Here is a 58,776-nt window from a genome sequence, read left to right as displayed (position 1 = left end):
ACCTGAAATAGAACTAATGCAGATCCAGAAGAGTAGTCTGGGCTTCCGAAAAGATGAAGATGCAAGTAAAGAGAGAGTCTTTTGAACAACCAAGCCGACATAAAAATTCTAGCTCGTCCCACTCAGAGGAGATAGAGAAAAACAGCACTCGACCTCTATTATAAGCAACCATGCTTTGTTCTTCTAATCATCTTAACTTTATGTTACTTGATTCAACTAACATTTACACATCATTATTAATCTTTAACATATAAAATTTGATCAAAACATTCTTCGATTTGTTAATACTGCACTAATCTTTAATATATATATTTACAAAGAACATTCCACTTACTGGAAAGCATTTCTCAGAAAAATCTTCTTTAATGAAAGATATTTTCTATAAAAAAAATGTGACATTTACCGTCATACATAACACGCTTGTCCACTTTATGACGCACACGACAGTAATTGGTAGAAAATTTGAGCTTATCCACGTCGTGCAAATAAACCACAAAAAAGCAAAGTTGTTTCCAGTGGTGATGTTGATGGTGATGGAGTAATTGACTAATGGTAATGGTGATAATAATTGCGTAACTCATATGGAATTCAAGGCCTCTTGTATCTGTTGATCATTTCTTGTACGCAAATGAAATATTTCAACTTCAATAAATATAGAATAGCGACGTTTACCCAACCTTCGTAATTGCAGCTTATACTTTCCTTCCTAAACATGAATTTAAGTTATATACATAATGAATGCAATTTTTATATCATCAGTATTATTTAGCTTGTTATAACATTTTACTTATCATTTAATTTAAAATATTGGCGCTTCTCATTAAATGGAATTATTTGTCATTACATACCTTTTAATAGAGACCTAATTGTATACACCTCTTTTACTCTCTCAATGCAAATATTTTTCTTCTCATGTGTATTTGGTTGTGACATAAAAGTAAAACCAAATTTAAGGAATATATTGTTAAAAACGGATAGATTTTACACATAATAAAAGGAGGAGCCGGCTTGTATTTCATAATGATAAAGTTTTAGTGCTACAGCCCAAATCAACTTCCTTCATACAAACATAATAGTCAGATTAGAAACCCAAGCAGAAAAACCATGAAACAAACATCAAACAAACCTTTGTCAAAAAGATTTGCAGATGGTCAGTTCAATGGCTTTTGTAGTCTTATTAATAACACAAAGCTCTTAAAACACATAGTAATACAACAAGAAACATTTTGGTCTGTCTTGTTCATCAACAGTTGCAAGGGTCACATTGGCAGTTTGCTCCACACTTGCAGGCATTTCCTCCTTCTGTTGCTTTCTCAGCAGATCCCTCTCCATAGCTGCAATTCATGTAGCAATATTTACTCAGTTTCTTGCTATACTATAATTGTTTCTTCTTTTTCGAATTTAATTCATTGTGAGATTCCTCAAGTCATTTAACCATTTAAATTATATACTCTAACAAGGTACATAATTTTAGGTGCATCAAGTATATGATAAGCATCAAGTGCTAAAAACACTTTTAGTTGCTGAAGCTGTTTTAATAACAATTCCATCACTCGTTTGAATAGAAGTGTTGAAACTGATAATAAATGATTAGTGTTTTTGGTAAAAGAGAGATTAAACACTTTTTCAATTAAAATGACAGAAATATTCTTAAAAGCTATTTAAAAAAAATATAAATTCAAAAGTATTTTTACATAAAAAAGGAAGGATGATGAAATTAGAATAGAGAGATCATAAATTTTTTACCTTTTGAGAATAGTATTCTGTAGATTACAAAAATATAAAAGTAAAATCGTTAAAAGGTTTAATCAAATCAAAAGTAAAATCGTTAAAAGGTTTAATCAAGTCAAAAGTACTTATAAGTTGTAAAGTAAGTTAGGAGGAACCAATTTATGGCTTTTGATTGATTTTGACTTATGATTACTTTCTAAGAACTACTTATAAACTAGTTAGATCAGCTTATAAATTTAGTCAAACAATTTCTAAAAGGTCTTTTATATATATGGTTAGTATATAAAAGTTAATTAAATCATCATAACAAAATTTAGAGAATTCTAAGTTTAAAAATTAGACTAACTTCTTCACTGGTGCAACTCCCTCAATGATGGTAAAGGTGGTGGTGCTCTCCATGTCGGGGTACATCCCACATCTGCAATTAATTCATCAAAATCAAGAAACAATTTAATGGAGTGAAAGGAAAATGAAATTTTCAACTGGATCAGTTATACTAGTACTAAATATTTACAGTACTTATTAAGAACTTACCCTCCACAGCCACTGCCGCACTTGCAGCCAGATCCACAGCCACAGCTTCCTCCACAGCAAGACATTTTTTTTTTCTTGGAAAAAGATGAAGAATGGAGTGACAACTAAAGCAAGTTAAATTTCTTGAGTAGTTGTGGAATTGTGATGAATGGTGAAGCTGAGACTAGTAGGATTTTATAGCACAAGGGAGGAGACTTATTGGTGATTGTGTGATCGTATACTTGACACGTGGACAAATAATGGGGCTGTTTGAATTTTATTTGCGAATAGAATTTATATGATTTTATCCATGATAAATTATTTACTCAATCAACCTTTATTTGTTTAATCAATCGGTATCCAGAACCTATTCGTTATATTAAGGCACAACTACGCATATATACATCTTAAGGAAAAATATTTACGAAACGTGACGATAATTTTATATTTACAAAACATAAAATTATAAAACCTATACAAAACATGCTTTAAAAAAAAATTTTAAATATTTTTTTAATATATTTTTTTCGCTCAAAATTTAATATATGAAATGTGTATATCTCGCTCAAGGCTTAAAAAGTTCGCTCAAAATTTAGTGTATGAAAATGGTATGAAAAATGTACGAACTGTATATATCTCATTCAAGGCTTTAAAAATCAGCTCAAAATTGTGTGTATGAAAATAGTATGAAATTTGTATCTCGCTCAAGTCTTAAAATTTCGCTCACATTTTTGTGTATAAAGTTCATGTTAGATTTCTGTAAAATTAATACAACAACAACAACATTGTATACAACTTTATACAACATTCAAGACCTAAAATAATCGCTCTAATTTTTGTATATGAAATGTGTATATTTTACTCAAGGCTTAAAAAGTTCACTCAAATTTTATGTATGAAGAATGTATGAAGTGTGTATATCTCGATCAAGGCTTAAACATTACACTCAAAATTTTATGCATGAGAATGGTATGAAATGTGTATATCTCATCAAGACTTAAATTTCATTCACATTTTTCGTATATAATGTTCACATTAGGTTTACGGAAAATTAATACAACTACAACAACATCAGAACAACTTTCATACAATATTCAAGGCTTAAAGTTTTCGCTCACAATTTTGTGTATTAAAATTATATTAAAATTTTCGCTCATACATACACATTTCATACAGCTTTTATACACAAAAATTTGAGGTAATTTTTTAAGCCGTTGAACAAAAAAATAAAAAATAAAAAAATTTAAAAAAATATAAAAATTATTTTTTTATATTTTCTGGAAAAAAAATAAAAAAATGAAAAGCATATGAAAATCCGTCATGTTTCATAATATATCGTTATGTTTTGTAAATAAGGAAAACTATCATCACGTTTCGTAAATATTTTTCCTTAACATATATATATATATATATAGTTTTCCCTTAATGAATTTGGATTCGCTCGATAGAAAGCCCAATAACGATGGTGCTTTTAGGGGTAGACTAACTCGAATTGGAGATCCCTGATAAAAAATGTAGAAAATTTTACCATTTCACTACACCTTTTGATGATTTTTATTCAGTGACTTACTAAAAAATAAGTTAAAAGAGGATGATCGATATAGACGTAAAATGGAATGATAGAAATTTGTTTTAAAAGACCTATATAGTTTATTGAAATTTATGCAAATTTAGCGGAAGATATGATACAATGATTTTTTTTTTAATTTTTTTTTTTATATTCAATACCAATTATTTTGGATTAAATTTTGGTCATGTTAGTATGTTTTAGATCCATATTTTGCTAGAAGTCCAATAGTTTTGTTAAAGATTTACGTAATCATTAAAGATATAAAGAACTTAGATTTCGTTTAAGAATACCCCTGGAAAAGAGAATAAGCCATGAAGCTTGCTTGAGTGCAATGAAAATTTGAATTTCTTTTCTTAAAGTCCAAGGATAATGAGAATTGATCAGACAAAAAAATATCTTTAACGTGGGGTCCTTGAGATTCTATTAGTGCACAAATTTAGGTGAATTTTTCTTTGTACATTGATATCCGTTGAATTTTTCTTTGTACATTGGTCTCCATTTTGGGTTTCGCCGTCAATCTCAAGATTCGTAGACTTTGCTCTCCTAAAAATTGTACGTATTTAACTTAGATTGGTTATATATTTTAGATATATCCAGCTGGAGGCATGTTGTTGGGATATTGTCAAGAGAGAATTTCTTTTTTGACGCAACTTGCATTTGCTTATAAACAGATACTGCTAAAGCATTGACTAGAACATATCCGTATGCTGTCTCCATCAGTGTTTTCTTAATAACGTCATGTCCCGATCATCTTGCTAATCTTTATTAATTTATTAAGTATTCTATTTCTCTAATGTAAGCACAAAATAATATTGTCACTAAAACTTAGATAACTAGAAAAATTCACTTAGTATTGCCTGTTTTGTCTAAGTAGAAACACATATTATCTTAGTTTTCACACTTGTCACTCCAACCTTTTGATCACTAAGTAACCAGGCCCGTTCTTAACCGAGACTCAAGTTAAGCTTCGTCTAATCCGGATCATGTGGGGATAGGAGTAAATCATCTCGACTCTGGCGCATCTCGTCGAACATGGAGCACCATTGAGAACCCCAATTTTTTCTTCGGAGCCGTTTCTTTTTTCGCCCCCTACCTCGACATAGCTTTGCTTCTGGGTGTTCGGAAGAATCAATTTATTAAGTCTCCCTTCTTCATTGATTTGGGGGAAGGGCACCTTCTGCCAATTAAGAAACTAAACATCAACTAAGTGGTTGATGAAGATAATTAAGTTGACGTGCTGGAGTTGACTGCATGGACAACATAGTGGTGGTTGTTGGCACTTTGGATGATCCTAAAAATTTAAATGTCACAAAAAACATGGAAAAAAGAAGCACTAATCATTTTATTATACATATTTTAGGCGTTAACAACCAGTTGAAATTACATTATGAGTTTGGATATAGTATATTCCTAATCATTGTTAAACATTGTTTTCTCTTCCTACTGTTCTGTATAATGAAAAATAGAAAGTGCCTTTTTGGTACTTTTATTTCCAACCGTCCAATATAGTAGTCATGGATTATCAATTTACTTCTGCTTTATAAAGCAGAGGCTCCATTCTAGGCTACGTACGGCCCCCATTCATTTTAGGGTATTTAAAATTCTGAGGGTGGAGAGAACAAGATGCTTCACATATCTTTTACGAAAAAGAAAAGCATATCACTATTTTCAAACACTACCAGCAGCGCAAGGATTATTCCGTTTAGTTTCATAATTTATTTCCTCTTAGCACAAGTGGAGTTATGATTTGAAGTTTGAACTATATGCGGGTTTAAATTTTAAGATAGTAACATAAGATGTTAGTATGCGATTTTGAATTTAATTTATACTATACATTTAGTGAATTTCTTGATACACATATAAGGTTTGAATTATAATATCAGCCAATTTGAGTTAATCCGTAAGTAAGTAACTTAATTTCTAGCTCTGTCACAAAATAGAAAATGAATTAGGAAATTTCTGTTGTATTGATGTAAAAACTGATCAATAGTGCTGTACATTCTACCTCATTATATACAAGCAAAATGGAATCAAATGTAACAAAATATGCCATATTGCCATGAGGCTATTTTCTATTTGCTAAACTATCACTATCTCAATTTACAATTATTGCCTATACACAACTGATTTTGTCACTTATCATAATGGGCCAATTATCATTCTGGGCCTTTCATTTGACACAATCAGCTGAAGCCCAAATGTAATTTTCAGCCCATGTGTTCTATCTTAGCCCAATGCTAATAGGAGCTTCTAGAATGCCAACACTTCCAAAGCTTTGAGTCAAACACTTCCATTTCAAACTCTCTTGTGTTCTTGACCGGATAAAATGGTGGAAACTTCTCCAACACTCTGCTCCTACTGATTTGCTCCTTGACATAGGTAATCGCAACAATGAAGCCTATCGACTGAAATTAGCTTTGAGTTAGAGGAATGGCTTGCAATTCAGAACATATACAATATAATTTGCATATACTATATAATTTGCAAATAAAATATGCTTATTTCATGCGTATTATCGATCTGTCTTTCGGTATTATTAAATCTTTTTTGAGCACTGAAAATGAAACAAACATTTTTTTTTTTCCTCGTGAATTGCTTGACGTGTTAACCAAAAAGCTTTGCAACTTATACCAAAGTCAAAATTATACAAACTGATAATATCTTTTCTGTAAAGCTTTGTTTTGGTAAAAGGGTATCACGTATTTTCAGGGGAAAAGAAAGTGCATACAGCATATTATATATTAAAGTTATAATCTAGTGGTAGGACTAGATGCCACAGAAAAACCATCATGATCGCTAAGAACTATTCCTTCTATTTAATTTGGCCTGTATGATTGTTCAGCACTGATGAACTTCATGTTTTAGACCTTCTTTCTAGCTCTAGTACATAGTGATTTAATTAGATTTAGCGAATACATAAACATGAACGACACACAGATATTGTGTCCACATATAACACATGAGCCCAACACAATGAGTATGACTGCAAGCCTTGGACCTAAATTAAGTTTTAAAGCTTAGCTTACGAGGTGAAAATTACCCAAACCTACATGTAGAGACTAGTAGCTTGTTTGGCCAGACTTCTAAAATGAGCTTATTTTAACAAGTACTTTTCAAAAAAGCACTTTTGGCGAAAAATAGTTTGCATTTGGCCAATTAATTAAAAAAGCACTTTTGAGCGATATTATTGTTTAATGTGTTTTAAAAAGTGTTTCTATTTGTATTTTTCTCAAAAGTACTTTTCAAAAAAAAAGTTTTTGAAAAGCTATTTTTTTTTTTAAAAAAATGCTTCTACTTCCTAAATAATTATTTTCTCCCAAAATCTTGCCAAACACCTCACTTTTTTTTCAAATAAAGACTTATTGAAAAAAATAAGTCTTTTAAAAAAATAAGTTTTACCAAATACATGTTTATAGAACTAGTTCAATCTTTCAATTAACGTGGAACAACAATCTATATGTCATGTTTAGAAATTGGTCTTAAGCCAAACTCGCAAGAATAACTCCGAGAGTTAGTATTGCCCAAGATTATATATGAGACAACCATTCCCTCAGCACTCAAACTCTCGCGACAATATTCGAGTTCTAATATCAACTTATTTAGCTGGTGCCATAATTCCTTTAAGATAACCCAATGCTGCCCCAAGTCTACCGTATATGTGTGTACTATACTGGAAAGTAAGCTAAGCCCATAATTTTCATGGGCTCTACTAATAGGTCCTGTAATTTTAGCCCTATCTCGAGAAAATTGCTATAACTAAGTTACATTTTTTTGCGCGGATTGTCCTTCTTTTGGAGTGGTCTTTAATTTTTATCCTCCGTTTAAAAAAATGGCCGAAAATACCCAGAGGTTTGAGGTTCTAACCACAACTTAGTAAAAAAAAAAAAAAATTCGTAAGGCAAGACTTTGCAAAAGGTCTAGCTTACGGCAGACTTTACCTGAAGGATAACTTCTCCGGCAGACTTTGCCTTAAACATAACTAAAAGTTTATCATACAAAGCAAAGTCTGCCTTTTCAGGTAGACTTTTACTTTTGCCTTAACGAAAAGTCTACCGCGTAAGGCAAACTTTTTACAAAGCCCTGCCTTGGAATTTTTTTTATAATTTTTATGACTAAATCGAGTTCGAACTCAGAACCTTGAAGATTTTAGGTAAAGGATAAAAATTAAAGACCAGCAATTTGAGGGCTAAAAATTAAAGACCACACCCAACGAAGGGCAATCGTGCAAATTGCCCACTGAGTTATCCATATTAGGCCTCAGGGCTGTGAAGGAATATCTATGACAGGTTTAGCCTTTGATAAAGCCCAATGAATCTTTATGAATGCCAAAAAGGGATTTGCAGAATGAGGGGAACTGTCTCAAGAGAGAGCACTGACCTTAGTTTTGACACAATCCTTCTCACTGCGTTACCCGTAAAGTATTTGCTGGAAACAACGAAGCTATTATTGTACATATTTGGAAGGAGGCGAACAATTTTGCTGACTGTTCGGCATATGAGCGTCACAAACATGTAAAAGATTTGATAATCTTGAAAGCTGCGTTCAAGGAAATATGAAGTTTTATCTACTGGCGGATTCAAGCCATCTAGCTTATGAAAGATATTAAGTAACTTATTGCTTTCCCAATGTACCCAAAAAAAAAAAAATTAAGATATGCCATTTTTGCTCGTATGAAACTTGAAGAATCTAACAACAGATTGGCCAAGACCGCTTAGAATATATAGCTAGTTCTTGTTAGGATTTTGTCCTATTTTCTTATCATATTTAGATTTTACCTTTTTTTGAGCAAAGTACAAAGAGTTTACCATATCTGGTTTTATTTTTTCCAAAAGGAAAATTTTAATATTTCAAATTTAGATAACATCTTTCTTGGAGGAAAATATTTTAGACCTCTATAAATTAAAGAATTCCTCTCATATAATAAAATACAATATCATTCGCCATGTAGTCATTTAAAGAGTCTTGTTCAGGGAGAGTTTTTCTCTCAATAGTTTTTATGTTTTTTAATAGTTTTCTCATATGTAGGCCAATTGGCCAAACCAAATTAAAATTATTATGCATATTTTAGTATAATCTCTTTTGTATCTGATTTATCATCGATTAAGATTTGTAATTATTAGCTTCCGCATGACGCCCTGTTATTTCGAACCCATCAAGTATTCGAGCCAATGATTTAACGAGGTTGAAGACAGGTTCAAGGTGAGTTCAAATCGACAGCAAGCAATTTGGCGATAATGAAGAGTTGTCAAAAAAAAAAAAAAAAATGAAGTGCTAAACGTGGAGACGAAGTTTCGATCATGTTTTCAACATTCCTGCTACTGCATCTTTAAAAATAAAAACAAAATATTTTTTAAACCATTCTTAACCCATAATATTTTTAATATATTTTTATATAACCGTAGCAAGTAACAGGGATGAAGATTATGTGAAGAAGAGGGATCAAATTTTGTCAAGAGAATTCAGGCTAAAAGGGGAGATTTGTGTGGGTATTATCCTGATTTTCTTACCATATATGGATTTTACCTTTTCTTAAAGTAAGGACAATTTTTTTTACCATATTTGGTTTTATTTTTTCCAAAAGAAAAATTTTAATATTCCATATTTAGATAACCTCTTTATTGGAGAAAAATGTTTTAGACCTCTATAAATTGAAGAATCTCTCTCATACAACAAAATACAATAGGATCCATAATGTAATCGTTTAAAGAGTCTTGTTTAGGGGGAAATTCTCTCTTAATAGTTTTTATATTTTTTAATAGTTTTCTCATATGTAGGCCAATTGGTCTAACCACACTAAAATTATTATGCATATTTTAGTATAGTCTTTTTTGTATCTGATTTATCATTGATCAAAGTTTACAATTATTAGATTCCGCATGATATCCTCTTATTTCGAACCCAACACGCATTAGGTGAAACACTTTATACTACTCAACCGAACATGTGTGTAAATATATACATTGAGCAAACCAAAATTCATGTACATAAATTTATCCAAAGAAAGAACAAACCAAAATCAAGCAACTCTGCAGAGTCAAAAACCTCTTAGTTCTTCCAAAAGATCATTAAAAATCATGTCCTCTAATTCAAGTGCCAAACATTCACTTTCTAACTGAAGATTCATCCAACCATCATCCCTTTTCAAATCTTGATCCACAATGGCATCGATCGATTCTTGCTCGGGTTTCAACCTCAACAAGGCACCTACATTATTGCATACCTCTTCAATCAGTCGATTTTCCAGCATTGAACGAACGCGACAACAATAGGATAAGGCCTTAGGGTAGTATGTGAATGATCTGTCATACATTTGGACTAAAACCTCATTGACCAAATCAAATAGTAGCTGATGATGACAGCAGAAATCGAAGCCTTCGAGACAACATTCTTGTTCTTGATGCGGATGCCACAAGGACTCAAGTTCTTGAACTACTGAAGGGTTTAACACTTGGGCTTGTGAGTACCATGTTGTCTTGAAGTAATTGCTTGAGAAACCGGAATGGTTAAGAATATCCCTCACGTAAAACAAGTCCGCGTTTTCCTTTCTGTAAGATTTGCTATGTTGATCTGGTTTTGCAAGATTAGCGACATCAACATTCTGTTTAACAGCAAAACCTGAGCCAAAAGAAACAAATTAACTACTACAACTTACCTAGAATACCTAATGAATTAAGGATGTCATTAAAGAGAATGCCTTTGTATATATAAGAACTAGAAATATTCAAAAAATTTGAAAGAATTAACCCAAATAGCCACCCACCTAACCGCTTCAACGAAATATAGCCGACAGATGTATAATATATGTATAAGCCACGTATAACATATGTACAACCGTGTATAATCGGTGTATAATTTATTATACTGGCTAGGAAAAGTAAATAGTAAATCCAACCAACTATTTTTGTAAAGCCAGGATTAGTGAGAAAAACAAACATACCTTTTGAAATTTGGAACTCTGCACAGTTGGAAATGTCCTCTTCAAAACATATTTCAGAACTTTGAACCACATCACTTGGGATTGATTCATTGCATTTTATCTCTTGTTCTTCATAAGAGTTTCCTTTGAACACTATTGCCTCGTCGATGGTCTCTGAACGGTCTTTGACCTCTGCATTGTCTTCCTTTTCTGTCTTTGGTATTAAGCTTGTTACAGTTTCTACTGTCTTAACAACCTCACTTTTGTCTACTTTTTCATTTTTGCATCCGGTCTCTTTAGGGGCGCATATCGACTTCTCTTCTCTCTCAACTTCAGCTCTCATGTGTGAGTTTCTCTCCTCTATGGTCTTAATTAGCCATTCTGAAAAATGGGCGTCACCAGCCACCCCGTTTGGTAGAAATGAACAAGCCTCGGAGTAAGATAGAGAACGGATCTTTCTGAATGGCACCGATGGTGGTACCTCGTATTCGCTAGTCAATTTCAAACTCTTGGAGGGATTCAAGTTCACTTCCTTTCTAAAACTATATTCAAATAATTTAGTATATCTATCCATGGACTCATTCAGAGAGGAACTCCTCCTATGCATCATTGTATTTTTGCTAATGTCACAGCCATCAATTTCACAATTGCCATTGGACTTACTTTCATATTCTCCATTCAGATTTTCAAACAATTCACAAGTAGAGTCCTGCTTAATTCCTTCTTCTGCATCGACGAGCTCTTCATTATTTCCTTTATTATCATCCAGGAAGCCTAAACTTGTGAAGATAGTCTTTGCATAATTGGACAAAGATCTCGTTCGAGTAACACCCGCCAGTCTTTCTCCTTTTGCGGAAGACCAAACTTCATTCTTCTTGTCCTCAAGCTTACTTGGTTTGAAGTTTGTTCTTCGAGACAAATGAGACACGGGGTATGATCCTGACTTAGTTAGTCTTGCTTTCTTGTTTGAAGCCAGCTGACCGCGGGAAAAATTCTGATACCCTGCTTCTGATTCCCTCAAAATTTCTAGTAGTAACTCTGCATGATCTTTAAGTTGAGATTTTAAAGCATTCTTATCAGTGGAAGTATCATATGCGTTGATGGCATTCATCCGTTCCTTATCTGGAGATCCAGTGCCTCCATTCTCCACATTCACGGGAACCAAAATAATAGGATGTTTTTTGTTACTGCGTTTTTCATTTAGATCGTGTTCTGTAGGTTGGTTAGTAGAGCCTGATTTCTTCTGCTTAGGCCTCTTCTTTTCCTTATGCACTTCCTCAGCAATTAAAGCTTTTATTTTAGCTTTTAGAGACCTTCTGTTGGACCCTTTTGATTTTCTGGTGCCCTTGTCAGCCTATTGATATGATAACATTAGTCTTCATCAAAATTGAAACATTTGGACACTGATAAATCTACAAAAGATTGATCATAAAGCGCTCAATAATACTTACCAAGAACTCATGACTTTCGTTATCATCCAGAAGCGTTTCTAGTTCACTAGTATCTTGTCCAACCAAATGTTCTTTGAAAGTATTATTGCCTATTGAAGGTGAATACAAGAATTTGTTAACACTGAATTTAACAAAACCACATATTCCAGATAGTGAGTTCAGTGTTTTTACACCTTCGAGTCACGTTAGCAGCAATAACATGAATACCAGCTTTTCATAACATACATGATCTAATAACGGAAAATAAAGTAGGTAATCTGTCATAACAAGTTAATTACACTGATAGCGTAAAAATTCTTCATATTGTCGCTGTAGATAACTAAAATGCGGAGGTAACTTACTTCTGATATGTCTGCTTCCATCACTTATACTGGAGAGAGATTTCTTCTTTACACGAGAGTGCCAACTATGGTAGCCAAGTGCATGTACTAACCCCCACATACAACCTGGATGTATATTCATATCCTCATCTTCATGATTGACGTGCCTACTCCACTTGCTCTTTCCCATAGTATAAATTTTGTGAATCTTGTTCTCTAGCCTGATAAGAATAGACCATCCAATAATCAAAAACCCCATATAAAATCTCTTGACTATAACATAACTGAACTCAGGACTCAGAAAATTAACAGGTTGAAATTCTATAAATCCAATGAACTATTTCAACATATTTAGCAGCTATGTACAGTAAGTTCTGGGAACTGCGTATAAAATTCATGGAGCTACACTGTTCTTGTAAAAGTTTCTTATTTCCTTTACAATATCAAACAGGGGCAGAGCTAGTGGGGCTGAAGGATTCATTCGAATCAATTGTATATATAAGGTTATTTTTTTTAATCATATATGTACAGTAGATGTTGAAACATCTTGGTGAAAATCATGTCTCCGCTGCTGATGTCAAACAAGGCTCGGATAGATAAAAACATAAAAAGGAATCAAGAAATAAATATCATCGAATCAAAAATGTTTTTTCTTGCAATAAATATTCATTAAGTACAGAAACAAATGTTTGCCAATACCAATTCAAATGTTAAAAACAGAGATCAAACTGAAAATCTGTCACTAATAATAGAAGGGCAGAAGGGAAACTCATCTTTTCTATTATACATAAATACTAATAATACCAAATTTCCATACTGACTAATTAAACAAACCCCATGATCTTGAATGAAAAGAAGAACTAAGAAGACAAGTAAACTGACAATTAATTGATGGAACTACCAAAGAAGTCTAACAAAGACAACCACCAACAAAAAATAAAACGGAAGTAAACACCAGAAAGCGAGAAATTTCGTCACCTTTGAGCTGAGAAGCAGAGGTTGAAAGCTAACTAAGTCCCCAAAAGCTGCTGATATTTGGAGGCTTTTGGGATTAAAGTTAAGTAGGAGAGATAAATTAAGAGAAATTTATTGTGTTTGGCATAAAAGTAAGTAACAGAAATCACTACTATTATGAAACTGCCTTAGGCTATAACGTAAAAGGAGATACAAGGAAAAAGCAAGAGGAGAACAGGGGAAAAGGTCTAAGTTTTATCAACCACTTTCAACATAGGACCAAATGAAAGCAGACTCCAAAGTAGCCTCCAATTTAGGCGCCTTTTTTACCCGTCAAACTACTAGTATTTCTTTTATTTCTGTACCCTGATAGCGATTAGCGTATAGTATGAATTTTTATATTGCAGTTCACCTAAAAAAATTAACTATAGCTAACTATAGTATAATAATGGACTACTTTTTATGTCTTAATTTATATATGATGCTTTTCGTTTATCAAAGATTGAAACCATATAAACTTTGATTGAAGAATTGTAGTAACTTATAGTAGTAATACTTTTTTTATAATTTTAAATATTTAAATTTTCACATTAAATTTTTTTATTTAGTCCCAATTTTGCTTCAAAATTGAGTCAAATTGACTCTCTAAAAGCAAAAAGTACCACATAAATAGGGATAGAGAGAGTATGAAATTAGCAATTTGAAAAACAAGACATGCAACATGTTATAACAGGTTAAATTATAACTAGAGGGTATAAAATTTACACATTAGAGTATACAAGTTAAATCTTAATTATTACTACTAATAAGTATTCCATAATCTCATTTTATGTGAAGATATTTGATTGAACTCGGAGTTTTTTTTTTTTAAAAAAGACTTTTAAAAACCTGTGATCTTCCAACATGCCATGGGATTTCTACAACTCTGAAATAATGCCATTAAGAAAAAAAAAGTTTAGAGTTAAATTATCTTCAATTATATAAATGTTTTTTTCAGAATAAACTTAATGCATCACATGAAACAGGACAAACGAATTTATTAAGTATTGTTTGCATATATTTAATAGTCAAAGTGTGGACAATGCGATAGTAAATTAGAAGCCAAGACTCCAAAGAATAGGTCAAAGGGGTGAGTGAAAGAGATAGAGTCTTTAATTAGATAACCAACCGCGTAATTAAAATAACAACTCAGAAAAAAGAAGTCACGAAGATGGGGGTCAGACCAACAACAAGTTTTGTTGGTTTTTCAAGTGTGCGCTTAGCTCTGATTTAGTGCTGAGCTGCTCAATTGCAAGGGGACATTATTTAGTTGGTTAGTTGTTGGATGTTCCTTGTCTAAAAACTACTCTCTCCATTATCCAAAAACTATAAGTTTTATAGTTAAAAGTTATAATAAATTGATTTTTCAAATAGAATTAGTGTCATTTTTCCGGACGCAATTCGAAGAGTATTATATAACCATAAAAATTTTATTCCGTGCATTTGAAAAGTTTGTACGTATTTTATGTAAGGTTGTGGTGCTTAGGTGATATCTAAACAAGAGAGCCGCATCGTAATTAGCTTCCTAGCTTTGTGATGTCACTTAACTTTCATTTTATAGCACTAAAATCACTAACTTGCTATTATAATGAAAAGAATCTCAACTTTACTTAAGTAGAAAATTCAAATAAACTATTTTTTGTAATTGTAAAATCAGCCTAAGTATCACAATAAGCGTTAAGAAAAAAATAAAATAGACATTTTATATGATACTTAGATAAAATTGAATGACTTTTTAGTTACAAAAAAAATATTTTGTGTCTTGTTATGATTCTTAAGCAAAACTTAAATGATTTTTTTGTTATAAAAAGTACTAGTCTAATGACTTTTTGTGATAATTGAGCAAAGTCGATTGAATATATTATAAAAATTAATTTAGCGTCTTTGATGCATAAAATAAAAGCTGAATCAGAGTGACCATCAACAAAATCAACATGTGATATTTTAACGCATTTTGCCGCTCAGCCAAAATTAATTCAGCCCCAAGTTTAGTGGGTAATTACTTTACTGTATAAAAATTCCAAACAAAAAAACTAATCTTTTAGAAGTTCGAAGGCAAAATCACGAGAAGTACAGTTGTCAAAATCAACTTATTATATGAGGTCTTTATATTTGGCTAGCTTAACAAGCCAGCATATTGGCAACTTACACCAAATCTCATTTCAAATGACACAATCTTCGGTTTGAGGCAGAATTTCACTAGGTGACATACCTTTTACGTATTGCTCGGGCTATCAGTCACACCATATATTGTGTATTACATATTCGCAGCAATTTTTCGCGGCAATTAGCATACACCTTCTTGGTAAAAGAAAAAGATGGAGATAATTATTTTTGCATGTAGGCTCGCTTGTCGTTTATTTGGACATTTGTAAGAGAAAAGTCAATCTGATTTATGGAAAATCAACAGTTAAACGAATCTTTATAAGGACCACACGTCCTTATAATAGTTCTTACACCTATTTGTACCTTCCCTTACGTTTCTTTTTCTTGTTTGTTTTTTGCTTCCTCTTTTTTCACAAACGGGACCGTGTAAATTAATACTCCTACGACACAAAAACTAGTACTATTATTTGATTATTATGATTAAAAAAGAACAGCTCAACTCATTACATTAAACTTTCGCGAGTCTGCGAAAGTGTCGGACCATATTGAGTCTTTACAAGCAGTATTACTTTTGTATTTATCAAGAGAATGTTTTCATCCAGGTGCCATGAATTTTGATGAAGAGGTTAAAAAAATGTGACGTCTGAAATTAAAAAACATGTATTTTCTTATTAAAGAAATTCAAAATATTTCATATATATATATATATATATATGAAATGTTATGCTTTTACCCTATTTACACTGATATAAATTCTCTTTCTTGCATGTAGCTCCAAAGACTAGTTTTGAACTCTTGACCTTCTGATCACATAATGATAATTATTATATATCGTACTCAAAGATTTTCCGTCGAAACATAGTTCTAATTGATTAGGTTTCTACTTAAGTTTGGTAAAACCAAGGCTTCGCCATTTCATAGTAACAAAGGGATTGTAAATCTCTTATTTCGAAGGTGTTGAAAAAGCATCCAAATTAGACTGATGAGACCTACTTCCGAGTCCTAAAAGTGGGCGGTGTGGACAGTGGACTTTTGACTAGTGCGATTATCTTTAATCCCAATTTGCATTTAAAATAATCCATGATGCTAAACATCCCTTGCTTTTACGTCTTTATTGAGTATGACATCTAATATTATCAGCTTATAGCTTTAGGCTACACATTGGACTAAATCAAAGCTTCATATATCTGGGCATAATGTTCGTTAAAGACTAGTAGTTATTCTTTGAAATCTTTCATCTAGAATCAATGCGGAATGCTTTGGAATGAAAATAGCCACAAGTTGGTGACAACAGAAAAAGTAAGCTGCCGAATAAATTAATGATTTGGATTTTCGTGTACAAATCCTGACTATAGAGTTGGAAAATAGTACTATATGAACACTTGACTTGTACTAAATGAAACGTAAAACTGGTCGAAGTTTTTAGTCTTTGAGATGCCGTGTTGAAGTCCATCTTTGGGTATTTCTAAAAATCATAAACAACCCCCCACCAAACTTCCTTCATACGAAAATAAAGAAAATAATAGTCGTTGACATATTTTATAGAGTTTAACTAGTATTTATACGAATTTATATAAGGGAGTTCAAAAATATAAAAATGTCATACTTGGAGATTTGAATTTATGACCTAAAGAATTTTGAACCCTTTACACTTCTACACTAGAATCTTCTCTTATATTGTATTAAGGAAATTTACATTTATATATAACTACAAAAATTGTTTTCCCCTATTTACACCATATAATTTTCGATGGCCGGAGTTCAATTGAACACCCTTGACTCTATATAGTTCTGCCTCTGCTTAAAATCAATTACGCACATATAATGTTTTATAGCAACTATAAAAACAATAGCTTGCAGCCCATGGTAAGTGACCTGAGGCTGTCACCATAAATAAACTATGCCTATAATGTAAATTTCTTTTATATCATCCAATATATAATATAATCTAATTTTTATATACGTGAGGAAGAAAATGAAATAGAAAGTGACTGGTGCTGGTCCTCGTGTTGTCCAGTACTCCAGTTGACCAGTTCTATCAAAACCTATAAGGTTAAATACATAAAAAAATTGTAACGTATTACTTTCTTATTAATTATGACGCATATATTTTTCTTATTTTTTCACGGAAAAAAAACCTATTACCCCCTGAAAACTTGATTATTTTTTCTATATTTTTGTATTTTTTGTATTTTTCAAAGTTTTTTGATGAACTAGTTTTTTTGAACTTTTTTTTTTGGTTAAAAATATGAATGTACTTTTTGAATATTTTTTCGAATATATTTTTCATATATTTTTCAATATTTAAAAAAAAAAAAAAAAAAAAGTGATGCTCAGTTTGCGAAATATAGGTCAGTGGAGAGTGTTGCACACTCTCCGCCACATTGGTATATATTCACGTCACTGACACATCACATGCCACTTTTCCTTTCTTTTTTTTTTTGGTCATTTGATTTTTCTTTTATTAATTATATTTACACTAATTAACCTCTAATTAACCATTAAACCATTAATTTTGTCTTCTTCATCACTAAACCCTTCTTCTTCTTCTTCTTCATTTCAAGAAATCCATCAACCCATTTTCTTCCTCCATTAACACACACACATTCAACCCATTTTCTTCAAAATTAACAACACACATTCAACCCATTTTCTTCCTCCATTAACACACACACATTCAACTTATTTTCTTCCTCCATTAACACACACACACATTCAACCCATTTTCTTCCTCCATTAACACACACACACATTCAACCCATTTTCTTCCTCCATTAACAACACACATTCAACCCATTTTCTTCCTCCATTAACACACACACACATTCAACCCATTTTCTTCCTCCATCAACACACACATTCAATTTCTTTCATCAATCATAAATATTTTTTCAAGAAATTAACCAACCAATTTTCTTCCTCCATTAACACACACACATTCAACTCATTTTCTTCCTCCATTACATGCACACATTCCTCAACCCATTTTCTTCCTCCATTAACACACACACATTCAACCCATTTTCTTCCTCCATTAACACACACATTTAATTTCATCATAAACCCCCTTCTTCTCTCTTCTTCTTCTTCATTTCAGGCCCCCCCCCCCCCCCCCCCAAAAAAAGAAACCACACCCGAAAAAAAAATAATTCGAGATTGTACGGATATAGCAAAGAAACAAAACCAAATACTCAAATTTAATTGTCTTCTCTTGATTAACAAGAATCCCAACACACACACCTGCAAGACCCAACAACACCAACAAACATAAATCCTAGTTTCTTCCCCCAATTTGCCTTCTTTTTCGATTTCCCATGAGATTTATCTTGCTTTTTATCGTTATTTTTATCGTTGTTAGAGTGTTTACTCTCCACGGTTGTCGTTTTCGGAGCAAAATGCATAGATTTTGGAGGTGGTGGTGGATGGCGGTGGTGATGACGTGGCAGTAGTTGAGGTGGTGATAATGGTGGTGATAAAGGACTCACATTTTGCTGAGATAAAGGACTCACATTTAGCATTTGGGTTGGTCTCCAACCAAGCTAAATCTTCTCCAAAATCAATAAAGATTGAAGCTTTAACAATTGGGCATATGAATGTGGAAGAAAGGGAGGGTGGGGGTGGGTGAGTGGATATAAATAAATTTTTAAAAACTAATTTTTATTAAAATATAAAAACTATTTTTACTGCCCTCACTCGCCATTTTTAAATTATAATTTTTTTTTGGTGCCATGTCAGCCTAAAAGGCCACAAAAATACTGAAAAAATAAGGCCAGGGGGGTAATAGGTTGCCCGCAAAAGTTGGGTGTGTCATAATTAATCCGAGTATACGTTGAGGGGGTATTTATGTATTTTCCCAAAACCTTATCATATTTCCATTTCATATGGTTGTTTTCTCTCCATTTCTTTCTCATGGAATTTTAAAATGTTCGTCGGGTTATTATTGTTAATTACCAACCCATAATATTCGAAGTGTTTATTAAGCTTTCATACCTTTCCCATGCAACTTTAGTATTTTACTTGATGTTAAGACTACCAAATATTGACATTTAAAACGAATTAAAAAACATGTTTCACCAAAACAGTGATTAAAAACTACCACTAGTTATAAAGTACACTGATGGATAGATAAAAGAATAGAATAGAACATATATAAAGAAACTAAGTTGAAGAAGTGAGACATGTAAGATGTGATGAGAAAGAACCTTTTATTTGTCCTCTTTGTTTTTGCTTTCTTGAGGTATAAAAACGGAAATGGACAAACGTTTTTGACATGGGTGGAATGAGAAGCTTGCGATGTTGGGCTTCAGTAGTTTGAAACAATGTTTTAATTGGCGGGGGCGCAAGGCGAGGTGTTTTACACAGAGAGGCGTAAGCCCCGAGACACGGGGCATAAGTCCCATGAATCTACGGGGCGTATGGCTCATGTTTCTTTAATTTTATAATTTTATTACTAAAAATAAGTAAAAGTAAAGTTTTCATTAAAATTCTGCAAATAAATTCAATTAAACCACTAATAAGTTAAAAATAATTATTATACATATGATTTGAGAAAAGTAAAAACACAAAAAATGGTAATAGCCCAGATAATCTTTAAAATGAAATCTTCATTCACTTCATCATCAATTTCTAGATCTATTAGTCCTTCCCGGCCTCAACTAATATTTGCACTGACTTTTATTTATATATCCAAAGATGGAGAATGGCAATAATTGTAAGAGCAATGACAATAAATGGATAAAGTTGCTTCACGAACATAGTCCTATGAAATATCTATCATATCAATTTCAGGCATAATCATCTAAAAAAAACTATTTATGACAGTTTTATTTGCTATGCGAGTTGCTTTTTTTTTATTTACGTATTTTAGAAAAAATCAGTACAACATGATAACATAAAGTATAAATATCATTATACCAATAATAAAAATCATAATTTATAGTAAAAATACTTTTAAAATAATAAAAATCAAATTTAACGGTCGGGGCGTACGCCTTTACGCCCGGGGCTTACGCTTTTGCGCCCGGGACTTACGCCCCAAATTCTAGGGCGTACGCCCTATGGATCTACGCCTTTCATTTACGCCCCGGAGCGTTTTTGGTACGCCCCGCCCCAAAAATGCCTATGAAAACACTAGTTTGAAACAAGAGCAAAAAATATATATGTACATAGTAAAACTATATATTTACATAACATGACGATACTTTTGAGTTTACAAAATATATCAATGATTTCTTATAAAATCTATACGAATTAGGTAAATTAAAAAGAAGCAAATAAAACACAGTAAATAACTTAAAGACACTATTCCCTTATTTTATCCACTTTTCTCTCCCCATTCAAAATTAACAGATTTTATTCCCTGATTTTCTCCAACTTTTGATCCCTTATTTCATCCACTTTTCTCACTCAATTTAAAATTAAGAGATATTGTTCCCTAATTTTCTCCAACTTTTGCTCAAAAAGTCCATCCTAATCGGTAATTCTCTCATTCAAAATCCATACATAGTCAATTTATGAAAACCTATTGATGTTCTATTGATGCTGCTTCTCCGCCTCTGTGCTTATAGAAAAAACAATTTTTCGGATCGGCGGTGATGGAGTTTTGGATCTAGGGACGGTTCTAAAGGTGAGAAGAGGACGAAACAGAGGTGTTGTTATAGTTGTGGTGTTTCAGCCCTATTTTTTTTGGTGTTTTAGGTGGCTCCCCATTAATGCTTCTCTGTCACCTGAATATACCAAAGGAAGTGAATTCCCAAAATCCCTCAAGAAAACTCAATGAAGATGCACTCCCTAATGTCAGATCCCTTGAAGTTTCGGGAGGGGGAAAGGGGGGTTGGGGATGTACAATGTTCATACACAAGAAAACATATATGTATAATTTTTGTATGCAAGATGCATACCCATTTGAAAACCAATTTCTCTTCCTAAAAATAAGACCAAAATTGTGGGTATCCCATTAAGCCCAAATCTAGCATACTTTGTAATTTTATTGATATGTTTTGTAAATAAGAAAAAGTATCCTTATGTTTTGTAATATGGAGTTTTAAGTAGTATTATTAAGTCATTTTTCATTGAAACAATCTTACGTAACGTCTGGACTCTAGAGCCCAAAAACAAAGGGGAACTTTCAAGTACATTTTTGTGTGTGGATTGTCCATCAAAAGCACTGGTCTTTAATTTTTGTCCCTCAAATTGGTGGTCTTTAATTTTTTCCCTTCGCCTAATACCTCAAGGTTCTGAATACGAACCCTAGCTCAGTAAAAAAAAAAAAAAAAAAAAAAGGAATTTCGCAAGCAGAGTTCAAAACTCTGCCTGCAGGTATAGTTTCGCATTCAAAACTCTGCCTTGCGTTTTTTTTTTTTTTTACTGAGCCGGGGTTCGAACCCTAAACCTCATGGTATTAGATGAATGGCAAAAATTAAAGACCACTAATTTGAGGGGCAAAAATTAAAGACCACTCTAAAATAAGGGCATTCCTGCGAATTGCCGCTTCAAATATGTACCATCCAACTAAACAGTTTGCACTTCCTGTAGCTTCATTTTAATTTGCACTTCACTTAGCCATAAATGTCCAAACGTCTGTCCTCTTCTTAATTCTTTACTGTTTCTTCTTTCCATCCACCAGGTCACCCCTTTCTGGCCTTATCTCAAATCCTAATCTTTATTCTTTTCATTTTGGACAACAATTTTATTTTAATAAATTGTTAATAAACACACAAACACAATAATGTTAATGCAATGCATTTCCCAAGCATTTTTCCATGGATTGTATAACTGTATCCTTCTCGAAGTATTACTAGCCTTTTATTTCATTAAGGAAAAAAGATACAGGGAGAAAAGTAGAGATGTCCATCACCATTATAACCTCATAGCAATCTCCATTTCCACCACCACGTAATAAAACCATCACCTCCACAAAACTTCATAAACCCATTTATGCACCACTACACCAACACTACAACTTCATCCCCACCTCCACACTTGCTCTCTGCATCAAGAAAATAGCCGCAAATTCGCAACAAAAATGAAAAGAAATGTAAAGGTCTACCAATAATCCAGCAGAAAATACCAAACTTTCACCTCAACTAATCTTGCAAGAATCACATTGAGGAATCTATAACAATCCGAAAAGAAGGAGAAGTGAAACTCAGATCTAAAGAAAAAGTGTTAAGAAGGAGAAATAAAACTCAAATCCAAAGAAAATGAGATAAAGAACCAAATATCAATTTCTCATAAATCCAAGTCCATGAATAAGATATAAATATCGTATACTTAATGTATAATAGTTTATAAATTTGTATATACACCTCTTATACACTGTTATATAGTATATTTATGTTACCTTATATGTTTGTACAATGTATAAGTAGTGTATAAAGATGTATAAATGTGTAAATATATTGTATAACAATGTATAAAGGTGTATATATACCTCTGATACATTTTTATATAATGTATATACACTCCTGAGAGGACTTATAACTCAAATCAACTTCATTTTCTCTCAATATTCAACCTATAAATGAAAAAAAAAAAATATTAAAACTCCACTAAAACCCTCCATTGGATTAACAAAATAGCTTTCCTCATTGTAAAATGTTTGAAGCTCATAGGGAGGAGATTCCACCAGTTAAAAGAATTTTACCATTGTAATCACCGATAGCGGTGAACAAAATAATGCTGCCATGGGTCAGTTAAATTGATTTGATGTTGAAGGGAATACATAGAGAAACAAATAGAATAAGAAAGGAGAGAATATAAAATAGAGCATTACCAGAGATTTTTTCTCTTGTTATTGTATTTGAAGTTGTTGGGGGTGAGGATAGGAATGGGGGTGGGGGAACAGAAGAAAAAGAAATATGTTGTTTTCTCTGTAGCACAAGAATAGAAGAAGACTTACGAAGAAAGAAAACTAATGTCGTTAAAATATAAGACTAGGGCTAAACTGGGTAACACTTTTTCTTCTTCTCCACTTTTTCTTCTTCTCCATCCACTTCTTCTCCTTTCTCGTCTTCTCCTTCCTCTTCTTCTGCTTCCTCCTCTTCTTCTCCTTCCTCTTCCTCTTCTTCTTCTCCTCTTATTCCTCCTCCTCCTCCTCCTCCTCCTCCTCCTCCTCCTCCTTCTTCCTCCTCCTTCTTCGCTTCTTCTTCTTCTTCTTCTTCTTCTCCTTCTCCTCCTTCTTCTTCTTCTTCTTCTTCTTCTTCTTCTTCTTCTTCTTCTTCTTCTTCTTCTCCTCTCCTCCTTCTCCTTCTCCTGCTTCTTCTCCTCCTCCTCCTCCTTCTCCTTCTCCTCCTCATTCTTCTCCTTCTTCTCCTCCTTCTTTTCCTTCTCCTTCTCCTCCTCCTTTTTCTCCTTCTTCCTCTCCTTCTTTTTCTTCTTCATCCGATAGATTATGAGTAAACACAACTAATCTTTTGAACTTGAAAATAACTTGTTAAGAAACCTAAGTGAATTAAGATAGTTCTCCTTCTCCTTCTTCTCCTTTTTCTCCTCCTCCTTCTTCTTCTGCTCCTTCTGCTTCTTCTTCTCCTTCTTCTCCTTCTTCTGCTTCTGCTTCTCCTTCTCCTTCTTCTTCTTCTTCTGCTTCTCCTTCTCCTTCTTCTTCTTCTTCTGCTTCTCCTTCTCCTTCTTCTTCTTCTTCTTCTTCTTCTGCTCCTCCTTCTCCTTCTCCTCCTCTTCTTCTCCTTCTCCTCTCCTCTTCTTCTCCTCCTCCTCCCTTCTCCTTCTCCTCCTCCTCCTTCCTCCTTCTCCTCCTTCCTCCTCCTCCTCCTTCCTCCTCCTCCTCCTCCTCCTCCTCCTCCTCCTCCTCCTCCTCCTCCTCCTCCTCCTCCTTCTTCCTCTTCTTCCTCTTCTTCTTCCTCTTCTTCTCTTCCTCCTCCTCCTCCTCCTCCTCCTCCTCCTTCTTCTTCTTCCGATAAATTATGAGTAGACACAACTAATCTTTTGAACTTGAAAATAACTTGTTAAGAAACCTAAGTGAATTAAGATAGTATTGATTTTTGAAGGGTTGCCTCGAATTCAATTAGTGGAATTGGTTATAGCCTGTCAGATATTAAACTTGGAGTCATTTGAAGTTGATTTGGACATAATTGAATCAATTTTGAAGCACAAAAACATATGTCGATGAAATTTCTCAGAAACTTCTGATGACCCTAGGAATTTTGAACAACTTGTTCCGATGTTACAATTTAATAGGTACTAAACTCCTTGTGATGCGCTAGAACTCATGGCAAACTCGTCCATCAGTAGCTCCTACTAATCCACCATGAGTTCTGACAAGCTCATCCATCAAAAACTCTAGGTGATCTACTATGACATTTTTGTAAACTCGTGGTGATCCGCCATGAGTTATGGTAAACCCTTCCATTAGAAACTCTTGGTGATCCGCTAAAATATTTTGTACTAATTCCTGGCAATCCTTCATGAGTTGTGGTAAGACAAGTCTTCTAGCAATTCACATAGAATTGACTTCAACTTCTTGCCGAAAATTATTTTCGCACAACTTATATAAATAGGATCAAACATTAAATAAACAACATCGAAATAACTTGTTTGCATAAACCTCCCAAAACAATCTCTCTCATCCCAATCCAATGTGGTATGTATGAGAGTAGAGACGGAGAAACCGTAATAAGTTACTTACATCTATTGTTAGTATCACCAGTAAATTTTTGGTGTATATATATATATATATATATATATATATACTATATTATATAAGAGCATGTATATATATTTTTAAAAACTTTTTAATTAATTACTTTTATGTCCTAATCTTATTTATTAAAGTCAATTTTTTTGTTTTTGTTTTTAAAGTCTACTTTTCACATCGAACCTCCTAACTCATTTTTCACGTTCTTTGATTTTCTGATATATCCGCATTTTGAAATCCAGATATTCGGGAGCGCTTCCTCTCCAAAATTTTTTTTTCATATCCATGTTCGAACCCCTAATCCCTAATTAAGAGAGAAGCCTTCCCAATCCGCAATGTGGTAATTATGTATTTGAAAAGTTCATTAACTATGTATAGATTATTTATTTAGAACTAAATAACATTAGGATACATAATTTATAATGTCAAATAAATTTGATTTGAATTAAATAATTTCATCAAAATGGAGTTAAAATATTAAAGGAGTGGAATGAAAATTTTGCTTTCATATAAACTACCCACTGGGGCTACTGATGTATATATATATATTCATTATATTCTTTAGTTAAAATATCTACTTTTATATTTGTAGATTTTGTGAAACACAGTCATTTGTAGAATATTGCATGAAGAAAATTTAGTCTATTCAAATTTATTTCAACGTAGCTTTTCTCTCCAAGAATTAGAAAGTTGTACAAGATGTTAAATAGAGCAGCAATGATTCTACTCATGTTTTACTTATTTCCGTGAATAGACACCACTAGTTTCTCCTCTTGATACCTTTAACCATTTCCAAACTTATGACATACAAATCTGTGAATATTATTACTCATATATTGTACTCCTCTTTAATTCAATCTGGATCTTAGAGCTCCATTTAATTGCAAAAGTACAAGGAAAAAAAGGAACAAATAAAGTTTTTGCTTCATGAAAATCCAGCTTGTGTAATGGGGTCCCAGCATAGGGGTATTTTGTCCTGGCCACCAACTCCGACCCTCTTAACCTATAAATGCAACCTTTCATTACAGCATTAGAAAACAACCAAAAAACAAAAAGGAACTATTTTTTTCACAAGGATTAATGCATCTTAGAGATGTCCAATTTTATTTATTATCAAGTATAGATAAGAAAGAGGCTCTTTTTGTAAACAAACAAATGAACAATAATTGATTTTTAACTCTTGTACCTTCTTTAAGAAACACACACATAAAGTTGGTCACTTTTGCATCTTTTCTTTCGTATTCCTTCTTGTTTGTTTGGTAATTATTGATATTTCATTTGTAGCTGCATCTGCCCTTTTTTTATAGAGAGCTTCCTCTCCAAGCCTCATTATCTAGTGTATGAATAAATTTCTAGAACATTGGTGAGTTTAGTACGGGAGCTAGAAATTTATATAGAAGATTTAAAAATAATAAAATTACTAAAACGTCATACCTGCAATTTGAATTTATGACCTCAATAAATTTTTGGACCCCTTAACCACTTTACTAAATCCTTTTATTATGTCAAGAAAATTCAACAACTTTTATATAACTAAAAATCTATTTTTACCTTATTTGCATAATACGATTTTTCAAGCGGGAGAATTCGATTGAACCTCATCCCCAACCTGGCTGCACCACTGGACGAGTCATGTGCCACTCTCCTCACAAACTGAGGCTCAAGATAATTTAATTAAGGTCAAACCCATCGATAGACATCTGTGGTCGTCCAGTTCTTTCACTTGAACACCTCAACATAACCTTGTTTCATTTAGACACCTGAGGTAGGATCCGATTGTGCCATATAGACATATTTCGCTGAATCCGCCAAATTTATAAAGTGTGTGCAATACACCCCCAGCTGACGTGGCAAGTTACGAATAAAATGAGAACATGTGTCTTTTTTAATTAAAAAACACTATTTTAAAATATTTAATAACAAATTAAAAGTAATAATCTAAAAAGGAACAAAAATTTGATTTACACCCAATCAGAAAAGGACACATTATTAACAAAAAGAAACAGAAAAAAAGGACACATTGAAAATTCTGAAATGAATAGGTGTTCTTCACCATCTTCATGCTGTTCTTGTTACAATCATGATTTAAATCCAAATTTTTAAGAGAAACTCCTCCAAATTTATTATAATTTCAGGTAAAGATTCCCCACGAAGACCCAAAGACAATCCAACATTAATTTCTCAAATTTTTTATCAAACCAATTAACTCATTTTAAACCTTCAAGCGTTTTAAAGACTCCATTAATGGCAAAAAAATTTAAAAAATCTTAAAATCTTTTATGCCTATAAGTCGTTTGCGAACTTATAAGGGAATTTTATTTTTCTTTTGTTTATTAAATAGATTTTTTTTTTGAGCAAAGAAAAATCATCTTTCTTGTCCCATAAATGCAAAGAAAAATCATCTTTCTTGTCCCATAAACGCTTAGGGAGACAGAGGGTGGTGGCGGTCTTGATTTTTCCTGTGAACAAGATAGCAATGGTGGAAGGTTTGTTAATGATGGAAGGTTTGTTAAATGGAGAAGAAAAAGAAAAAGAATAAAGAAGAAGAAGGAAATAAAAAGAATTAAAAAAAAACTATTTTTTGGGCTATTCACTTGCCAGTTTGGTGTGGAAATCACGCAAGTTGCCAAGTTAGCGAAAAGTGTCTAAATGGCATAGCCGGGCCCTACCTCAAGTGCCTAAATGAAACAAGGTTTAGTTGAGGTGTTCAAGTTAAAGAACCGGACGACCACAAGTGTCTATCGATGGGTTTGGCCTTTAATTAATAGGCGTTGGACATGCTAATTCAAACCATGGTTTTATGTCATGAGATGAAATCAGCGCTTGGACATGCGATTTCATCTCATGATTTCATATCATGAGATGAAATCCCAAATCATCTAAAAGGCATGATTTGAGATTTCAAACCATAGTTTCAAAAATTTTAAATTTAAAACTTGACCCACAAGTTTATATTTTATAAACAAACACCCATAAGTAGATATTTTTAACAATTACTCCCACCAATCATTTATCAACCTCTAACAACCTTTATTTATGTTCTAACTTCTACCAAGTCATAGCTACATTACTATTCATGTTAAATTTTCTTTTTTATTGAACTAAAGTTTGATCAATTGACGTTATACTTTTTAGAAAGGTCTTCTAGTAGCGTATTAATTTTGTTATCAACTATGACTTGCTCATCTGGTAAGATTGTATAAGAATTGAGAATGTTTTGATAGTTTTCACAACTTGTGGGGTTTTTATGTTTATAAGAAAAAATACAACTTAAGAAATCCAACTTAGGTATAATTATATAAAAAATATATGAAATCTGGGTGTAAATATTAAAAAGCACCCGGGAAACCAATAACATAGTTGGGTGTTTTAGTTTCCAGGCCGGAACCATAAAGGTTTGTGCGGCTGGGAATTGTGTTCGAACCCTTCCTCAACATTTTACCATTTTGGTTAATGATAACATTAAAATGAGGCACCCACGACCCTTAAATCCTGGGTCCGCCACTAGTCCAAACGGTACCTTTGATTTAGCAGCTTTTTGTATCCTTACAAAATTAAAAAAAAAAAAAAACTGTTGCAGTGGCAGAGCCACTCATGGCCAATGGTACTAGTATATGGATTAGATATTATAGTTAACTGGATATAAATTAAATTTTGAACACCCTTAAAATAATTGAGATAGATAGCTTAAAAGTAAAGGTATTCAATTTTACCTAAAAGTCACGGTTTAAAGCTTGCATCAAACACTGGTCATTTTATTTCTTTAAAAGAAAACATACAAACAATGTCTGAAGCTACTTGGTTGATTTATATTTACACTTATTTTCTTCCATATTTCGACTAAACTTATTTGTATTTAAGTTATGATGCATTTGGTTTATTCCTATGTGGAGTTACGTTAGACTCATTTGTTGAAGCTTCTTTAGTCTTACTTCTCTCCTCCCTATTTCCTAGAAAAGAAGAAGGCGTATTGTTAAAATGAAGACAAAGAAAAGAAGAAGGCGTATTGTTAAAAAGAAGAAGACGTATTGTTAAAAAGAAGACAACGAGATCTAATAGCAAGTTAGCTACCACTTATTGTGTTCTCTTTTCTTTTTTAATTGCTTTTGTGAACATTTTAATTATCCAACTTTGTTCTCTTTCTTTTTTCTTTTTTTTTTAAAGAAAATTAATTAGTCGTTATCTCTCGCTTTGTAACATTCTCAGAATGCCCCTTGTTGTTCTCCACTTGTGGGACTATGTACACTGAGTATGTTGGTGTTTGTTGTTGTTGTCATTTGATATTGTAATCACCGTAAGAGTTTTCTAGTAATGAAATTTATCAAGAATAACTTGCGAAATCAAATGGACCATAAATTTTTAGGCGGGTGTGCAGTGATGATGTTAAAAAAAATTTGTTACGCTCATTCATCGGAAAAAAAAATTATATACTTGTCATCATTTGAACAACCTTATCAAAATTTCTGGCTCCGCCACTGATCTGTTGTCACCAAATATAAAAGCACCTATTTTAACCTTAAAAAAACAGTTCAAAGATAATATAGAAAAAACATGATTACAGTAATAATGGATTTTAGAATTTTCTGCTTTAATTTCACAAACTATATCAATACTGGACAACAAAAACTAGTTACCCCCGCCGTTAGGTGACATTCTTTTCTATTTAGTTAGTTTAAAAAAGAATGATATTATTCTTTATTTAGTAATTTAGTTTTCATTTTATCTTAATGAAATAATTTATAACCAGAAAAATTTCTATGGCTTATTTCATATCATAAATTTCAAAAATCTTTCTTCTTTTTCTTAAACTTCGTGTCCAGTCAACCACCGTTGGGACTTAGGGAATATATAATTTCGTTTTGCACACTTAATACACCTGTCACAATTTACTCTCTCTATATATTATTATCCTTGTCAAAGGAATAGTATAATACTCCTGGCATGAAAGAATATGAATGCAATAATTCATATCAATATCATGGACCATGATACACCATATTCATCACACATCAACCCCTAGAGGGGGCCACCAAAGGCCAAAGGAAACTGTTTGTGGAAGCCAAGATCCAAAGAGGCATCACTCTCTGTTACCACTTAGAGAGAGAGATAGACTCCTCCACTGTCTTCTTCAATCTTCACAAAAATGGCTATCACAATTCCCATTTCCCATTTTACCCCTACAACATTCCTCTATTTCCTTCTCTTATCCACTTCCCATCCCATTTTCGCCATTAACATCACTAATCTCTTATCATCTTACCCTAATCTCTCCGACTTCACTAATATCCTTTCCAACACCTCCGTTACAACCGATCTAGCCCAACGCTCTTCCTTAACCATCCTCGCCGTCCCTAACAACTTCCTCCGCCGTCAACCACCGTCAAACGCCGTTAACCTCGCCGACATCCTCCGTTACCATGTCCTTCTTGAATACCTTTCTTGGCCTGACCTTAAAACCATACCACCCAAAGGAAAAGTCGTCACAACTCTGTTACAAACCACTGGTCGTGCCCCGAATAACTTCGGGTCGGTTAACATAACCCGAAATAGCAATACCAATACAATCACGGTTCATTCACCAACTTCAAACGCTACAATTCTTGAACTTTTAAAGACACTACCTTATAATATTTCTGTTTTTACGGTTGATTCACTGTTGGTGCCTAATGGGTTTGATCTTATGGCTTCTGAGACTAGACCTCCTTTAGGTCTTAATATTACGAAGACACTTATTGATGGTCATAATTTTAATGTTGCAGCTTCAATGTTAATTGCTTCAGGGGTAGAAGAGGAATTTGAAAGAGATGAAGGTGGGGCAGGATTAACGTTGTTTGTTCCAACTGATGATGCATTTTCAGAAATGTCATCTTCGAGGGATTTCCAATCTTTACCAGCTGAGAAAAAAGCTGTTGTTTTAAGGTTCCATGTTTTGCACTCTTATTATCCGTTAGGTTCGTTAGAAAGTATAGTTAATCCAGTTCAACCAACATTAGCTACAGAACAAAATGGTGCTGGGAGTTTTACCCTAAACATTTCAAGATTCAATGGTTCTGTTGGGATTAATACAGGAATTGTTACAGCGTTTGTGACACAAACATTGTTTGATCAGAACCCTGTGGCAATATTTGGTGTATCAAAAGTGTTGTTACCTAAAGAGTTCTTTTCAATTGATGTGAATAATAAGACTATAGAATCTGGGGTAGCTTCACCACCGGAGATTCCTTTATCACCGGAATATTCGCCGGGAATCTACGGTGGCCACTTGTCATCACCACCAGTGTTAGGGAATGTGACGTCATCGACGACGAATGTTGGGAAAAAAGGAATCTTTTTATGGTGCATTGGGTTCTTCTACCTACTACTACTGGTCATTAATTAATTGTTGAAATTATAATTTATTTTTTTTGGTCTTGCCATTATTATTTTACCCTTTATTACACGGCATATTGAAAATTGGAGGCTACTACCAGAAAGCAGCCATTTTTCAATTGGGATTCTTGGGAGTATGTTAAATTCTGTGTCTCTCTCTGGAAGTGATTTTTAGATTAGGGAATTTTTTGCATTTTTAATATCCATTTCTTGTAATCTTGTAAAGCTTCAATTTTTTTTCACTACGATGAGTCGTTGAGTATATTTATAATTTATGTAAAGATAAGGTTTTTCGAATATCTATGATTAAATTTTATTCATATTTGATAGTGCCACTGATTACAGAAAAAAGTGGACATCTTTGCACTTTTGCAGATACGTGTAAATGTGTCATCAAGCACACAGTTCTTCCATTGTGATGTAATGGTTCAAAATCTCTTCACAGGTCTCTTTTCAGAAATTCAGCTGATTTTCAGGTAAATATATTAGTATTCCATTTTCATACTACTAATTTATATGAAAAGCTGAATGTTACAGTGGATAAAAGATTTCTAGTTTGCTGAAATATTGGATCTCTAACAGAAAGTACTAGATTTTCCATTATAAAATATAGTAAACCAGAAAGGGAAAGAGAAAATCTCTTTGAAGTGTTGGGATGTACTTAGATTCTGTAAGGAGCTTTTTGTAGAAATATACTTAGCTGCTATTACCCAATTATTCTGTAATTTGAACTCAGCCAATGCAAGTGCCCAACCAGACCCACTTTACACTCTACCCTCCCAAAACCTCACTTTGTGGGATTTCACTAGATATCTTGTAGTTGTTGTTTTGAGCACTTCGACTAATTCAATGGGCACCTGCGAACCAAGATCTTATTTTAGGTATTCTTGGTTGGTAAGAGGATGCAAGAAGGGGACATATAGGTCATATAATAGTATAGAAGAAAAACAATAAGGGGACATAGAATTTTGCTATGGAATACGTGTCTACATGGCTTTGGTTCGATGTAGTGACACCTAATGTGTGGATTAGGTGCACATCGCAAGCTAGGAAACGGATAAAAGACTGATATTTAAATGAAGAAAGGATGAGCCTTTGCCAAAAGAAATTGGTGTAGTACAGTAGAAAAATAGTAGCATAGTTGTCTTTAGAGGTGAAAGTTGAAGAAAAAAGGGTCTTTGGTCCTTTTGAATCTATGGCAATAATACATTGGTTAAATCCAAACGTTTATATGTCCTTGTAGATTCTTGTCCTTAGATATTTTTAAGGGTCAATATTAGCTTTGATCAGGACATTGGCATCTTTGTGTGCTGGCTCTTTCATCTTCTACCAGTGGCTGGATATGGTTTTCTCATTCCGTAGTATATGGACCATTGGACAACTTCGTAACTTCTTTATATGGCATGGAATTGTTTTTAATATAAATCACCATTGTGGAATTTTATTAACTTTGAAAAGAACTACAAATAAGGACGGCCAAACTTTACCCTACTTATGTAAGTGATGGGGACTGACAATTATGCAAAAAGAAAAAAGAGCTTGCAAGAATGAAAAGTTTAAATATTACCTCAAGAGTTAATTGCGTACTCTTGGACAATATTATAAATGAAATGCTAACGTAATGAAGCTTGAGTTTTTTTTTTTTTTTTTTTTTTTTATTGGGGCGTTGGGGGTAAGTAAAAGGATTTTATTTACCAATGGATGTATTTACTTTTTTTTCGCGGATTGCCGTTCATTTGGGGTGGTCTTTAATTTTTGTCCGTTGCCTAATACCTCGAGGTTCTGGGTTCTAACCCCAGTTCAGTAAAAAAGGACGAAATTTTTGCAAGGCAGATGTTTGGATTCGCAGAGTTTTGCCTTCAAAACTCTGCCTTAAGGTAAATTCTGCTCATGCAAAATTTCAGCCTTACGAATCCAAACTCTACCTTGTAAATTTTTTTTAACTTTTGGCTAAGCGGGGGTTCGAACCCGAAATTAAGGGATTTTTAGCGAAGGAAAAATTAAAGACCACCAATTTGAGAGGCAAAAATTAAAGACCACCCCCAGCGAAGGACAATCCTGCAAATTGCCCATGCATTTACAACTCAAAAGAAAGCAAAATTGTTGCACTTAGATTGGACGTAGTCTCAAACTCATGTGCTGAAACAACTTCCTAAAATCCTAATCGCCAGAAACTGGGCTACCATAAGTAAACTATTAAGTTTTAAGCCCTCAAGGATAATAGTTCAATCTCTGAATGTACCTAGCTAATGTAGGAAATTGACTAGCTATGAAGAAAGCTTCCTGCGTTGAAAAAAAAAAAACTATTATTGATTTCATGAACAAATGGACAAACTGATTTTTCAGCTTTCGATCATTTTGAGTTCTTGAATTCACTGTCTGGGCCGTGTTTTACTAAATCCGATTTGGGCTTCTGTTGATTTCATTCTTGGGCTCATCACTGTCGGGCTCTCTTCCAGGAAATTACACCTAATGACCTTGGAAATTGGTGGTCCTGAATTTTTGCCTTCAAGGTCAAAAGTTAAAACTTGAAGTTTTGACTATGAGGTAAGCGAGGTCAAAAGTTCAAGACCGCTCACCTCCAAGGCCGTTTTTGTAGATCACCCGTCGGGCTTTTGAAGTTGAGTCAGAGTGAAAACTTAGATGAAATAGCATTCACTAGCTACTTTTCGGTCATATCTTTAAAAAATTATCACGTGTTTTAAATTTTATAAATGCAACTTCAGGACTTAAAACTCCATGACTGTGGTTATTTTTTTAATTACATGGGCTTAAAAGTGGTTATTTTTAAGCGGATAACATGTTTTTTTGTTTGTGGCTTGGCGTTCATATTAGTTTGCGTGTGTGTTTGACAATTTCAAGAGTACCTCCAACCAATCAATAGGTAAGACTTAGGCAGATACAAAAAAATTAGGAATAACTACATGATATAACAAACAATAGTGGGTATTGACATTTAGTAGCTATAGTTTAATTTAATTACTTCTCATAGCAAATATTTATGTGTTAATACCATTTAGTAACTATATATATATATATATATACACACACAAAAAATAGAATACTCATCCCACTATTAACTTCCAACCCATCTCTCCTATCTCTTTCCCCCTTTCTCCCCACTACCCCCGCCGCCGGCCACCACAAACACCGAGCTCCGGCGAAATGCCGTGACCTTTTCACCACCGTCACCGCCACCCCTTCCCTTTTCCCGTTCTTTTCCGGCCATATCCTTTTTTCCTTTCTTCTCCGCGCCAACAAGGGAAAAAAAACTCGATCTACACCGAAAAGCACCAAATAGCGATGGATCTAAGCATTGTTAGAAGCAAAAATGAAAAAAAGCTCGCATCTATAACGGATCTATAACGATAAAAAATGTTGTTGTTGTATTACCGGAATTTTTCCGGTCACCAAAAATTTTTCCGGTCGATCTAGAAAAAATGTAGATTTTCACCGTTTTTGTTGTATATTTACCGTGTATATAATATTTTTCGCTTGTATTTGTTGTATACATACCGAAAAAATATGGCGTACTTGTTAATTTTTTGGTGTATCTATGTTGTATACGCTTTTTTTCGCTTGTATTTGTTATATACATACGTAAAAATATGGCATATTTGTTAATTTTTTGGTGTATTTTATATTATTGGTGTATATGTATTCGCTTTTTTTTTTTAATAGTTGTATTCATGAATACAACAAGCCAATTTATGAATACGTATAGTTATATTTACGAATACAATTGAAAAAAATTGTTGTATTCCCTAATACAACCTAAAATAAAAAAATTGAATACACATGTGGGAGCTGGACTGATTTGCTACAGAACGTAAATATTGAAACATTAGCTCTGCAGCTTGATTAAACCCTAAATGTTTGCCATTTATGTAAAATGCCCAAAAAATTACTACCTACTATTTTTCATTCAAGTTATATGTAGGGAAATAAAATTAAATATATAGTGCATCATCATGTTTAATTATGTAGTCCATAGTGATATGTCTTCAAACTTCAGCAGGACTAATTTTAATTTTTATCCCCTTTACCTGAAACTAATAATTGGGACTTGACGAACGAATCTAGTCACATTAGTTTGGATATTTTCGGATTTTGTCCTTAATTCCAATTAGGTTTTATTCTCACTTAATCAAAAGTTGAAGCCTAGTGCGTTTCTCTAACCAAAAACTAATTCTCCCAACAAGTGGATGATCTTAAAACTTAGCCATCAATGTTTTGTTAATGTGAGTTGCGTAATTTATTAGTACTAAAATTATTTTCCCACACAACTTATTACAAACTTGACCCAAAAGTTTTACGTTTTTAGTAATAAAAGAAATTCAAAATCTTATACAACATTGAAAGTGTATAGGATTCAAAATCTCATAACTCTCCCATTACCAGAGAAGGTAATCTTTCAACCTCGTATTCTTTTGTAGTTTTGTTTAAACCCGTCAACCGGTCCGGTTTTACCAGTTCAAACCGGTAACCGGACCGGTAAAATCGGAACCGGAACCGGAACCGGTTGAACCGGTTAACCGTTTATTACATACCGGTCCGGTTTCGATTTTTTTGGAACCGGAACCGGACCGGTTAAACCGGTGGAATTAAAAAAAAAAAAAATTAAATAGAGCCGTTGGGCTGCTCTGTTGGACCGTTGGGCAACGGCCCATTTGCAAAAATGGCCATTGCCAAACGGTCCCAAACCCATTTCCCCCCCCCCCCCCCCCCCCCCCCCCCCCAAAACCCCCAAACTTTTTTTTTAACACTTTAACCCATCTCCCACCCCTATATAAACCCCTCTCCATTTCCATTTTAATCCACACCAATTCACTCTTCTCTTTCACTCAAATCTCAATCTCTCAATTATAGTTACTTTGTAACAATTAGCCACTTTAAATTTCTCTCAAATAAATATTATAAAGTCTTATTATAGTTTCAATTATTAATTTTGCAATTATAATATTGTTGGTGGAGTTAGTGATTTTGCAACAATCCGAAGTAGCTTTGGTGGATTTGCAATTCTAGCCGCCTTCACTTTGTTGGAAATTAGTCCGGCAATTTGGTACCTTCGTTCCAACTCTATCTTTATTTTTCGCAATTTAATTTACGCAATTTAATTTGTTTCAATTTATTTGAGTGTGATTTAAATTAATTCTATTTAATAATGGCGAAGAGATTTAGACGCGGTGCCGGTAGTAGTGGTATTGTTAGGGGTGGGCTTAATGAGGAAACATTTGTGGAAGAAACACCTAATTTAGGTATTGATGTTGGTGGAAATAATTCACTTTTAGGTCATGAGGCAATGCAACAACATTATACCGACACTTTTAATGAAATTGATGATGATGATGATGATGAAATACAAGCCCCCGAAAATCTCATAGGAGATACATTTCTTGCACAATCACATACACAAGATAAACCGCCTAGGACTCGTAAGCCAACCGCTAAAATTTGGAAATTTATGACTAAGGATAGGGAAAGTCAAACAGCTAAATGTACCCTATGTGGACAAGTATTTGCTTTTAGGCAAGAAACTAGTAAGGATGGTGAAACGAGTACACTAAATGGTCATATGAGAAAGAAACATATGGAAGTTTGGGGAGAGCAAACGGGTTCAAATGTGGGGGGTATTCAAATGACGATAGACCCACAAACCAAGAAAATTTTAAATATGACAAGAAAAAAGAGCGTATAGAAATAGCTAAAATGGTAGCTTATGATTGTTTACCATTTTCCTTTCCTTCGGGTTTGGGGTTTGTTACTTACATTCAACGTTGTTATAATCCGTTATTTGAGGATATTCCTAGAAGTACTTGTAGAGCGGATGTTATAGATTTATATAAAAAATATAGATTTTATTTGCGCCATGTATTTAATTCTTTAAATTGTAATGTTTCTCTTACCGCTGATTTGGGTCTTAGTCTTAACAAGTTAGATTTTTTTGCTATTACATGTCATTGGGTTGATGACAATTGGGTTATGCAAAAAAGAATTATAGCTTTTTTATATGATGAAGGAAAAGGTCGTCACGATGGAAAAATTTTAGCGGATTCAATGTCTACTATTATGAGATTTTTTAACATTTATAGAAAAACACTTTGTATTGCTTTAGATAATGCTTCTAATAATACAAAGGCAATTGGTCTTTTAAAAAGAGAATTAAACCCTCCGCTAAAAAATATTTTTCATGTGAGATGTAGTTGTCACATTTTAAACTTAATTGTTAAAAATAACCTTGTTTGTTTTGACGATTCTATTCAAAAAGTTAGAGATGCGGTTGCGTTTCTTTTTTGTAATGCTAATAGGGGAAGACTTAGAGATTTTAAGAATGCTTGTGTGGAAAATAACCTTAGACCTAGAAAAATTCAAGTAGAAATTGAGACGAGGTGGAACTACACTTACATTATGCTACAACAAGCATATGAGTATAGGATTCCATAATACAACAAGTTCACAACAAATATAATATTAATAGTGATGATTGGTTAAATTTTACGCATTGAGAAGATGTTAAGGAATGTGTTAAACTCTTAGAAATTTTTTATAATGCAACTCTTGCTTTTTCTAAACAATTCTATCTCACGGTAACCGAAATTTTAGCCTATAAAGATAGAGTTTTACAAGAGTATAAAGATAAATCCGGTCATCAAGCGGCTATTTTTGATATGATAATTAAATTTAAGAAGTATTTTTTTCCTACCCCAACTTTATTTATATTGGGTTCTCTTTTAAATCCTTGTTTAAAAGTGTCTTATACTAAAGCATTGGTTGGTCAAATTTATACATTTTTAGAAATTGAAGAAGGAGTTCAACCATCTTTAGCTGAAGCCGAACTCGCTATTGATGACGAGTTTAGAATTTTTTTTACTCATTATTCTAATTTGGAAGAACATGCTACATTTGTTACTCCACGCCCTACTACTTCTCAAAGTAGCAAAAAGGGCTTGTCGGGTTTGTCGCATTTAAAAGTTTTACATTCACAGCCAACTCCTTCTTGTAGTGCAAACTTTGATGAATATAACTTTTATTTGATGCAGCCAAATGTGGATATCAAGGAACTAGATGAGTTGGACGTCTTAGCATGGTGGAAGAAATACAAGGCAAGTCATCCGATACTCTCAAGAATGGCTCGAGATATCCTTACGGTTCAAGTATCAACCGTGGCTTCGGAGAGTGCATTTAGCCAAGAAAGACAATAAATTGAGACCATAGACACTCATTATCCGGCTTTAGCTTGCAAGTACTAGTGTGCATTCGCGATTGGATTAGATCGGAGCATCGCAACCAAAACTTAGAAGCGGAGGAAGACGAAGAGGAAGAGATTGAAGATTTGATAGTAAGTGGACCGGAAACCAAATGAAAGACTTTGAAGATATCTCCTTGGCCTAATATGATATGGGGGAAATTAACCAAATGATTGAGAATTAGTGATTTTATTATTCTACTATTTCTTTGCAACTCATGTATTATTTGCAAGTTAAAAAAAACTACAACTTGCAAATAAATGTTATCCAAGAATGAATAAAATATATGGCTCATTGAGCTTTCTTCTATTTACTTGTGTTCATATTTTCACTTATATTAAGTTAGGAATATACCTAAAATATACTAAGAATATACTTATAAAGTTATAATAAATAGTATACATATAACTTAAACATATATATATATATAATAACTTAAGTTATTTATAACTTAATTTTTTTCTAAGTTTATAAATTCGTATATACGTGTATATATATATTAAGTTATATGCTTAAGTTATACTACATATACCTAAAATATAGTAAGAATATACTTATATATATCAATATACTTAGGTTATATAACTTAAACATATATATATATTTTAGGTATATGTAGATATATATAAGTTATATAACCTAAGTATATTCTTACTATATTTTAGGTATATGTAGTATAACTTAAGCATATAACTTAATATATATATATATATATATATATATATATATATATATATATATGTATATGTGTATTGCGACTTGTATTAGCATTAATGTCAAAAATATATAAACTTTACTTATAAACTTATATAACATATGTAAATATACCTACAATATACTAATAAATATTATAATATATATATATACTATACAAAAAACAAAAAAAAGGGGTTTTGGACGTGTTTGAATCGGACCGGTTCCGGTTTCGGGTTTTTAACCGGTAAACCGGAACCGGTGGCCGGTTTCGATTTTTTAACCGGAAACCGGCCTGTTTGTTAACCGGTTACCGGTCCGGTCCGGTTCAAACCGGTTGACGGGTTTAGTTTTGTTAGCACCAAATGCATCCACACAAATCTTCGACTACAACGTAGGCTGTAGCTTTCAGGTCCAATCTATATAACCTACACATGTTTTGCCTTAACAAGTCCTTTCTGTACGTGCTTTCTGTTTGGCCCAGATATAGTTCGTCCTAGACCTAACCCATTACGCTTAACTTAGCAAATGCAACATGTTTTGCTTCATTTGTTTTGTTCCTCTATTTTTTGAAGTTTGCCATGTGTTTCAATAGTTTCGCATACGATTATCCAACTCTCAGTTTATTGCACTAAGTTGATAAAACTATTTTAGCAACGGTAAAGTAACTCTAAAGTGTGTATATATAGTATATCACAAAAAATTTAAAGAAAAAAAGCGTGAAATGCTAAATTTAGTACCGGTCCAAAAACACAAGTGAGTTGTTACTTCAGGCTAGGGCTGGGCGTAAATACCGAAAATCGAAAAACCGAATCGAACCGAAACTTCAACAAACCGAACCGAACCGAACTAGTTTGGTTCGGTGTTTGGTGTCCATCGTCAAAAAACCGAAACCGAAATAGCCGAACCGAAGTTTGATAAAACCGAACCGAAAAACCGAACGCGGACCGAAATTTAATACATTACTCAAAAAAATTAAAATAATCCAGGTCCATTAAGTTTAAAGTAAAAAAAACCCAATTGTAATAAGTCCTCTTTTGCATTTGTATCCCTAATTTTTCACTTCAATTGAAAAAATCAAATATCCTTAACAAAGAAAGGTAACTAGGATGTCTCTTTAGGATTAATGTATGTCATTTATGTGTTTTCTTAATTATTCTTACGGTATGTATATAACACCTCATAATCCTATGTCATGATTATAGTTTTCTGTTCTTGTGTATCTTGTTTATTTGATTTTGATTTCAATTTATCAGTTTTATATTTTATTGCTTTTTAAAATATGAATTAGTGTCAATGGAATCGCTTCTAATATTATATTAAAAAAACCGAATTGAAAAAATTGAAATCGAACCGAACCGAACCGAACTTTAAAAAACCGAAACCGAAAGAACCGAACCGAACTAGTTGGGTTCGGTGTTTGGTGTCCACCTTCAAAAAACTGAACCCAAAATAGCCAAATCGAAGTTTGATAAAATCGAACCGAAAAACCGAATGCCCGCCCCTACTTCAGGCCAAGTCATGCCTCATTACATTGCTAAGTAAATAGGCGTTTGAGTATGCGATTTGGAATCATGATTTGAAATCACGAGATAAAGAATTTATCCTTTTCCTAAGTACATTTGACATTAATATTAATGGTAAATAAAGTTGGACATAAAGTTGGACATACCAAACCTATTACTTCTTGGAATGGCAACATTTTAGCTTTGACAAATGACTTTCGACAAGATGGTCTAGCATATGTACAGTATTAGCTAGGACTAGCTTTATGACTTTCGCCGATTGCTTTTGCCGAACGTGAGAGTAGAATTAAGTAAAGGTTTAACAACTTGAAAATTGGGAATATTCTTCACAAATACACAAAAACTAGAGAAAGTTTAGGGAACAGAAAAGGATAAATTAAAAAACGAAAGGATCAGAAAGAAGAACGTTACTAAGAGTGTATTTGGTACGAAGGAGAACATTTTTCCGAAAATAAATCATGGCAAATTGGCAATCAAACATCAAATATATTCTTTTTATGAAAAATATACTCATTAAAAGAGGAAAAACGGCTTTCGTACCTTATATTTTTCTCGAATAATCCATTTGGAATAGCTTCTAACACAGCCAAAAAAAACTGTGTTAATTGGGTTATAGTATTTGTCATGGTTACGTTTGTCAATGTGCTACTGATTTGTTACACTTTGTGGCTGTTTTATTTCACGTCAGATTACTTACAAATCTTGTCCGATTTGAGTTTTCTAGATTCATGTTGGCGGTACAGGTACTAATTAATTCATGCTACACCTAGCGTCTACTTGATAATTCATCTTAGTTGTCATCGTATATAATATTAAAGTAATATGCTTGGTATTCAAGTTCAACGCATATTAATTTCTTATCAACAGGTATAATTCTTGTATATATTTTATTAAGAAGAAGGAAAAGAAAACAAAGATTGTCACATTCTCATCTAGAAGATATGACGAATGTGACCGACGTTTTTAAATTCTTTTTGTCATTGATTTTTTTCCTGTTCTTTTTCAATCTAATAATTCCGTTTGGGAGAATAAAAAAGAAATAATAGTAAGAGAGTTCAATTCAATGTTAATTGTCAATTTCTTCAACGTTGAATCTTACAACTACTATATATATAAATAATAAATCTTCAGAAAAAGCAACATGATATATAGTCAAGGGAGAAACTTAGATTATTGGTTTATCTAAAGACAAAAAGACTTTCGTCGAAGACGTGCAGTTTTTAATCTCTTGGTTCCTATCAGAGTATATAGAAAGAAATCTAGTGTTTGAGTTCTAAATTGCAGCCATATATAATTTTTATAATAAAGGTTTGGTAAGTTCTTGAATCCACCTAACATCGAATCTTTGTATTTAATTAATCAAAAATCACTGTTAGTGATGTGTTAATCACACCATTTATGGTTCATTTACTTGTCCTTCTTAATTAGGCCCATTTCATGTGTTTTAGTAACACCTGCCAAAATTGTAGTTTTAGGAATTGCGTGAAATGAGCTTCTCCTACTCTTTTTTATTTCCCTCTTTCTTAAATTCTTTAGCCGTCTTATTCAGTGTCAAAATCAGAAATTTAAGTTAAGGAAATTTAAAAAATATAAAAGTATCACCTAAATATAAACCTTTCTAAAGGAGATTCAACAGTTAACATATGTTAAAAGGTTATGTTTTTATACATTTTGCAAAATGTAACTCTTTGGCGATGGAGATTCAATTGAACCCCTCCACCTAAGGTCGTGACTACGTCCATGGTTCTAATGATAGATTGGGCAATACCACGTGTTTGGTAGACGGATGGCAATCCACCTATTAATGTGTTGCTATTCTCAACTGATCTGATCGTCCTAATTTTATTAACAAAATCAAAATTTCTTATTTAATTAAACTATTCCAACTTCCTCACTAAAATCCGATCTTGCTGCAGATTTTTATTTTAAATGTCAGAGCAGGTACCTTTCTGATCCTACGTCTGCAACTTCTCATCTTCGAATTAACTTAATTTGGCTAAATGGAAAAAAGTCTTAACTCCTTTTGTTTTAAATCTAAATTCAACGAGATATACACCTTCTTGTTTCTGTTTATTTAAGGGAAATTAGCAGAACATGTCTTTTTCAACTTATTCACCATGTGCATAGTGAATCCAAGAACATAAAGAAGGAGAAGTAGATCAACTAATGCATTGTTTTTAGTGAAGGTTAAGATGAATATAATTTCTTTTTTAAAAATGAAGATTCGACTTGAGATGAGAGTAGAGCTTGGCAAATAGAGGTTAAAGAGAGGCCACAACACGTTATGTGGGCGGTAAGTACCCGCCATTTTTAATCAAAAGTTAAATGTTCGAGCAAAGACAAAGTCAAAAAGTGTATAAATTTGAAATTTTAGTCCTTTTGAGTTACTAAATTCTAAATTAATAATTCGTACATGTTAAGTGAATTTCTTAAGATAAATACAAAACTATAAATCAAAATTATGTATTCTGCCGAACCCGCTTCTTATATTCTATCTTCGCTCTTGGGTTTTAATTTTGAAAATGAATTCATCTTTGATAAGAAATATTTAATTTTATAGTGGAATTTCTCTATGCTCTCAATTAATTGAGTTTCAAAACGAATACCGGAAACCAAATAAAAAATGAGAGGGTGAGGGGAGATAAAACAAAATTAGTGTAGTTGGCAAAATGGAGAATGGGAGTGAAGACAAAGGCAGGCAAGTAGTAGTGGTTGAGGTGGATTTGGTGCTGCTGACGGCTATCAATACACCGACTTTTTCTGACCATTATTCCTCTTCCCATCTTGTTATCAGTCAAATAAATACTTCATATTTTGTTTGCTCACTTGATGTCATTTACTATGCTTCTCATAAAATAATTAGGAGTATCTCTTAAATCTCCTTTTATTAGTTACCCTTTGAATAAAAGAAGATGAATTCTTTTTGTATTGTATATTATCAATTTCTTACGTCGTAACATAAAAAGCTTCCGTAAAATGAATCATATAACTAAAAGAATATTTATGATGAATTAATTCTTGTTAAGTTAATAGACTTCACATCTAAGTCAACTTTAAAAATTAGTTCATCAAGGGATTGTTCAAGATCTCATTCCCACAACCATTACGGGACATTCTAACACTCAGTATCTAAGACCGGACCTTTAGAGCGTAGATAATATGATACGGGAATTAGACCTAACCTGATTTAAAAAATAGCGGACGATGTAAGGATTATTTCCTGAATTAAATTATTTAAGGAGACAACAACTCATTCACTCAACAAACTTGAGATACCATTCATCCGTCAAATAGTTTTTTTACATTTTTTTTGTTTTATTTAGTGAAATTCTCTGAGTTGTTAAACAAGTTTTTGTTAAATCTGTAATAGTAGTTCAACTTCAGCAAGGTATATAGATAGATAGGTTGAGCAGCCTTCGACCTCAGCACCAATGTTAAGTTTCATAAATGGTCTTGGTATTAATTATTCCCCTTATTGAATAATATAGTGCCTTGTTTATTTTGAGGGAGGGGGTTCGTCCAGATCGTGTAAGAACAGAACTTGGTCTGGGACAAAACGTGAAATAGAGATTTGACAAATCTTTATTGTTTGTTTGAGGGTCAATTCGACCAAATGTTCTTGAAATTGAACAATAAGTCACTTGCTTTAAACCAAAAAAAAAAAAAAAGGGGTATACGAAAAGTAGTATTTAGTGAAGACTTAAAATTTCGAAACTATGATAAATCGTAAGAAAACATTGGGACAAATCTTCACTGTTTGACTCTCAACCAGCACCGAATCCATGAATTTCGCTAAGAGCATTCAAGATTTAATATATATATTTAGAAAAAGTATATTTTAATTTACATACGCAGTATTAATATTTTCTATATGCATAAAATAATTTTCAGATGAAGGGTTTCAGCTAACCATTCTCCGTCTATGTAGCTACGGCGCCGCTGGTCTCAGTGACATTTTGAAACATAATTTAGTCAAAATATTTAAGAGTATAGTTTTTTTTTTTCATCAGAAAAGAATAGTTCGATAGAATATATATTTGTTCGACTATAGGTGTACTTGTACGCGTGCTTTGCGTGTGTGTGTTTGTGTGATGAAGACTCAACATATAAGTGGAGGAAATTGAGGGTATGATCATTCAAGTGGTGCTTGATTATATTATAGAATAATACTAATTAATCAAATGAAGTCAAGGCTGCTGATCCCAAACATTAATATTTAAGTATATAATTTGTTTATAAGCATCAAGGCTATGGAACTATATACTAGTACTTATTAATTTTCTTCTAGAAATTTTAGAAGATCTTTGACAACGGTATTGCTGGATATTATGTTATTCCTAAATCCATTTCCTTGAGTTTCTTATTTCTCGCCACTTCCTTCTCTTTTCGTTCTAATAATTCAGATCAGCAATTTCCATAAAAAAAAATTGGAATATTCTTAACTTTTCATGTAGGGAAAAAATCAAAATTTATTCCAGTACTATATAAAATTGTTTCATTTTGCTCTTTATTAGATTTTGATTTATTTATATCCTTGTAAGTAGTAAATTGTCTCGTATTTTCTTATCGTAAATGGAACTTTAGTGTGAATGAATGAACTTCACGTATCCTAATTCTTTAAGAAAAATGTTCAAATTTAGCCCTCTCAATTTTCGGCTGAGTTATGGAATTACCTTTTTATTAGAGCTCCATTAAAAGGTCAAGTGCAAAAAAAAGAACTTTTTCCTAACGATAGGATAAGTTCGGACAAAAAATTTAACTAATAGTAAAGTCCACTCAATTTCAAATAATATATAGACAAATTTAATTAGTTTCCTTTCTTTTTATACACCCCTTGCTTCACTCCCAAGTGATTAACAGTATCTTCACCTACTTTTCACACGACTTAAACCTCTTACGAGTAGCTAGATTAGATCTAGTGACATTTCTTTCATAGAGTAAATTTTAAAGATTGTTGAACAAATTAAGTCTCTTATGAAATACTAAGGAAATGATATGAGCAAATAAATAATTCTAAAAGATAAAGTCAATAAAGCACTATTAGAAAATCATTAATTTTTAACGGATGTTCCATAAAAAATTAGCTCGCCGGTCAGGAATTTTTTGACAAAAAATCCGTATGAAAATTACCAACAAGCCAAAATTCAACAGACATTTCTATCGTAAATTAGAAATTTTGTAATAGTAAGAAAAAATAAGGAGAGGTGAAGCTATAGATGATGTTTGAGACAATTAGAAGGAGCATCCATTAATGAAAGAAAGGAAACAAAGGGGTGATGAGTGGGTCATCATCAAAGAGATTGTGGAGAAGGTGCGTTAGGAGGGGGTTCTCCACTTGCAATGTTGAATCATTATATCTTTGAACTCTTATTATTATAATAATGCGAGTGGAAACTTAATTAGCTTTGCTATTGTTTAATTCGTTAATTAACCTAGGTTCTTGTTCATTATATCATCTTTTTAAATTACTTTCAATTTATGTCATCAGCTCACCTTATAATATTATTATACCTTGTCAACATCCATCTTTTTGCTTCACCCTTTACCGGTCCTAGTTTTTTATGGGAAGTGTTTTGGTTAACAATTAATTAATGTGTATTGGCAGTAGTTGTATAAATTTCTTTGCAGTTAAAAAGTTTATTTATCAATCAGCACTAGTTGACTAGTTGACTTGCAATGTGTAAGATTTTATTATAAATTATTAACATTAGAAAAATCACATACAGAATAATCAATTGTGCTTTTTTATTTTTTTATTTTTACGTTAACTTCATATTTTTATAGCTGGCACTAATTTGGTACAAATGAGATTATCATAATTATCTCAAATAGTAATAGTGTCAAGCAAGTTTTTATTGAGAGAGAAATGTTGTACGAAGTCATGCCAAAATTTATAATTTAAATAATTTAGGAAAAATATAAGAAAAACGTGGTCAAAGAACCATCTCGTAGTAATAGGTTCACATAAATTTAAGCAGATGGAGTATTACTTTTAAGGGGTAATAGCATTTTGGTCCTTCAATTATTGCTAAATTATAACTTTAACCTTTGTGATATATGACTCAACACATAAAACCTTTAATAATAATGAATGCCTTTTTTATCCCTTCAAGTAGGAAGATATTTGATTTGGACTCTTTTTTAGGAGTACATTAGCCTTAAATATGAAATAATAGAACAAGTTTAATATAACTCATGAAAAAATTAAATGACGAAATTGTTAATAATTTTGGAAAGTTTTGAATGTTTATATTCAAAGGATCAAAAATGCACATTTCAAGTAATTAAACATTACATATGTCTAGTCAAATATTACAAAGATTAAAATTAAAATTAAAATTAAAATTTAGCAACATCAGAGGGATAAAAAATGCTATACTTTAAAAAAAAAAAAAAGTTGACAAGATGAGGAAAATGAAAAGGAAGATAAACACAACCAAAAGCAAATAGAGGCAAATAACAGTACTAATGCATGATTACGAGCATTTCGTAGGAGCAAACATCATTTTGTTGAAGTCTTATCAAAATGTCAAAGTGTGATCATTTGCTACTACTTGATGGAGAGGTAATTAATGACTTAGTTAAGTGACAGGAAAAGAAGATTTGATTAACTTGCATTAAAAACAGCTGACTTTTGAATGGTTAAAATCAGGAACCCCAACCTCATTTAGGACCCACGCAGAATAATCCTGAAAAGGGCATTTAATTTGTACTATAATTTATATACAGTACTCCTATATTATCAGTAAATGGAAAGAGCTATTATACTAATATATTTAGTCAGGTCCACCTAAAACACCAAGCCGACAATAAATGTTTTACTAGTAGCGTTAGCCTTTTGCATTTGCATTTGCAACCACCCCACCTTACAAAATAAATATAGACCTAATCGTCATTATTACTTTTTTACTCTACATGTGTTCGTAAAAAAATTACTTCTGGTAATTGCTTTCAAAGCTGAATAAAGAATAACGATTGAAGTAGCTATATTAATTTATAAATAGTCAAATTTTAATGAATGATCTTAATGATTAAATGAATGGACAAAAATGATCACATTTGTGGAAGAGGCACGTAGCACGCATTAGAAATAAATGTGTTAAAACAGGACGAGAGAAACCTAAACTCATATTGAAGAAAGTTATTTTAAAAGTTCTGCAATTTCTTGATTAATGCAAACTCTGCTAAGGATAAAGAGCAATAGAAGAAAAAGATAATATAGGTGATATCTTTTGAAATGACATATATAGGTGATATTTGCTAGGCGATAATATGTTTAGTCATGAACCAATTATTTTCTAAGAGTTTTTGACTTTATCATAAATTTATATGTTAGTAAAAATATAAAGAGCTTTTATTATTATTATTATTGCTATTACTATAGTTACCAATACCAATATGTATTTTAAAAAGAATTACTCTTTTTTTTTGGTATGACAGTAAAATGAGCTTAGCTTAAATTAAAAAAAAAATATGATTAGTAAGATTTATAGAGTTGACGCGACTTGTGTAAGATTCGAAGATTAATTATTATTGTTATTGCGAGAATATCTGTATCAACAATTGGGGCCAATTTTAAGTAGTAAGAAGCTCCGTCTACCTAAGTACAAGAAAATAGATACAGACATTTTATATGGCTAATCCCAATTGATGTTGAATTAATATATATATATATATATATAGACACACACACATTCGTATACCGGAAATGTGATTCGAGACTTGTGATTCGGTGATTCTAATTAAGTTTAAATTCTTGCTCTAAATTAACAATTTATACATATTCAATTTAAATTCTCAAGACAAATACCGAATTTAGATTTAGCAAGTTTACCCTCGACCAACCCCGAAAGATTTACTAGCTCCGCCCCCGCACACATTACCTAGATATAAACATTTTAGATATAGTTGATTGACGTTACCATTTTGTAATCTACATAGGAGGACCCATTTGTTTATCTTTCGATTATTAAAATTTAGTTAAGCGTGAAAGCACATACTTATTCAGTGTAATATAGTTGTTAGAATAATAAATAAAAAGTGAATAATTCTCGGGTTCGAATCGTTGTACATTTGTCTAATTATATTAAACATATTGTTGGCTTATTGAGATGAGAAAAAATAAGTTTTAAAAGAGAATAATACGTCCTCCGATCCAAAATAATTGAGATTCAGATTTGAACATATGAATTAAGAAATTCATTTACTCCTAGAAATTAAGAGATGTATTAACTAAAATATCCTTAATTAATTATAACAAATACAGTATTAAATATGTTTAGAAGTTAAATCCCCAATTATTTTCAACAGGAGGGAGTAATACGGAGAAGGCAGAAACTTTCAATAAGTGGCAAATGCGGGTTGCCACGTGTCAAGACCAAGTGGTTTTCATCAAACACTAATACTCAAGATCTAACGGTAGATCATGGCACATTTTCCCAGACGTATTAACTGGGCTGCGATCTTTGACTTTTTCGATTGCTAACCACAGATACATTGCGCTGCTCACCTCACTCGCTCTAAAAGGACGTGAACTCTACGAACCTCTACGCCTTACTATTTTTATCTCCATTTTTTTAAATTTAGGATTTGAATAAATGTAAAAGTTGTCTGTTTAAATATTTTCAAAGAACTCTTGAACTTAACGAGGAAGATTGTGCTTGAATTAACCGCCACCCCCACAAAAAAAGGAAATATATTCCAAAAATTTAAGTAATTCAAAGCATATGTTAAATTTAAAATCTTTAGATTCGACTGGGACTGATAACTAAAATTCCATGGATAAGTTTAACATTTGGAATGTAGTATATATGAAGATATTGTACTAACCATTGTTTAATATTATTACTTTAGAATTTTTTTATTTGACTATACTAAAACGAAACTATGTGCAATCAAGACCAACAACCTATACAATTTGGAAAAAAAATCATATGTTACCCTTTTCTGTCCTTTTTCGGTTTTGGGTCAAATTTACTCTTAGATCAATTCAAAAGGTTAAAATGAAAAGCAACAGTACTACTTATCATGTTTTTGGAGTAGTTAGAGTTCACATGAATCACATACAGTATATGTAATGCTTACAATCAACTTACATCTACAATTATTTTCAAAACCAACGGGAAGTATATTAAATTACTTTTTATTTATTTATTTATTATTATTTTATGTTTTTTCTTCTTTCCCAAACTTTGATAAGGAAAATTGCAGTAAATAAAAATTTACCATGAAAATATCTAACTATACTTAATCATTTACAATCAATAGATTAAAATGGAGTGGAAAGAGTGATAATGCATCCAATATTGAATTGATTTGAGACTAAAACATAATTTATTAACTCATTGACTTTAAGACATTGTTAATCCAGAATGTGTTTTGTATCACATAATTTTGCCACTTTACGTAAAGAATATCAAACCTTTAGCTAAAAACCAATGGAGTGAATGGAGGTTGATATAAGATTTAAACACAACGATTATACCACTAATATATGTACATATTTTTTAAAAAGATAATAGATTCTTGATATTTTGTAGATGCCTATGGATATAATTTTATATATATTATTAGGGTAAAGATATCTTTATAAAGTTCACAACGTGTAATCAATTATGGCTAATGTTTTAATTTTATTTTGACATTCTCTCTAATATGCACACACAACACAACACAACACATCGAGTCTAAATAGATACAAAATGTAAATAAACCACTTCGTATTCTTTTTGTTTGAATACACATATCTTCTCTTAGTTTGCTTCAAACATTTCAATATTTTTAATTTCACTTTAATGAACCCTCCCTTATAGAAATGACATAACATGTTTAAAAGTTATAAAATTAAAGGATATTATTAAGGCATAAAAAATAAACAAGCACTTAACTCTTGACCTAGCCAAAACACAACGATACATCATGCAAACACTTCTAACACTCCAACTTACAAAATATACATCCAAAATTTGCACCTTAAGCTGGTAACAAATTAAGGTGTTTATCCACTAAAGTGTTACTCGTTGAAATGAACACTCCAACTATTATGCCTATTATTGATATGTTATTATACACAAAAACAAGCTTGAGCGCTACTTCAAGCTTGAATTCACATTCAATTTAAAATTATAGTAAGATAGATTCTTACTTATTTTCTAATTTCGAGCCACAGTCCCAAGTCAATACATTATGTAGAGTGTTTGGCTTATATGTGCACTCCCAAAAGCCGAAAATTTTAAAAGTCATTTTGCGCTTAAAATTGCAAAAAATACCGATTTGACTTAGCAAATTTAAGTGTTACCCCAACTTATTTTTTTTAAGCGTATTATAGCCCCATCCAAAATTATCGTAATGTGTTAGAATATAGAGCTTTTTATTTAATTATGATTAATTAACATGAATATTTGCATAATTAAACTATTTAATTATATAAAATTATGTAATTTAAATAAATATTTCTACTTAATTAAAGTAAGACACATTAAAATTATAGTAAGATAGAAAACCCATTTTACTTATTTATTAACTAACCAATATTCTCATTTAAAAAAAAAAAAGCAAACCAATATTAAAAAAAAAAAAAAGAAGTAAAAAAAGGTAAAACTCAGTTATTAACAAAATCAAGCAATATAAAAATAAAAAAAAAGTTGAATCCCATATTAAATAAACAAACAATTAAAAAAAAGTGTAATGTGTTAATAATAAAGTTTTAGATAAAATACAAACTACAATGTTATATTAATCGCTATATATTATTTAAAAAAAACAAACAATTAAAAAAAAAAGTGTATTAATTAACATGAATATTTGCATAATTAAACTAATATATATATATATATATATATATATATATATATATATATATATATATATATATATATATATATATATATAAAGTAAGATTCACAAACACTAATATAATAAATTATATACAATTTATATTAATCGGTTTTCAATATATATATATATATATATATATATTATTATACGCATAAAAAATAAGAAACTAATAACGTCCAAAAGCGCGCCCCATACTAAACAACACCAAGAATATAAAAAAAAAAAAAAAAAAAGGTGCTACCCATACTTCGTCGTCCGTTGTCCCTTAAAAAAAAAAGGGGGTGTGGGCCCCATACTAAATAACACCGAGCAATAAAAAAAAATAAAAAAAAAAGAAAAAAGGTCCATATTAACAAAATAGGAGACATATTAAAAAATATAAAAAAAAAAAGTGACATTTAAATAATGATATTAAAGAAGTTATATTAATCGAAATTATATATATATATATATGCATAAAAATAGTGCAAATTAATAATGTCCAAAAAAAAGTGCACCCATATTAAAAAATCAAACAATATTCATATAATGAACACAAAACCGTTGATTCATTATCACGCTATTAATCCACGCTGAAACGAAATCGCTTTTCTTCAGAAGTCATAAAACCAAAAGATTTAAAACTTATATCCAAGTTTTATATTTTACATAAGTCTTACACAAATAATGTAAAAAGGATTAATAAAAAAAAAATCAAATGATCAAAATGATAAAATATTATAATTCTAATCGACGTTTAAAAAAACCACGAAAGTTAATAAATACGTATACACATATTTTTAAAAAAATGATTTCTTCGAAGAAAATCAATTTCTATTTTGTTTCGTTTTAAACATGTAAAATTAATGTAATGATTTGAATTAGAATTATCCAACAAAAATTTGATTAAAAATAATAAGTATTTTACACCTTTAAATTAATCGAATTAAAATTGAAAGTATCAACTAATGCTTAAATTGATTGTTTTATCTCAAAGAGAAAGAAAAACTATTAATAAATTTGCCGATTTTGTATTCTAAGCAAACATTAATATAATAAAGGTGTTATATTTCAAACATAATATATATATAATCACTATTCAAACACAACCACACACATAACTATAAAAGTCATTCATATATGTAATTACAAAAAAAAAAAAGGACATTTAAATAATGATATTAAAAGCGAAAAAGAATAATAATTTAAAGAAGTCATAAAACCAAAAGATATTTTCAATTAATTGACATTATAATAACATCAAAAAGATAAAATATAAACTATAAAAATGGGATTTTTTTAAAATGTATTTAAGTTTCTCTATACTTAAAAATTTCATAATCATATAACTAAAAGTTATATGCGTATTTCAAATCTTTCAATCAAAAACCAAACTAGAAAGTCATATAGTCTATATGCATTTTAGCCATAAATTTATGTGATATTTTCAATTAATTTATAATACTTTCTATAATAAAATTTCATAATCATATAACTAAAAGAAATTTTTAAAAAAAAAGAAAAAGATCTTTGAAACTTGTGATCTAAAACAAATTATAAATATTTGTGTGAATTTAAATCATTTCATTAAAGGTAAAAAAAAAAGTCTCAAATTAAATAATTTTTAAATATAAAAATATATCATTCTTTATAAGATAGATTAAAAAAAATATGATACTATTTTTTATATTAAGCCCGTGCTAGTTAATTGAAATAAATGGAAGGCGGGGTAACGTGCTGCACGGAGTAATGAATTTGGTGTGAAAGGGAATAGGGTGACGTTTGGGATAAAAAGTCAGGGGGTGGGGAAGCGTCTGCAGTCTAGAGCTTCACGTCAACGCCTCCCACACACTTAAGGCCGAAAGCAATTGGAAAAAAAAAAAAACTGTTTTAAAAAAACTATCTTCGTTTAATTTATCATAAAATTAAAAAAAAAAGACTTTTAAAATATATGATCCAAAATAAACCTTAAATACTTTTATAATTATAAATTATTTTATGAACTTAAATTGTTAAATCATCTCATAGAAATGTGTTAATTTTTTTTGACATAAATTAAGTAGGCGTTGGCCATAGAAACTAAAAACTTTTTCACCTTTTTTGGAGTTTTGGAGTTGGAGTTGTGTTTGACTATAATTTTTGAAATTATATTTTTTTATTGATATGTACTTATTTTGATTGTGAAAAGAGTAAAAAACTTTAAAAATAAATTTTTCTTATTTTTCAAAATTCAAATACAAATACAACTTAAAATTATATTTGAAATTTTCATAATCAAACACTAATTTTTTTACAAAGTGAAAATAATTTCTGAAAAAAATGAATAATTCCTGCGGCCAACGGATCCTAATAATAAAAAAAATAATCTTTTTGAAAAGGAGTAAAATTTAATTCTTTAGAAATATAACCAAACAAATGACCAAACTCCAAACTTGTCACTATTACTATACTCTCTCTCTACTTTCATTTACTTATATTTCTCACACACAACCCCACCCAAATGTCAACGCCCCCTTTCTCTCTCTTTCTCTCTACTTCACCTCTTCTTCTTCCTCATTTCTCCCATTTTTCTGTCCACTCTTCAATGAATCTTTAAGAAAAAAACCACACCTTCCATTTGAACTATATTGATTTTCAAGGAGTTTTTTTTTCAATGGGAAACGGCGTAGGAAAGCTTAGTGTATGTTTCACTAGCGGCGCCGCCGTTGAGAGTCGTCGCCATAAAGATATTCCTTTCATGAATTCCGACCCGCTTGAAGATTTGGGTCATTCTTTCTGCTACGTCCGACCCGACCCGACCCGTATCTCATCGTCAAAAGTCCACTCAGAAGAAACCACAACTTTCCGTTCAATTTCCGGTGCTTCCGTTAGCGCCAACACATCAACGCCGTTATCAACGGCGTTTGTTGATCTGTATTCTTACAACAGTATTGATCGTTCTTCAGCTTTTGAGGCGTCCACTTCATTTGCTTCAATACCACTTCAACCTATTCCAAGAAACAATTCAATCCACTCCGGCCCGCTTTTCACCTCGGGCCTTATTTCAGGCCCGATTGAACGCGGGTTCATGTCCGGCCCCATTGAGCGCGGGTTTCAATCGGGCCCGCTTGATCGCGGTCTTTATTCAGGCCCTCTGGAAAGGGTTCGTGACTGTTCTGATAATAACAATAATCAGTTTCAGAGAAGTTATTCACATGGTTATGCTCTTCGATCCAGATCAAGAAAAGGGTCTTTTTTTCGGGTTCTTCAAAGAGCTATATCGAAAACCTTATCAAGAGGTCAAAATTCTATTGTTGCACCAATTAAAGGGTCAATTTCAGTAAAAGAAAGTGATTGGGTTGTTGGTTCTGAGAAGCAAAATGAATTGACTATTAGTAGTGTGAATTTTAGCAGTGAGTTCAGTTTGGATGATGACGATTCTTTAGAAAATCAGAATCTTCAGTGGGCTCAAGGGAAAGCTGGTGAAGATCGTGTTCATGTTGTAGTATCTGAAGAACATGGTTGGGTTTTTGTTGGGATTTATGATGGATTTAATGGTCCTGATGCACCTGATTTTTTGGTATCTAATTTGTACCCAGCTGTTCACAAAGAGCTTAAGGGATTGTTATGGGATGACAAGTCAGATTCATCTAATACTGATAATAATGACAATAATATTACAATCCCAAGTTTAGTAGTGGAAGAATCCAATCAGACACTTGATGATGAGATTTCAAGGGATAGGACTAAAGATGGTTGTTCAAGATGTGTTGAGCAAGAGAATTATCCATCAGCAGGAGACGATTTTTCTTCCGATTCACGGTTAAAGAAAAAGAAAAAGGGTTCAAACAATAGGTACAGAGGAGTATCAAAGAAATGGGAAGAAAATCAAAGGAGATGGCGATGCGAATGGGACCGTGAAAGATTAGAACTTGACAGGAGATTGAAAGAGCAACTAAATGGATCATCAGGATCAGTTAATCATGCAGATGTATTGAAAGCTCTTTCACAAGCATTGAAGAAAACAGAGGAGGCATATTTAGATCTAGCTGATAGGATGAATATGGAGAATCCTGAATTAGCTTTGATGGGTTCTTGTGTTCTTGTTATGTTAATGAAAGGAGAGGATGTTTACATAATGAATGTTGGCGATAGTCGAGCTGTTTTAGCTCAGAAAAAGGAGCCTAATCTATGGAGCCAAGATTTAGAGAGGATCAATGAAGAAACTTTGAAAGATCTTGAACTTTTCGATGGCGATGAGTCGAATTGTATACCTAATTTAACTGCTTTTCAGCTTAGTACGGATCATAGCACCTCTGTTGAAGAGGTATGGCAATCTAGTTTGTTATATTAGATGTTCTTTAGGCTAATAAATTGGTTCAATTGATTAACTTAATTTTTTTGTTTGTTGTGTTTTCAGGAAGTTCAAAGAATAAAAAGTGAACATCCAGATGATGCATGTGCCTTAATGAATGACCGGGTGAAAGGTTCTTTGAAGGTTACTAGGGCTTTTGGTGCTGGTTTCCTCAAACAGGTACTTTTGGAATATTATATTTGCCTTTTAGCTTGTTAATAAGTCAACCCTTGAGAGTATAGAAGGGGAAAAAAACAAGTGCTTTTGATTCCCTTTGTTGTGCTTGTGAAAGAATTCTAGCTTTATTCATACCATACAGATTTGATATATCTTGTTTGAGAACGAAGTTTATGCTTTTTTATGAACCTTTTGCAACACATGGCAAAAGCTACTTTTTGCTGTAATTTCAAGGCATATTAGACCAGATGCTACTTGTTAGCATCCATGTGTTGTTCCTGTGAGCAACATTTTGCATTTACCAATTCTTTTGCTATACAACTTAGAAGCATGGATAATTTACTTCTATTTTTCGTTATGATAGAAAAACAGAACTGAAATTTGATTGTTTCTTCTTTGTCTACCAGATAATATGCAAAAGGTTCATTTGGCATCTAAAATTCCGATGCTCTTTTCTTTTAAGCATCTTTTTGAAGTTTACTAATCAAATATGTTGGCGCCCCTTATTCGGATTAATACTGTTTCAAGAACCTACAAACGTACAAAAGAATTAGCCGTCTTATTTCCAACAGGCTTATTGTTTGTCAAAAACCATTTTCATGTTAAAGTGATGGCTAAATGAGGCGTGGAATTACTGAATCAACAACTATATGCTCTGTTTTTGATCGCTTGTCTTTCTTTTCTTTACTTAAAATTGCTCGAACGCATAATTGACTTTCAACTTCTCTCACTCTCCTGCAGCCTAAATGGAACAATGCCCTTCTTGAGATGTTCAGAATCGACTATGTTGGGACTTCCCCCTACATCAGCTGTCTTCCATCTCTCCATCATCACAGGTTAGGGCCAAGAGACCGGTTTTTGATACTATCGTCTGATGGGCTCTATCAGTACTTCACAAACGAAGAAGCCGTTTTAGAAGTCGAACATTTCATCTCATGGTCACCCGAAGGAGATCCAGCACAACATCTCATCGAGAAAGTATTGTTTCGTGCTGCAAAAAAAGCTGGTAATTACTTCTACTTATGCTTAAGGGGAAAAATATGTAGTAGTAATTTTTAGGAGAACTAGACTAATCTGTGTGATTGTGTTTTATTTTCAGGTATGGAGTTTCATGAGCTGCTTGAAATACCACAAGGGGATCGACGTCGGTACCATGATGATGTTTCAATAATTGTTATTTCTTTGGAAGGGAGAATATGGAGATCCAGTGCATAAGTAGGAAAAAAAGAGAGAGTATAGACCTATTAAAAAAATGACAAATCAAACATCCAATTTTTGTTCTTTCCTAAGTCACCATTTTGTAAATAGCAACTAAGCCCTGGAACCAGAGTTACTTAGTTGTAAAATGTACTAGGTGATTATGGGATTGTAAAGGTGTTAGATCAACTCCTTATCAGTGGATAAGCTGTCATATAAAGTGTAATTTCCTTAATAAATGACATCTCTAAGAGGGAACTCTGTTCTCCAAATTTTCTGTCTTGAACTTGTAGCAGCATCATGTATCAATTTTCTGCATGTTATTTCATTTGCCATATAACTCATGAACGTGCTCTAAACTTGATTTACACCAAGCAAATGAAATAAGCTTTAACTTATGTTGCTCAGTCTCTTCAAAATTATTGTTGCCCGAGTATGAAAGTGATGTTGCATTTGTGTCGGATCTTCTGAAAATTCATTACTTTTGGAGGATTTGACACACACCTGATGTCATTTTTAAAGAGTCTAAGTAACATATATTTAGTCTTTTCATTTTTAAAAAGTTCGAACAAAATTTAAATTCACGGTCTTTTCGATTTAAAAATTCAAAAAGGAGACTTTGAGTCTTTTTCTAATGCACGGCGGCTCAACTTTTGACTACTGTAGGCGTGTTGTTGTGTCTATTAGTAATTATCACGTTTCATGTGAACTGAATTCTGTTCAAACATATACTTTTTTGTTAAGAGTATTGTTTTTTCTTCTTTCATTCTATTCAATAGGCACATTCATTTTCAATGACTTGTGCAATTTAAGTCCACCTGCTAAAATAAGTCAATATAATTAATTCTCCTTTAGTCTTTACGGACGCGGCATGCAATCAATCTCTGATCTGCCTTTTTGTCCTGATGTTTTCGTCTTTATGATTTTTCTCTCATTCTTACTGGACCAAACTTTATGATCCTGATATTTAAGGTTGCTAAGTACTCCCTCAGTTGACTTTTATTTGTCCACTATTTCTAAAATAGATTTTCATTTTTATTTATCATTTTTCACATATCAAGACAAGACAAATTCCTTTTTCCTGTTTTACCCTTAACATTAATTATTCATTCTAAATCATTTTTCAAAACCAATACCATTATATACCAATTAATATGGGCATCATGG

The 58,776-nt window shown here is 32.2% G+C and overlaps 4 protein-coding genes across 5 annotated transcripts; 2 read left to right on the top strand and 2 right to left on the bottom strand.

The window, feature by feature from the left end:
* Positions 1–988: 988 nt before the first annotated feature.
* Positions 989–2,426, bottom strand: LOC132052845 (metallothionein-like protein type 2). The gene is made up of 3 exons (XM_059444546.1): positions 2,266–2,426; positions 2,078–2,149; positions 989–1,334 (listed from the first exon to the last, which is right to left on the bottom strand). Exons 1-3 carry the CDS (start codon positions 2,328–2,330, stop codon positions 1,244–1,246), a joined length of 228 nt encoding a protein of 75 aa, XP_059300529.1. The 5' UTR covers positions 2,331–2,426; the 3' UTR covers positions 989–1,243.
* Positions 2,427–9,727: 7,301 nt separating this feature from the next.
* On the bottom strand, positions 9,728–13,758 carry LOC132052844 (protein TRM32-like). Of its 2 annotated transcripts, none has more exons than XM_059444543.1 (5): positions 13,480–13,758; positions 12,523–12,722; positions 12,182–12,270; positions 10,752–12,084; positions 9,728–10,381 (listed from the first exon to the last, which is right to left on the bottom strand). In XM_059444543.1, exons 2-5 carry the CDS (start codon positions 12,689–12,691, stop codon positions 9,849–9,851), a joined length of 2,124 nt encoding a protein of 707 aa, XP_059300526.1. In that variant the 5' UTR covers positions 12,692–12,722; positions 13,480–13,758; the 3' UTR covers positions 9,728–9,848. The 2 variants fall into 2 exon arrangements, with proteins under 2 accessions (XP_059300526.1, XP_059300525.1); XM_059444542.1 differs by having other exon boundaries at positions 9,728–10,429; positions 13,480–13,756.
* A 16,424-nt stretch (positions 13,759–30,182) lies between these two features.
* Positions 30,183–31,936, top strand: LOC132052843 (fasciclin-like arabinogalactan protein 4). Its single transcript, XM_059444541.1, has one exon. It carries the CDS (start codon positions 30,396–30,398, stop codon positions 31,629–31,631), a length of 1,236 nt encoding a protein of 411 aa, XP_059300524.1. The 5' UTR covers positions 30,183–30,395; the 3' UTR covers positions 31,632–31,936.
* Positions 31,937–54,363: 22,427 nt separating this feature from the next.
* LOC132052841 (probable protein phosphatase 2C 4) lies at positions 54,364–57,881 on the top strand. The gene is made up of 4 exons (XM_059444540.1): positions 54,364–56,208; positions 56,302–56,415; positions 57,154–57,418; positions 57,512–57,881. Exons 1-4 carry the CDS (start codon positions 54,556–54,558, stop codon positions 57,625–57,627), a joined length of 2,148 nt encoding a protein of 715 aa, XP_059300523.1. The 5' UTR covers positions 54,364–54,555; the 3' UTR covers positions 57,628–57,881.
* The last annotated feature ends 895 nt before the right edge of the window (positions 57,882–58,776 follow it).

The sequence above is a fragment of the Lycium ferocissimum genome, chromosome 4 (assembly GCF_029784015.1).
Source record: "Lycium ferocissimum isolate CSIRO_LF1 chromosome 4, AGI_CSIRO_Lferr_CH_V1, whole genome shotgun sequence".
NCBI lineage: Eukaryota > Viridiplantae > Streptophyta > Magnoliopsida > Solanales > Solanaceae > Lycium > Lycium ferocissimum.
Note: the sequence above shows the minus strand (reverse complement) of the source record. Positions and strands in the feature narration are given on the sequence as shown.

Excerpts from the sequence above, each read along its gene's own strand:
- LOC132052841 (XM_059444540.1), top strand. The coding sequence starts at position 54,556 with ATGGGAAACGGCGTAGGAAAGCTTAGTGTATGTTTCACTAGCGGCGCC. Across the intron at positions 56,209-56,301 it reads ATAGCACCTCTGTTGAAGAG|GAAGTTCAAAGAATAAAAAG; the intron begins GTATGGCAATCT and ends TTGTGTTTTCAG. Across the intron at positions 57,419-57,511 it reads TCGTGCTGCAAAAAAAGCTG|GTATGGAGTTTCATGAGCTG; the intron begins GTAATTACTTCT and ends TTTTATTTTCAG.
- LOC132052844 (XM_059444542.1), bottom strand. The coding sequence starts at position 12,691 with ATGGGAAAGAGCAAGTGGAGTAGGCACGTCAATCATGAAGATGAGGAT. Across the intron at positions 12,085-12,181 it reads ACGAAAGTCATGAGTTCTTG|GCTGACAAGGGCACCAGAAA; the intron begins GTAAGTATTATT and ends TCATATCAATAG. Across the intron at positions 10,430-10,751 it reads AGAGTTCCAAATTTCAAAAG|GTTTTGCTGTTAAACAGAAT; the intron begins GTATGTTTGTTT and ends CTTTTGGCTCAG.
- LOC132052845 (XM_059444546.1), bottom strand. The coding sequence starts at position 2,330 with ATGTCTTGCTGTGGAGGAAGCTGTGGCTGTGGATCTGGCTGCAAGTGC. Across the intron at positions 2,150-2,265 it reads TGCGGCAGTGGCTGTGGAGG|ATGTGGGATGTACCCCGACA; the intron begins GTAAGTTCTTAA and ends AATTAATTGCAG. Across the intron at positions 1,335-2,077 it reads GGAGTTGCACCAGTGAAGAA|CTATGGAGAGGGATCTGCTG; the intron begins GTTAGTCTAATT and ends CATGAATTGCAG.
- LOC132052843 (XM_059444541.1), top strand. The coding sequence starts at position 30,396 with ATGGCTATCACAATTCCCATTTCCCATTTTACCCCTACAACATTCCTC.